This window comes from Mytilus trossulus, chromosome 5 (genome assembly GCF_036588685.1).
Source record: "Mytilus trossulus isolate FHL-02 chromosome 5, PNRI_Mtr1.1.1.hap1, whole genome shotgun sequence".
Lineage (NCBI taxonomy): Eukaryota > Metazoa > Mollusca > Bivalvia > Mytilida > Mytilidae > Mytilus > Mytilus trossulus.
In genome coordinates, this window is record NC_086377.1 from 76,722,738 (window position 1) to 76,783,685 (window position 60,948).

The 60,948-nt window shown below is 31.5% G+C and overlaps 3 protein-coding genes across 3 annotated transcripts; 2 read left to right on the plus strand and 1 right to left on the minus strand.

Annotated features, from left to right (window-relative positions):
* Nucleotides 1-6,011: 6,011 nt before the first annotated feature.
* Nucleotides 6,012-23,574, minus strand: LOC134718318 (uncharacterized). Its single transcript, XM_063580813.1, has 4 exons — nt 23,248-23,574; nt 17,030-17,260; nt 14,550-14,691; nt 6,012-6,866 (listed from the first exon to the last, which is right to left on the minus strand). The coding sequence occupies exons 1-4, from the start codon at nt 23,535-23,537 to the stop codon at nt 6,111-6,113; spliced, it is 1,419 nt and encodes a 472-aa protein (XP_063436883.1). The 5' UTR covers nt 23,538-23,574; the 3' UTR covers nt 6,012-6,110.
* Nucleotides 23,575-26,430: 2,856 nt separating this feature from the next.
* On the plus strand, nt 26,431-38,864 carry LOC134718320 (uncharacterized). Its single transcript, XM_063580814.1, has 7 exons — nt 26,431-26,885; nt 29,861-30,633; nt 31,226-31,256; nt 33,023-33,294; nt 36,408-36,435; nt 37,685-38,008; nt 38,842-38,864. Exons 1-7 carry the CDS (start codon nt 26,627-26,629, stop codon nt 38,862-38,864), a joined length of 1,710 nt encoding a protein of 569 aa, XP_063436884.1. The 5' UTR covers nt 26,431-26,626.
* A 3,080-nt stretch (nt 38,865-41,944) lies between these two features.
* Nucleotides 41,945-54,285, plus strand: LOC134719169 (uncharacterized). Its single transcript, XM_063582144.1, has 2 exons — nt 41,945-42,243; nt 51,689-54,285. The coding sequence occupies exons 1-2, from the start codon at nt 42,009-42,011 to the stop codon at nt 52,021-52,023; spliced, it is 570 nt and encodes a 189-aa protein (XP_063438214.1). The 5' UTR covers nt 41,945-42,008; the 3' UTR covers nt 52,024-54,285.
* The last annotated feature ends 6,663 nt before the right edge of the window (nt 54,286-60,948 follow it).

Sequence of the window (60,948 nt, forward strand, 5' to 3'; positions counted from 1 at the left end):
TGATAAATGGTTGATAAAGTATCTGTTTAAATAAATGAACTTTATCAACCTCATTTTTTAAACAGCAATTCAGCCTAATTTTTTATACTTTTTTATGACAGATTTTGATTTTATTTTCTAGTATTCTTGCAATATTGGGTCAATTCCATCTTGACCTATTGTAAGGTTGTATATGCAGGCATTCCAAAGATCTTGTTTGTTGCCACTCACAAGGACAAAGTACTAACGGTAAGTGATCTTATGTTAGAAATATAGTAGTTACTGTAAATTAAGAAATTAATGCAAGGTTTTTATTTTTGCGAAAAATGCAACTGAGTTGTAAACGCAATAATTTAAACTCGCATTTTAAAATATTTTATATGAATTAAACAGGATTTTTCTCAAAATCGTAAAAGTTTAAATCGCACTTAAGTCCAAAATGACAAAATCGCAATAGTAAATGCACGCAATAATTTCTGAAATTACAGTAGTCATTGCCATTTGAAACACTTGAATAATGTGTAAAAACTGCTTACATAATGATAATATGCAGATATGTCTTAACTTGACCAAACTTCGTGTAAAGCTTCACTTTTGAAAGAACAAGATCCGAATTGATTGGTGGATAATAGACTTAAGATCAGATTACAGGGCCTATAACTAGAGTAGAATATATGAAGAACCACCTTTACTTATAGATAAGAATATGATATTTGGTTTGCGTTTGTATTTATATTCAATTTGATACATCTCATTGTCATGGAAATTCTTTGTCTAGTCACTCTCAGTCATGGTCTATTGACTTTAGAAAAATGAAAAACAACACATTTAATAATTAATTGCGTCTGAAGCGCTTTTTTGCATTTACCTTTCGTCAGGAACGCTCAAAGCCCAACATTTGAAATCCAAAAATGGATTTGTACCGAAAATTGTTGAAGAGCTATACGTCCAAAATAACTAAAATAAATATAACAATTGCTCTGTTTAAATGTTAAAGTTTGTATAATTTTCTTTGCCGTGTCACTCTCGGTCATGGTCTATTGACTATAACAATTGCTCAGTTTAAATGATAAAGTTGTATTTAAGTCAGTTTTATTTCAACAAATATGTTGACAATATGAAAGTTCATCATTTAGTGGTACTGCACCAGATGAAGGTCTTAACAATAAATGTATCTTCAGCGATGTCAGAGGCCAAGCTATTTGAAATTCCAAAATGTAAAACAAATGTTGATTGGTTGGTGAAATCAAAAATGGGGATAGGGAATGCATGAGGACAATTCATGCTTTGTTTTAAAATAAGTTCAATTGTTTATCAACAAAAAATTTAACTTAAACAATATCCATATGTTAATGCAATTGAGACAATATCTGAAAAAGTCTAATTTTCATGTCCAGCATTTTTTTTTTTCAACCATCTTTTTTGAATATTTTAAGTTTCAGTATAAACTAAATTATATAATGCACCAACTCCTGCCAATTCACCTATCGCCGCCCCGCCCATACTAATTCATCGACCAATGAAATCGCAGATGCGCGCGCGTATTTTTGTTGCTACAACAAGACTCAGACAAACAATGACGTCTGCCTGAAATTGTCTGAGTGTACATTTTGGTCAATTATGGTAAAGCGCTGTTGTTACGGTGTTTGTAACACCGACAGTCGATACGAGGATCGACTTCAGGACGGTGTACGTTTTTTGCCATTTCCGAAGAAGTCAAACAACTTAGAAAAGTGTCTGAAATGGATAAAGGCCTGCGGAAGACCGCACTCACAGTTCAATGTTGAACGGATAACGAGAGCAACTTACATTTGTTCAAAGGTATACTGAAACAAATCAAATACTTTAAATTGAAAGGATTCAACAGTATTCTTGTTTTAAATATAACCATTGATCAAAAATTGATGTCTTAGACCCCAAAACACAGCCTGTGACAGTCCATACCCCCCCCTTTTTGTGTGCCTAAAGTCATAACATAAGTCATGCACAAACACGACCGACACATTAACTTTACACGAATATACATAAAAATAAATAAATTGTCAAGAGATTGGTTTCAAATATGTAAATGTAAGCATTTATTATACAGTAACAAAGTCCTTCCAACTGTCCAATGTATTTTCCAACCATGTTTTAGTTATCATCTTTGTATCTTCCTCCACTGTTTTGATAACTTTTGTGTACACTACAAATATTTAATTATGCCTTGCATACACAAGAGAGGGTAAGTCACTTAACAAAAGGAATTACTTGATTCATGAATTTTTGAAAGCTATCTCTTTGCATAGAAGTATGTTCCTTTAGGATAAGGGGAACTGCCCTCACTTCTAGGTATATTTTCTTTCTTTTGCCCAAACTTTTGGTCTTTGTCTCGTAATATATTGAAAACCCTTTTTCTAGGAGCCGTGCTGGCGAAATTTTTCAGATATTTGGACTTAGTTTTTTTTTCTGGTGGGACAATTGGATTATTTAAGCTGGAAAGAAGTGTTCTTCGTCCTGGGGGTAGAATATTATGCATATATTTCATGTGTTTGAGGGAGATATAAAGATTTGTTAACCCAAAAAAATCATATTTCACGAGGGCATATGACTTTTCGAGGGTGAACTAATCTTCATATCTCCTACAGTCGAGGGAAATGAATGTTTTATTTGACTGCCATTACTTTTTTTACTTCTGAACTTTAGATATTATATATACACAGTTGTTTTCTTATCTGTTTTGCTTTAAAACCACATACACAATGATAATCAGTACTTTAAAGTGCACTATTTATTTACTCTTTTCTATTTGTTTTTTTTTTTAAACAAAATTACTATGTTATCTTTAAAACAAACACGATCAAAATACATTTCTATTATTGAAACATTTGCCATGTCAAACATTGCACAAGGCAATCCCAACGTTCAGTGCAGTAATAATTAGGCCATAGAAATGAAAGATATTTGTGAAATACACATTGTGATGAACAACTAATTGTCTAATTGGCACTTGAAGCAGTTTGACCCAAGGTTCCATGTTGTAGGTTTTACTATTACATTTTGTACCTATAACTGTTTATGTTACATACTTTTGGTCCTTGGTGGAGATTTTTCATTGATAATGAAAGAAAAATGTGTAAAAAGTCTGAACTGCATTTATGATCTGATAGAGTTCATTACAAGTTTAAATCATTAACGATTAAAAAATGTCTCATACATGTATTTTTGTATAAGTCTTTTTTTATACTGACTCATCCTACTGAATTGGCAACGGGTTACGGTAACTTTGTTATCAGAAAGACATAAAACCCTGTAAAAATTACATGTGTCAGATAGACCCTCACTAGAACGCACATATTCTAGGTACACACACATTTTATGATGTTGATTAATTGATTTAAAACAAATCTAAGCTGCTGTTTCATAATTTAACTGATAATCCTTCCAGTAAATACAGTGTACAATTTTTTAGGTTCTCTATTTCAGCATTTTGTCAACAAAAATGGGCCAACAGAAGAATATCCCGACCCGATACCATTTGATGGACGAATCCAAAACCAGCAAGAAAAGTCCTCACCAAAAGAGTGATTGAAACCCCAAAAGCTGCACCAAACAGACAAGTGAAAAGAAAATTGATCTACAGGTAGATGCAAATTTTATGAAAATATGTCCCTTATAAATATAATAATTGGTCATAAATATGTAACCCATAAAAATCTTTTTTTTTCTCCCGTCATTCATTTTTATCAATACTGAACTATACAGTGACTTTATCCATAAACCAAAATATAAAGCATTACAGGTTATGATTGTTTTTAAAAGGTGACATACATCTGGACTACATGTAACATCCATTTGTTTCCTTGTTTTCTTGCTTAATATTTGTCATTTCGGGGCCTTTTACAGGTGATTATGTGGTATGAACTTTGCTTGTTGTTGATGGCTATACAGTGACCTACAGTCGTTAATTTTCTGTGTCATTTGGTTTCATGTACAGAGTTGTCTCATTGGAAATCAAACAAGCTATTCATATTTTATATCTTAAGTCTGGACAAGTCAATATTTCAAGAAACTATTAACAGTAACAACAAACCCTAATTTATTTTAAATTAGAGCAGAAGTAAAAAGCAAATGCAGAAATATATGACACACTAGCTTTGTTTAAGAAATTACTGTAAATAAAATAATATACAGGTACCTTTATCAATATTCATTATTTTTTTATGAAATGGCCCTCTCCTATTTCAAAGGTCTTTTACATATATCTTTCTTTTTTAATTAGAAATCGCTTAAAATAAATTCACAAATTCGAGTTGTCTCCCTTTGACTAACTGTTTCTTGTTATTTCAGTGAAACATCAGAAATTCAAACAACAGAAATAACACCAGATTCCAACAAAGAAAATATATCACCAGATTTTAACAAAGAAAACACTGTTGCTATACAAACAGAAGGAGGATGTAAGTTGAAATGTGTGCCTAAGACTGATATTTGTACAGCAGAGGATGACAATGATTACAAAAACAGTCCTTTTCAGGACTACTAAACTTTCTCAAAAAGATGTTTTCATTTGTTGATGGTTCAATTTTTTGGTACACAAATGATAAATGACATAACACAAAGTTTGTGATCAGTACTGTTTATTAATACAGTTGTTAGTATGCAAGGTGATTCAATAACATAAAATTGTGAGTTGAAATGGGGTATGCGTCAGAAAGACCACAATCCAACCAAGAAGCAGAAAACAGCATGTACAACAAACAAACACATTTTAATTTTGTTAAAAAAATCAATCTTGGTATAAAATAAGCGCTCTTTTATTGTTGACCTTGTATTAAACTTTGAAATAGTAGATTATTTTTTTTTAAAGTTTTCTCTAAATTTATTTATTGATATATATCACTTTCAGAATTGAATTACTTTTAAGGTGGAACCTAACAATATTACTAAAATTAATTTGGCTCGTTTAATTTTCACAAAATTTTGACAAAGTATTAACTTTGATCATCAATTGACAAAAATTTAAAAATTTCTAAAAATTTGAACCAACCATTTTACCAGAAATTTACACTGCTTACATAGCAGTTTGACAGACAGTAATTTTGATCATTGAGAAGCTTAATGTTTCCTTAACAATGCAAGTTAATTAAAACGTTTAGCTGATTTTACAGAGTTTTCTCCCTGCAGTGTTAGGTATGCTGAAAATCTTGATAAAGTAATAATCGTACAAATTAAAAAGAATGTTCGACATGAAGTCAGCAAGAGGAGGGATTCTTAAAAAATGTCCAAGGCTTAAAAATAAGAAGGGGTTCTTTGACAAACCATTTATATGTACTATACATGTATATACCAAAATGACACCAATTTAGGTGTCACTCAACACCTGGACTTAAATTAATTTGGCTCGTTTAATTTTCATAAATTTGTTTACAAAATATTTATTTTGATCCTTTGAAAAATTGTAAGAGATATAGTAGTTTGACAAACACTATTTCTGATAATTAAAAAGCTTTATATTTTATTAACAATGCAAGGTGATTAAAACATCTAGGTGATATCACAGATTTAATCCCCTGAACTTAAATAAGTGTTAGGTACAACTTTAACTTCCAATATAATAATTAAAAATTATGCTTTTAACATCCTGCAAACAGTTTTTTTTTTCCTTGTCAAATTTTCGAACTTCTTGCGTTTCCCCTAACTAAGACATAGGGTTAAATATTTTTCCCCATCACACACTTTTCTTTTTATAGAAATATTTAAATGATCATTTACAAAATATAAGCAAACTGAAGATTTCTTTTCTTACAATTTGTGACCCAAATAATACAAAAGCCAAATATATAAGGTAAAAGTCTGAGAAATCCTTTCCCTGCCATTTCCTTAACATCAAATATCTTGATAAGGAGTTCTTTGCATTAAACCTATAAAATTTTCCAATTATATATTTATTCCTAAAGTAATGCTTTTCTGATTCATTTTATCATTTATATAAGTTGTACATTTTTTTTATTTCACCTAAAACATGGTAATATATAAATAAGAGTGTGATATGAATGCCAATGACACAACTAGTATTCTTATAAATGATTTTTTTTTGTCAAACATGAAATGAATTAACCTGCAAGAAACTTCTTACACACTGAATAAAATTATAAATGTACATGATCAAAATAAAAGTCTGCAAGCTTATTAAGAATGTTTTGCATTACAGCTTTGTCTGGATAAATTCTTTCAATATGGATGTCCTTCTTTGTATAGACTACAAAATCACAAAACTGAGAACCTGTTACAAGTAATTGACCTTGTACCTGAATAAAATAATCATGACTGATTTTTAATTTCGGTCCATTTTCAGACAACTCTAAACAAAAGTCTGCACCCTGCATTGCGTCAGTGATTAGGTTATCTCTTTGGCTAAATGGACATTTAATTTCCATAATTCCAGTTACACAATTGTCACATATTTTGGCATCTGGAGTAGCACCAATAAAAGGGTACCTCGGGTTAACTACAAACCCACAATCATGAACATGATGGCCAGAAGTTTGAACATATGAGTTTCTAGCTTTTATTTCATTGTTTCTTCCATATGATGTTGCTTTACTAGTGAAAGGCTTTGGCTTCATTATGGAAAGAATGAACTTGTCATTAATTGCAGCTTTTCTTTTGACAATTCTATGAAAGTTTGATGCTGTTATTCTCTTTTCTCTTTCCTTAAACCACTTTTCACATTGAGCTTGTTCTCTGGTCTGTTCTTCTATAATGTTTACTTCATCATTTGAAATGGTGTCTATCAAAGTGTTGTATTTTTCTGATAAAACAGATTGACCATTTTCTTTCGGAAAAACTAAATCTCCACAAACAGTTTCCACTGGAACTATCTCTCTCTGTGAATAAAAGTCTGCCTAAAAAGAAAGGGGATTGTTAAAATTTTAATATTTAAGGAAATAACTGAAATTATTTTTCTGTTTATGGAGAAATAACATAAAAAAAATGGTGCACACTGGTTTTTGTCTAGCCTTATGATCATAAGATAGTATCCAGAAGTAAATTTAAAAAAAATAAAATTCCATTTTCTGTATTTTACCTTTAAATGGACTTAGTTTTTTTCTGCAGGGAAACATTACATTCACTCTGTGTATTAGAATTTTAATAACATTCTTAAACTATACTTGATTTGTACAAAACTTGGACAGAAGCTTGTTTATGATCATAAAATAGTATCCAGAAGTAAATTTTGTAAAAAAATAAATCCATTTTTTCTGTATTCTACTCTTAAATGGACTTAGTTTTTCTGCGGGGAAACATTCCATTCACTCTGGTTAAAGTTTTTAAAAAATTAATAACTTTCTTAAACTATCCTTGGTTTGTACCAAAATTGGACAGAAGCTTATTTATGATCATAAGATAGTATCCAGAAGTAAATTTTGTAAAAAGATAACTCCATTTTTTCTGTATTTTAATATTAAATGGACTTAGATTTTCTTACAGTTAACATTACATACAGTCTGCAGTTAAAGTTTTCAAAACATTTATTAGTTTCATTAACTATCCTAGATTTTTACCAAACTTGGACAGAAGCTTCTTACAATCATTAGATAGTATCAAGAGGAATATTTTCATTGATTTTTTGCCTCATTTTTGTTGAGCCTGAGATTAATAGTAAAAATAGGCGAGACACTGGGTTCTGCGGAACCCTTACAATTTTTTTTATTTTTAAGTCTGCACCACAATATCTTATGTTATTACTAATTGACAGATAAAATATATCAGTTTTTTCTCATAATTTAATTCTAAATTCTCTTTTATACTGGAGTAAACCATGAAATAAAGTTGACGACATCAGGCTCACATCAATAAATTTTGTCTATGAACTGATAGACAAAACAACATCATCAAATTTTTTTCTGATCTGTTTGAAACTAAAAAAAATCAGATTCCAACTTTTTTTTCTTTAACAAACATATATTTAGAAGTCACAAGAATCTAATGATATTTTTTATATTTCAGGGGCTGACCCAATTGATATTCTGTCTCTAACAGTGCAAAAGGAGATTTTGGAGAGAGACCTTGCAAGAAAAATATTGGATAATGAAAAGCTAACATTGAATAATGCATCCAGGAAATCCCAGAAAATATTTCAAGTTCAACAGAGGGAAAGGTCAATTTTTTCAGCTGAAAACTTTACTAAAGATGACAAAATGTTGAGATACTACAGTGGCTTTAACAATACTGAATTTAATGCAGTTTTTAAGTTTTTAGTGCCAGATTCATCAAATTATCCCTTAAAAATGTCAAAGAATATGAAGATAAAGATAAAAATCAAGGACCAGTTTTTTTTTACATTATGTAAATTGAGAAATAATTTGGACTTTACAGATTTGGGATACAGATTTCAAATATCTACACAAGACTGTAGTTCACTTTTTTGTGACTGGATAAATTTCATGTACTTAAGGTTTGGAGCAGTATGTACTTGGCCGCCACGTGACATGATTATTAAAAATATGCCTGAAAATTATAAAAGGGATTTTCCTAATACTTTGGCAATAATTGATGGTACAGAAATCAAAATACAGAAGCCTTCTTCTCTGCATGCACAGTCACAGTCATATTCAAATTACAAGTCTACAAACACTTTAAAAGCTTTGGTAGCAGTTGATCCTAGAGGGTCACTTTTATTTACTTCATGTTTATTTTCTGGTGCTATATCAGACAAAGATATATTTGAACAATCGGGATTAAAGAAGATGTTACAAAACTTAGTACAGCATGGTCATATCAAGGAAGGTGATGGTATTATGGCAGACAAGGGTTTTAATATTCATAAAGAAGTTGAAGATTGCAAACTAAAGTTAAACATCCCACCTTTTGCTAATGCTGGATTACAAATGACTCAAGCAGATGCACTTTTAACAAAGAAGATTGCTGCACATCGCGTACATGTTGAGCGTACTATAGGTTCTGTGAAGAAGTTTAAAATAGTTGGACAAAAAGTACCTTTATCTTTGTTTGGACGTGTTAACCAGATTTGGAATGTATGTTGTTTTTTAACAACTTTTCAAAAACCAATTATTCGTCGAAAATAATTACATGTATTTTAGTACAATGAACATGTGTCTGTTTTTTGTTCATATTTTCAATTAAGGGCATACAATACAGTTTTGGTCATATATTTACAAGTTGATGAAAATATGCATCTAGGCTATTATTTACCTGATTATAAAATCAAATATGTTATAAGAATATACCTTCATGTGGTACTTTTTGAGTAAAATGAGGTAGAAATATTGTATACTTGCTCAAAATACAGAATTCTAGCCGTATTTTCTTTTTCAAAAGAAAGACAAAACTTTAACATTTTTGTTTTATAAGATAAACCCAAATTGTTTTTTGTTAAATTATCGATAATTTCTGTATTTATAAGTATCCTAAAAAATTATGCAATTTTTATTCAGAAATAACTCATATTTATCAAATGTTAATGAATTGAGAAAGAAAAACATCATTTTTTGCTGTATGTTTGTCAAAATTAAAAAAAATCCACTTTTTACAGTTTTATAAATTTTGGGTCACACTCCTTGCAAAATGGAACAAATCGCCGTTTTAAAAAAAAGGGGTCCATGAACTTGTTTTTAAGATAAATCAGTTTGAATGATAAAAATCAGTTTTTCCAGACATAGTGGAAGATATTAGCAGGCAAAATCGAGGGAATTGTGCAAATGATGATACAAGCATGAAAATTACCACAAAGCATCATTATTATATACTTTTAAAGAAACAACTGCTGGCCATTAAAAAAAATCATTTTTTCAAGATGGCCACCGCCGTTTTCCAAAATGGCTGTTTTTTCAGTTTGGAAATACTGTTTTTTTCTGGAAAACTTTTCGTTTACCTTCTATTAGTGAAAAACAGCCGTCAGGTTTGGTAGCTACCTTCTTTACATGTGAAAAATTCACTAGACATGAGTATTTGACACAAACCGGGTTTGCGCAAGCGCGAAAATGTAACAACATTCATTAAAAAATATTTTAACTAGTTACTATAAAATAAGTGATTTGGGATTTTCAATGATATCATGATTTGGTTTGATAACATTTTTCAAGTTTATAACACACATGATTTAACAATTTTGCGCATGCGCAAACTATTTATAGACATAATGAGTGATTTGTATTCACTACCAGGGTAAACTGGTATAAATCGTAGTTCATCTCATTACTCTAAAAAGCAAGTAAGTGTAAAATCTATGATGCCACTGTTTAAAAACAATCCAATTCAGTTGCAATGCACAGGTATTTGATGGATAAGACGGAAAATGTGGTTAAAACGAGAAAAACATCAATAGTAACGGTAGATCAGCCTTTTTTGGTAATGGAAATTCAGTGGGAATTGCCTGATTTGTACATTGAAGATACGTTATCGTCATGTTAGGTGGATTTCACATTGAAATGACTTGTGTTAAAGTTCTCAGTGATATATTACGTGAAGGTAGATGGACACATGTTTCATGTTTCCTCACTAAAACCATTATTGCAACAACTAGAACGGCATATTCTTGTATGTATGTTCAAATGTACCTAGGACTAGACACGCGCATCAGATAACTCTATGTGTTTTAGCTTGAAAGATATATATCGGCTTAAGAAAGCTAAAAAGAGAAATTATAATCATGTCATGACTCTGTGACGTTCAATGATTTGATAGACTGGCGTAAGAAAATATAGTCATCTCTACCACAGTTCAATTCCTGGCGTTCAATTATAAAATAAGAACTTCTTGTTAATTTGGTAGTATGCTTATTTCATAAGTCAGATTTTGTACAAACAGTCCATATAAAGCATGATACTGTATTCATTTAGGTCTTGATCGTGTAAAATATTCTCGATCGCGACCGACCTTCTCCGAGATATGGCTTCCCTTCTCTTAAGTCACCCACAGTTGGCAATTGATTTTGAAAATGATAATTTTACTGTACGTAAGACCAAAAAATATTTTTCTTATAACACAATTGTTCAGACAAAAACAGTATAATGCAATTGTAAAGGGCGATGTGTTGTCATAGGTTTAACCGAAGACCTCATTTAGACGTATTGATGGTAGCTAGACCAGAAGTCAGTAGACTATCAGATAAATTTGCAAGATCTAGTGGTTTGAGGCATTCTATAATAGATGAACGACTTAATGAACACACAAGGGTTTCTTTAAAAAGACCAAAGGCAAATAATTTGAAGATCCTTTGAAGTAAATACAAAACGAAGGAGAACCGGTTTCTTATAACCAGATTAAAAAGAACAACTCTTTTTATATAAAACTGTAAACGTTTTTGTAAAAAACAAAGCTAGAGCTCTTATATATCTTTTCTAGTCTTTATTTTTTGTCGCAGTGGACAAATTGATTTGGAATATTTCTAAATCCATAAAGACAAACTGCTCCTCCGTTTTTGTCTTCGAATGTCATTTTAAACAGTGGTATTAAATCGGTGCAAATGGATAAACTTGAAACATTTTGTAATTTGCAGATCCAAATTCTTACGCATTTATCGTTGATAGAGCAGCAATGGTTAATTCCAGACCACCTTGTAGGGAATCAATATTGGATGATTTTGCAATTGTGCTATACGGCCTTAAATAAAATTTTGCATCGATAAGTATTCAAGAGTAGATATTGTTTTAGATTTACTAAATGAATCATTGAAAGGCTAGATGTGAGAAGACAAAACTTGGGTTCTGGAGTAGTTTTCTCTATGAAGATGACAACGAAACGAAATTTTTCAAGTGTCTTGCCGACACAAATGCTTCTGTATAGACTATTAAGGATACTTTCCAGCTACCCCTTGTAAGCATGGAGAAGCAGATATACGAATGTTTGTCCATGTTCGGCCTGATTATGAAAATTGTTGTAGGACGGTAATTCAAGGTAGCACCGACACAGATGTAGTAGTATTAAGAATTGCAGCACTCCAAAACTATGGTGGAACAAACTGTGGATAGGTTTTGGCAGGAATGAAGACTTTTGATGGCTTCCTGTACGTGATATATCAAATGTGTTTGGTCCTCGTGTAGCTACTCTTCGTTTTATTCATACATTCAGTGCATGTGACACTAAGGGAATAGGTCAGTTTGGATGACATAGGAAGTATTTCAACATGTAAGGGACGTACTTATTTCTTTGCTGAAGTATAAAGACACATACACGGACATAAAAGAACCATTTGTTTGCATCATGTATGACAAAACAACATCACTATTTGCTGTTAACGAGGCACGATGTAAATTTTTACCCAGGAAGCAGCGGCATTGTGATGTAGTTCCGCCTACAAGAGTTTTTTTCTTCGGAGCACATCGAAGGAGCAGCGTATCAAGGATGATAAGTTTGGGCTCAGCCTGATTTATGTACCAATTAATGAACACTAGGGTTGGATGAAAGAAAAAAATCGAGGACTCCTTCGGCTACCGTTAAAGTTGCATCCTCCTGTCGGGAACTTTTGAAATGACGAGGCGAAACATCCAGTTGTGTTAGTGACTGTAAATGCTACCGTTCTGTCCGAGTACGAGTTTTGTTATTGGCTACTGACCGATAATTTTAAGATAACGAACCTGTCTTTCTAATAAAACTAGACATTCAATCTTTACAAAGAATGTAAAATTACTTGTTAAGATGATGAAAATTATAAAAAAATACATTTTCAAAAATTTAGCCGCCATTTTGAAACCGGAAATCACTCTTTTTTGTCATTTGTGTGTTGTTTTTCCGTACTTTAGGAACTGTAATTTACGCTTAATAAAACCTTACATTGGATTATACCTATAACACAACTTTCAGAGATTTACAACTGGATATGACGCCATTTGCAAAATGATCGGTGGCCATCTTGAAAAAATGGAAATTTTTGATGGCCAGCACCTGATTTCTTTTAATTATCGTTCAGTCCACCTGTATACCAAATTTCATGCTTGTTTTTCATGCATGTATTATAATTGTTAAGTTGATGAAAAATATTTTTTACGTATTTGCATCTAATTTGGAACCGGAAACCACTATTTTTCTTCAGTTATGTGTTGTTTTGTCGTACTAAGGAGCTGTTTTTAACGTTTTATCATATCTTACATTGAATATACATAACACATCTTTCAAGGATTAAAATCCCTTGTAAAATTGCTTGAAAGTAAAAAAAATCGAAATTTTTGACTCGTTAGCCGACATTTTGAAACCGGAAGTCACCTTAAGTTTCATTAATGTATTGTCTAGTCGTTATTTATGAACTGTCATTTTCTTTTTATCAAATCTAACAATGGATTTTAGAAATAACACACCTTTCAAAGGATTAACCATTAATGGCTAATTTGTTATGACGCCATTTTCAAAATGTGTGGTGGCCATCTTGAAAAAATGATTATTTTTTCTGGCCAGCAGCGGATTTTTTATAAGTATCATTTAGTTAACCTTTATACCAAATTTCATGCTTGTATCACGATTTGCACAATTATGTCCATGATATCTCCCACTAACAAGTCATAGTTTGACGTCGCAAAAATAACAATTTACATTAACAACCTTATTACCTCCCCTGTAACTGTATCGTATGCCCTTATCTAAGAATTTAGCTAATTCATTTATTTTAAATTCAGAACATAAGGATTTCATGTTCAGGATCAGGACCCCTCCTGTCCTCCCTCATTAGCATATTGCATTAAACATTAAAGTATAGTATGCACTAGTTCAACCAATAACTTGAAACAAAAGACATGTACAGCTTACAAGTATTTAATACTCAGTCACAGTAGCGGATCCAGAGGGGGGTTTCTGGGGTCAGTTAGATTCAGCATATCAAAGAACCCCAGAACTTAATTTTTGTTGAAGATTAGTTTTCGACCCTAATTTGGACCAACTTGAAGACTTGATAACAATGGTTCATAATTAAAAATCTAAATACATGTTTTGATGCAGCATTTCAAATAACTACCAAACATTTTATTTGTGTTAAAATCAAACCAAGTTTAGTTTTCCACCCTTTGGACCTTAATGTAAACCAATATGAAAATTGGACCCAAAATTATAAATCTGAATACACAGTTGGATTCAGCTTATAAAAGAACCCCAAGAATTCTATTTTTTTTTAAATCACACCAAGTTTAGTTTTGGACCCTTTGGACATTAATATAAACCAATATGAAAATTGGACCCAAAATTAGAAATCTAAATACAGTTAGATTTAGCATATAAAAGAACCCCAAGTATTCAATTTTTGAAGAAATCAAACTAAGTTTAATTTTGGACCCTTTGGACCTTAATGTAGGCCAATTTGATAACAGTACCTAAATTAAACTTTTAGATACACAGTTAGATTCAGTATAATAAAAAATCCCTGGAATTCAATTTTTGATAAAATTGAACTAAGTTTAATTTTGGACCCTTTGGGCCGTAATGTAGACCAATTCATCAATATGGTACTTATATTTAACCTTTAGGTACACAGTCAGACTCAGCATATTAAAGAACCCAAATAATAAAACTCTTAATAAAATCGAACAAGTTTATATACAAATTATTAGAAAAGTATTGTTTATAATTTGAATTTAACTTACTTGAGTACTTAATGCACTTCCAAGTGGAAAGGGTCCATAACTTGTGTCCTGCATGACTGGTGTGTTGTGTGCTAGATAGCTGATGGGATAACCTTTTAAGCTGTTCAGATATGAAATGTCTGATTCTTTTACTTGGATCTTCCTGCAATCATAGACATTATTTTATAAATATTACTTATTGTACTTCGAACAAATAATTAAAGACATTGTTAATTAGACTTACATGTACATTTAGGAGCACATCTATGGCATTTAGAGGAGCAGTATTAAACCTACTAAATAATAATATGATTAGACGTAAGAGAAGGTAATCAAGTTACACTGTATTTTTTTTGTTGAAAATGCAACATATATATATATGACCTGACAGACAATGATATGACATACTGTAAAGTGCCATTACAGCTTTTCTATAAAAGCCTGCAAAGCAAACCTTTGATTATTTATTTATACCTTATAATTGTAAATTTCTTAATACACAGAAACAATATGCAGAACAAGGTTAAAATAAGCTATGTTCAGTATGAGAAGAACTGCATCATCATTATGTTTAAATGTATTTACAATGCTTAGTCTGTTTGATACTTATGTTAGTAGCATATTAATGTATGGGTGTGAAATATGGGGAGTACACAAATCTCCTATGATAGAAAAGGTCCATTTGGACTTCTGCAAAATGATATTGGGTGTCAAAAGAAAGACCTAAAACATGATGGTTTATTTTGAATTAGGTAGATTTCCACTGCAGTATGAGCGTGACTATAGAATACTTGAATTTTGGTTCAAAATTTTGAATGGTGACAATTGTATATTATTTAGGTCTTGTTATAAAAAAGTTGTGTGAAATTGTTCAAAATGTTTGAATTGGACAACATATGTAAAAAGATTGATATATAGTCTTGTTATGAATAATTTGTGGAATAATCAGTGGTTTAGGAGTAATAGAGGATGAATTTCATTTTATTCTTCAATGTAGTAGATATACTGACTGGCGAAAAAAATATACGAAAAGTATTTCTGGTCTAGGCAATCAACTTTTAAATTAATAGAATTATTATCAGGTGAAAACACAAAACAGCTTTGTAACTTGGGAAAGTATATACATTTCTCTCTTAAATTAAGAAACAGTAAATTGTAATAAAAGATATTTTGTATTGATGAAACTTCTGATGTCACCTATTGTTTATTATGCATATTGTTTGAAATATGCCATATGTATACACTGTACATGTACGTGATTATACTGATGAGCTGTAAGGCTCAAAGTAAATAAAGAATTTGATTAACTGGCTAGCTTCGTTTGTTTGAATTTGATTGGACAATAAACACACACTTCATTTTAAGGTGAAGTTCCACATTGTTAATGTATGTCAATTAATTTAGCACAGCTGCAAAATCTTTTTTCCCCTGGTGGTCCTTGAGGAAAATGTGCTGGTCCTCACTATTAACTCTATTGGAAGATACTAAAATTGTGTCATTACTTTGCAAAATTTTGGTAGTAAAATCCTGAGGACCACCACTTTTCGAGAACTCTGTAATTGTCAAATGAAATCCCAGTATATAGTAATTAAACAGATTGAAACTACATCTACCTAGTGTTATTTGTCTGATATCTTTAATTTGGTTTATTTATGGTCTTGTCAGTTTATTTTCAAACTATGAGTTTGACTCTCCCTCTGGTACCTTATTCCCTCTTTTGCAGACAAAATAAAAATTTATTTCAATGGATGGTAAATAAACTGTACAGATATTAACCATATCAGTTGATGTAAGATGACTGATTTATAAATGTGTTCACACAATGAAGGGCCAAAAATCAAGAAAATTTAAAATGACACATTCCATACTAGAACTTCATTTGTGTTTTGTGAAAATAAGGCTAAGTAAGCATCATGTTTGAGTTTCAAATATAATGTTGAGGGAGACTTAACTTCATGAACAGAAACAACAGATTTTGCAATCTTTCTATTAATAAAGGGGTATAACTTGGTGACACCACCTAGTTTCAAACTTGATCTGAGTTTTCTGATAATGATTTGATTTTTGGTGTTTTCACACACCACTTTTAAGCACCACATTTAGGCTATTTCATGGCAGCAAATTTTATTGTTGGAGGAAGCCGGAGTGACCAGAGAAAAGCACAAACCTTCAATAGGAATACTGACAATCATAGTCAATTTGATTTGAGTCATGTGCACCGGTATGAGCGGGTTTCAAACTCACAACCTCAGTGTTGACTGGCTAGTGATTACAGGAGTTACTATTTAAACAACTCAGCCACTGATGCCCCTTTTTGTGATAATGAGCATTGTGTATAAGTTGTACATAATATTTGGTTGATGCTAACTTAAGTAAGAGAATGGAAACGATAAAAGAGCGTGGACAAAGGTACACTTAATTCCCCCTTTGCATAGTGGTAGTCATTAAAACAATATGTACACTTCACACTACATGTACATTTCTTATTACTTTGCTCTTACCTATTGTCAATCAATGAATTTTTCAATGGCTTTCTTTTTCTGTCCATCTTTGGTTTGACAATAATCATGCTTGGAGCAGGAACAGCTTTAATCTCTTTCCCACGTGGCTTTCCCCATTGCTGTGGTAAACTAGTGCAGCATAATTCTGCAGGTGGCTCTGTAAGACCCATCATTCGCCATTGAACTAATCCTTGTATTAAGCCCACAATATGGGAACAGCATCCACTCAGACTGTAATAAAATACAGAAACATAAAATGTGTTATTTTCATGCCAAATATATAAATACATGTACAAGTATAACATGTACAAGGGGCAAGGTTGACAAAAAATAGGTCAATACTAGTATTTACCATGCCAGTGGTAAATACCAGGAAATATTGGTGAGTACTGGTTGCAGATTTAAATTTTTTGTGGTCGATTCTATAAATAACACTCTCTACCTGGTCAATAATTGTCAATGTCAGTAATAAAATAATGAAAGTGTTCAAGTCATTTAATGCATTTATTTTAAATTCATAATTATAAACATTGATTTAAATTGATACATTAGTACATAATACTAAAGTAAAAGATAGTAACTGTTTCGTCCCTGCCAAGGGTACTCATCAGGTGGCTTTTTAAAGGCTACCACTACAGTTTTCTTTTTCTCTTTTATTCTTTTTTTCTTATTATATTCTCTTTTTTCTGATTCAAATATTTGTATACCAATATATAATGTATATTTAAGTGGATGATCTTGGTTAAGCATGAAATTTGTTTACTTTTACAAGGGTATAAGGGTCCACATGCATGTACCCTCAACAGTCCCCACCCCCAAACAAAAAATAAAGGTTCCAAAATTTGAAATCTGGGCACCAAAACATAATTAATCTAATAAATTTTTATAAATCTGTTCGAACCTTTCCAAAGGGGATCAAAAGATACATGTACATAACTGTTACAGGAAGTATATCATGTACATGTACATTATATTGAGCCTACATCATTATAATATATGGTATACATGTGAAGATCTTGAACAAAGTATATACATATTATATTTCTTAGTGCATATTCTCGTCTGTGTATTTCCTATTACTCTCCCTAGTTTGTAAGCTCAAAAATAGCCTACTTTGTACATGGTCTGCTCAACACTAAGTTAACTTGTAACCAGGACCGCTCTTCGTTGATTTAAAAAAAAATAATATCTTTGTTTCGTAGTATAAACATCGAAAATAAAGTAATTTGAAAATGAATACTTCCGTTTTATGAACAGGATTAAATACAAATATTTGAAAATAAGTACGCACAGAACGTAACAAAATTTCAGTAGTTTTGATGCCTCCAGTTGACTTGTATAACAAAATTATTTGACCGCATCCACCAAAACTGACCATATATGCACTTTAATTTGTAAATCTATATACCCGCATATAGTAAATCAGCCATATTTTTTATGTCAGGATTCAATGTATAATACAATCATGACAATGGACAGCAATATTGCAATATAATAACAACAAATTTTGGTTCGCATAAATTTAGGATACCAGCATGTCCTCATTTTATTCAAAATATTGATACGTAACAAAATTTCAGTAGTTTTGATACCTCCAGCTGACTTGTACAACAAAATTATTTGACCGCATTACCAAAACTGACCATATGTGAACTTTAAATTGTAAATCTATATACCAGCATAGTAAATCAGCCTTATTTTTAATGTCAGGATTCAATGTATAATACAATCATGACAATGGACAGCAATATTGCAATATAATAACAACAAATTTTGGTTCGCATAAATTTAGGATACCAGCATGTCCTCATTTTATTCAAAATATTGATACGTAACAAAATTTCAGTAGTTTTGATACCTCCAGCTGACTTGTACAACAAAATTATTTGACCGCATTACCAAAACTGACCATATGTGAAATTTAAATTGTGAATCTATATACCAGCATAGTAAATCAGCCTTATTTTTAATGTCAGGATTCAATGTGTAATACAATCATGACAATGGACAGCAATATTGCAATATAATAACAACAAATTTTTGTTCGCCTAAATTAAGGGTGCCAGCATGCCCCCTTTTTACTTATAATACTGATAGGTAACAAAATTTCAGTAGTTTTGATGCCTCCTGTTGACTTGTACAACAAAATTATTTGAAAGCATCCACCAAAACTGACCATATATGCACTTTAATTTGTGAATCTATATACCCGCATAGTAAATCAGCCATATTTTTTATGTCAGGATTCAATGTATAATACAATCATGACAATGGACAGCAATATTGCAATATAATAACAACAAATTTTTGTTCACATCAATTTAAGATACCAGCATGTCCTCATTTTATTCAAAATATTGATACGTAACAAAATTTCAGTAGTTTTGATACCTCCAGTTGACTTGTACAACACAATTATTTGACCGCATCCATTAAAACTGACCATATGTGCACTTTAATTTGTAAATCTATATACCCGCATAGTTAATCAGCCATATTTTTTATGCCAGAATCAATGTATAATATAATCATGACAATGGACAGCAATATTGCAATATAATAACAACAAATTTTTGTTCACATCAATTTTAAGGATACCAGCATGTCCTCATTTGATTCAAAATATTGATACGTAACAAAATTTCAGTAGTTTTGATACCTCCAGCTGACTTGTACAACTAAATTGTTTGACTGCATCCACCAAAACTGACCATATGTGCACTTTTATTTGCAAATCTATATACCCGCATAGTAAATCAGCCATATTTTTTATGTCAGGATTCAATTTATAATACAATCATGACAATGGACAGCAAAATTGCAATATAATAACAACAAATTTTGGGTTCGCATCAATTTAGGATACCAGCATGTCCTCATTTTATTCAAAATATTGATACGTAACAAAATTTCAGTAGTGTTGATACCTCCAGCTGACTTGTACAACAAAATTATTTGACCACATTACCAAAACTGACCATATGTGAACTTCAAATTGTAAATCTATATACCAGCATAGTAAATCAGCCTTATTTTAAATGTCAGGATTCAATGTATAATACAATTATGACAATGGACAGCAATATTGCAATATAATAACAACAAATTTTTGTTTGCCTAAATTAAGGGTGCCAGCATGTCCTCTTTTTACTTAAAATACTGATACATAACAAAATTTCAGTAGTTTTGATGCCTCCAGTTGACTTGTACAACAAAATTATTTGACCGCATCCACCAAAACTGACCATATACATGTATGCACTTTTATTTTTAAATCTATATACCCACAGAGTTAATCAGCCATATTTGTTATGTCAGGATTCAATGTATAATACAATCATGACAATGGACAGCAATATTGCAATTTAATAACAAAAAATTTTGGTTCGCATAAATTTAGGATACCAGCATGTCCTTATTTTATTCAAAATATTGATACGTAACAAAATTTCAGTAGTTTTGATACCTCCAGCTGACTTGTACAACAAAATTTTTTGATCGCATTACCAAAACTGACCATATGTGAACTTTAAATTGTAAATCTATATACCAGCATAGTAAATCAGCCTTATTTTTAATGTCAGGATTCAATGTATAATACAATCATGACAATGGACAGCAATATTGCAATATAATAACAACAAATGTTGGTTCGCATAAATTTAGGATACCAGCATGTCCTCATTTTATTCAAAATATTGATACGTAACAAAATTTCAGTAGTTTTGATACCTCCAGCTGATTTGTACAACAAAATTATTTGACCGCATTACCAAAACTGACCATATGTGTATTTAATTTGTAAATCTATATACACCATGACGTACCCGCATAGTAGTAAATCAGCCATATTTTTTATGTCAGGAATCAATGTATAATATAATCATGACAATGGACAGCAATATTGCAATTTAATAACAACAAATTTTTGTTCGCATAAATTAAGGATACCAGCGTGTTGTACAAATCAGCTGGAGGTATCAAAACTACTGAAATTTTGTTACGTATCAATATTTTGAATAAAATGAGGACATGCTGGTATCCTAAATTTATGCGAACCAAAATTTATTCAAAATATTGATACGTAACAAAATTTCAGTAGTTTTATACCTCATGCTGACTTGGAAAACAAAACTAGTTGACCAAAACTGATCATATGTGCACTTTTATTTGCAAATCTATATACCCGCATACCATTGTACCGAGCGCCTTAATGTCTTCTCCTGGCGCTCCTGTTCACATTTTAGTAGGACCGTAAATGTACACGTAATCAATAATATTGGAAAACTATTAATGCAAAAAATATTCTGATTAAATTGAGAATGTCAGAATTTCATCTCTTTATTCATTATATCAGTCAGATCATATATAGGAGTTCATGATGGTGTACGTGTAAAACAAAACTATTATGCCACATCATCAAAGTACCAACACTGACATGTCTGAATTCATTTGTACTATTTACAATGATTTAATAAAAACAAATATACGAGGTTCTCTTCTTGGAATCTATTATGTCGGTTGATTGATTTTGTTTATAAATAAACGTCAAGTGGCAACTATTTCATTAGAGTGCGCATTGAGTATAATTTTAGGATGTCCCATATAAATATCGGCAATGACAAATCTCTCGATAAATCTGACGAATTTGACGAGATTGTTGATAGTTTTGCCACACTGTATGCTTACGGACAGTGTACAATTTCTGTTAGAATATTCTGCGGGTAATAGAATAGTAAATCCAATGCAAACAAGTTGGATATCAATGAAATATCCATGCAAGTATAAATTTATGCATAAAGTAAAATTTAGGAAGGGACAGGTAAACAACGGGGAACGAAGTAACGTGAACAATGTTGCCGATATCCCGTGATATATTGTTCCGATGCGTTGGATAACCTTTCTATCCGCCTTCTAATAAAAAAAACTCTGTGTGATCGTATAGCCATTTTTTATTTATATAAGAATACAAGTATATCAAATAAAAGAGAGCATTTGTATAATATTTAGTAGAGTCTAGCGAGTAAATAATAAATGATATCTGTGGAAAAACAATGCGAATGTTGTTTACATATTTTAATCATGCGGGAAAGCTCAAGGCTGATATGAAAACTCTGATAACGATAATCTGTCATAAGCAGACCTGTCCTCAGGTCTGGTCAATAGCAGACTTGTCCACAGGTCTGGTCAAAAGCAGACCTGTCCTCAGGTCTGGTCAGGAGCAGACCTGTCCACAGGTCTGGTATGAGGCAGACCTGTCCTCAGGACTGGTCAAAAGCAGACTTGTCCACAGGTCTGGTCTGGGGCAGACCTGTCCTCAGGACTGGTCAAAAGCAGACTTGTCCACAGGTCTGGTCTGGAGCAGACTTGTCGATAGGTCTGCAGCAGTCCTAAAAAAGCAGACCGTAGGTCTGGTCCACCAACGACGAAGTTAACTTGCTTGACTGCTTAAAAATTCTCAAGTTAACTTAGAAAGCAGTCAACAAGTTAACTCTAAGTTAACTTTTGTCAAGGTTAGGACCGCACCCATCTGTACCTACCCTAAAGTTTATTTTTTATTTTTCAAGAGGCATTTCACACTGTTAAAGTCAAAATGTCTCTCCAATAAACACGATGGACTCAATGTTAAACCCAAAAAGATGGGGGGGGGGGGGGGGGGTTTATCCTTCCCTGCCCTATATTTTCCAAAGAAGTAACAGGAAACATGCATATACACATGTAACTTGGTTTTGGCCTCTCAGGATAAATTAATACAGAAAAGGGGAGCTTTATAATAATTGAAAAGATATAAATATAGCCACACACCCAACACTACCCCTAAAAAATAAATGGTATTTCCCTTACAATAGACAAAACCATTGCTATGCATACATATGCAATGTTTTTGTATGGCACTGTATAAAAATCACAAAGAAGTGGGACAGTTCCCCTTATCCTAATGGAACATACTTCTTTTGTGGAAAAAAGAGACTTGACAGAATATTTTTGTAATGTCAAATATACAACTAACAACGGAACCGCTGTACCCTTGCTGTCAATCCAGGGTGCGTCTATATTGGCGAAATCTCAAAGTACATAGTTACAGACAGAAGATGTGGCCATAGCCATGTAGTAAAAAAAGGGGGGGCGTTACGTTTTATGGTTGAGAGGATTACATGGATTATGATTACAGCTGAATCGACATGCAGATAAAATTGATGATTGAAAAATAAACGTACCCTGCAGTGCATGAACAGTTGGAAAGTTCTATCTGTCCTCCATTAACATCGATCTCAACACTGTGTGGGATCTCGTTCTTTCGTTGACTTCTATGACATTTTGCGGAGATGTTTACTGTCTGCTCAACGACTTGTTTCAACATTTTCACATTATGAATGTATCCCTCGCTGAAATATTTGAAACCAGTCTGCTTGCATTTCAAAGAAATTTCAAAATTAAGATACCCCAACTGGAAATTGTTTGGCAGATCAGACAAACTTGCCGCACGATAAGGCTTGGCGGTCGCCATCTTTTTCGCTTTGTTTGTCTGAGTCTCCGTGACAATAGCTAATTAGCATAAATGGGCGGAGCATAACCCAATATGGGCGATAGGTGAATTAAACACTCATTCTTGTATTTCTTCCAATAAAATATTGTAATTTAAATGTTCAACCCCCCCCCCCCTAAAACCATGTTGTCCCCTGTGTTATTTTGAAAACTAAATCATTCAAATAATATCCAATTTAATTCAACAGGCGTCTGATTCTCACATATATGATATATTATATAATAAACTTGCCCCTAATTTGTCTTTTTATATTATAACTAGAGCATGTAATAAAATTTTGCAAATTTTAAGAGAAGAAAAAAATGGTCCCCAGGGGTGATTTCCTTCCTGTTACCACTAAGTTATTTTTACCTGAGGAAACGTTTACAAGACCAAGAGTTATATCCCATTAAGTATTTTGAAGAGCATCATTTCCTGAATGCATTAGTACAAAGAAATAGATGGAAAGGCGGCCAGGTTTGAAAATTCAAGCCCATCCAAGATACGGATTTATAGAAAAATACTTATTGGTGTTCTATCCTGTTATAGCCTTTTCTTACACTTTCTGAGAATAATTTTAAGTGTGCACCACACATTAAGTGTGTGTTTATATCATCTTTTTAAAAAATATATGTCACAGGAAATACACTTACATTTAATGTGATAAAAAGGACAAAAACTATCGCGTAATTCCTTTCTGTTATGTTCTGTCATGTTACCTGATAAAAAGTAACAGCATAACCATCATCAGTAACAGGAAGGATGTTCAAGACAATTTCACTCAAGAATCGAAAAGATAATCTACTATATGCCAACCATTTTATTTAATATTTAAGTTATCACCACCTTATCAAATAAATTTCAAAAAAATATACAGTATATTGAATAAAAAAATAGGTTTTTTTCCCTTTGATAACAGCAGAGAACATTGTGCAATTCTAGTATAGTAGATAGTAACAGCAAGGAATTTATTTTAGAATTTTTCATTACCTAGGCAGATATTTCATCTTGCAAATACAGTTTCTAAAATGATGTATTTTTCTTAAACTTTAAAATGAAGCAGAAAAATCCTTGCTGTTACCAATTCTGTCCTGTTACCGTTGTCCTGTTACTCAAGATAGATTCGTTCATGTTACCGACATGTCTGACTATATTTAAGTATATTTCTAAACCTTTTGTATTGCAAATGCTAAAATCAATAATTGGCATTTGATAAACTATTGCAGTATATACTAGTAAACCACAAATAGTGTCTTAAACTAATTCCTTATTCCCATTAGAAACTTTTTAAAATTGATTCACTTTGGTAACAGGAAAGAACTGGAATTTTTTTTTTACCATTTTTATACGCCCGTCGTCTTTTAGACGGGACGTATTATGGTATACCGTTGTCCGTCCATCCGTCTGTCCGTCCATCGTCCACACTTCGGACAATAACTCAAAAAAACTTTCACCAATTCCCATGAAACTTAAGTGAATTGTTTATATCAATTGACGTAAGCTCCCTTTCGTTTTTTTTTAATTTCAGATTTTAAGTTTTGGATTTATGGGGCTTTATTCATAAAAAAGGGGGGATTTTCAACACTTCGGACAATAACCCACAAAGGCTTTCACCAATGTCCATGAAACTTTGGTGAATTGTTTATATCTATTGATGTAAGCTCCCTTTTAATTTTTATCAATTTCAGATGTTAAGTTTTGGATTTATGGGGCTTTATTCATAATAAAGGGGGGATTTTCAACACTTCGGACAATAACTAAAAAAGGCTTTCACCAATGTCCATGACACTTTGGTGAATTGTTTATATCTATTGATGTAAGCTCCCTTTCCATTTTTATAAATTTCAGATTTTACATTTCCGTGTTATGAATTTTTATGCTTAAAAAAGGGGGGATTTTCCAATTTTGGGACAATAACTAACACTTTCAAAAAATTTTATGCAACTTTGATACATTGTTTATATCTTTTGACATAGGCTAATATTTAGAATAACTTAGTCTATTTTATCTCATCTATAACTTTTATATAATGTATATGCCTTAATAAATATAAAAGGTACTTGGTACTCAGAAAGTGTGCTGTGAACAAGATAGAATGTATGGATGAAAAATTAAGACAACAAACTTAGTTAAATTTGAGGTAGCCTTGTTAGTGCCAATTTTTTTTGGCATTTTTTTTTTTTTTTTTTTTGGGGGGGGGGGGGTATTTGACAGGGCTCACACTATTTCTAGTTGATCATATAAATTCATTTAAAGCATAAAAGACAAGTTAAAAGAGCAACGGGCGTATCATGCGCTAAAGCGCAGCCCTTTATTTAAAATTGCTATTGTTTGCTTATTAAACAATTGTTTGAATTACAGACAACAGTTTATAGATCCCCAATGTGTGTTCTTCGTGCTATTAAAATACCGTGTCTAAAGATTTTGTTTTTGATTTTTCTTATTGCCAAAAATTATACTTTTTCAGATATTGTCTCAAATACACTCTTGACCTGTTTTAGATTTATTGCCAACTTATTAAATGTGACTTGTTTTGTTAACTTGTTTTTCTTTACTAGGTAGGTAAAGTGAATTACCGAACAAAAGTATCAATAACAAGTTTTTCTTTCAAAAGACCTTTTTTATTGTATTCCCCTTGGAATGCAATATTTAACAACTGATAACAGTTTCATTCTGTTATCTTTGAAAGTATAAGAACTAGGTTAAAAGTGTAAAATTGACCTGTAAGAGAAGGTGTATGTCATTCAAAAATTTGAGATAAATCTTAATGTAGTACGCAGTGGAATATTCCACCATTGAAGATGCATATAAATCACCAGGTGTGTGATACAGTATCTTAACAGTGTATTATTCTATCAACTTTTTATGTTTAACAGGAGAATATTGAGATCACACGTGAAGAGCTTAACAGAGGAATTGAGGAGTTGTTTAAAGACCACGAGGGAAAACATCATCTGGTCCTACGACCTCTAATATTTGTCAATGCCAAAGATCAAGCCGACCCAGAAATAGAAGTTCTAAAGAAAACAATAACAGAACTTACATTCGACCACCCATGCTGGGGTGAAAGAATGCCTAATGCTTGTGTTCCACTAGAGCTAGAGATCGCTGAACTAGTGGCAGAAGGAAAACAAATAATGTCATTGGCTGAAGTTAAAAAATTAAATGCTATCAGCGAGGTGTCTGTCCTGTCCCCTGAGCAGTTGACTGATTTCCTACATTTTCATCATTCCCTGGGGAAGATTGTTTATTTCGATACCCCCCAGCTGAGAGATAATGTAATGATCAACCCTCTTCTTATGGTGGAAGTTATGAGATCTTTTATCACAGGTGTGTGTATTTTCATTGTGTAGAGAATATAAATATTGCATGTAAAAATGTTCCAATATCCAAAAAGAGTTTACCTACCTTTTATTAGAGCGTGACAGACTGTTTGATAATATCTTATACTAATATTTATGTTGGTATGTGAGAACTTTTATGTAATATGATTAGTAAAATGATTAATCTTTTTTTATCCACATTGTTAAAAATTGTGAAATGCATGCAATTTTTTAACAGATTTCTGAATGAAAATGTTGTTTTTTAATTGGTGATGTACGGCAGCAGGCAACCGAGGAGTTTACTTAGATACTTAGATCAGATTTGAATTGTGTGGCGTCACTTTTATTATACTTGAGTTATGTCTCTTTAATTTATAAATGGGAAAATTGCTGATTTTTTTTTCCATTTTCTTACTTAAGTTTGCCTCAACCAGGGACATACTAACGGGACTCGTCTTTATTGATTTTAACTGATTACTCAGCCTCCTGCTTAAAGCTACCACCCAACAATAAACTTAGTTCTGATATACAATGCTAGTATATATCTGCGTACTTCACAGTACATTGTAATTGTATAATTATTATTAGTTGTATATATAAAATCTGATTAATAAGATTTTGAAAGAATGATGAATTATTTAACTGAGACGTATCGTTTTGAAGCACACCCCAGTTGTGTAAAATGGTTACCATATCACACAAGATGGCAGCCACTGAAAATTCAACGAACAAATTCCTCAATGTTTAAAGATCAATATTTAAAAGACGAGAAATCTTTTGAAAAACATGAAAAACAGTTTGCAATGACAAAATGTATAAAATTTCATAAAAACGATTTTTTGTTAAACTTGAATATATAGTTTATTTGTATTCATGTAAAATACTTCGTAAATGTGAAATGATTTGCTATAAAGTCAAGTGACATCAGCTACAGCCGAGATCAGTCTGATAATGTGTATAGATATCGTTATAAGTGACTAGTCCCGTTAGTATAGAAAGTCCCTGCCTCAACCAAACTTTATGAATTCTATACACAATGCTTATTACCACTAAACAAAAATCAAGTTTGAATTTTGGTGCCTTCCCTTTTACCATTCTAGAGTTATACTTCTTAGAAATTGAAGCATGCCGAATTTTTCGTTTCTGTTCTCTTTCTTAAGTTTACTTCATCAAAATTTTATGAAACTTAAATATAATATATTTTTTTTCAATTTAAACTGAAACTGATATTTATTTAGTATTAAGGTATCGGTATGACTATAGAACTTCATGGTTTCAAAATATAAGATATATTTGAACAATGCTAAAAAACTTTGAGAATGCAAGTAGTTCTATCTCGTTATGAGTTGATTTCCAACACAATTATGTTTTAAGAAAACAATGTGTAGTTTTTATATATTTAAACTGAAACTCTTATATCAGGCTTTTTATAGAAGGTGAATGTAGACATGCTTAGTGTGACATTCAGTTTCACTAAACTAACATACATTATTGTTTAGGGACCAGCTGATGCACCCCTAGGGTTACGAGATTTTTTCGATGTGTTGGTGGCCTTTGACTGCTTTCTGCATTTTGGTCAGGTAGTTGTCTCTTAAGCGCATTCCATGTTTGTATTTTCAATTTTGTTGCAGGATCAATGCATTTTGACCACAAATGAAACACAATTGCAAAATGGTATAAGTGCCCATATTGATGCCTAGTGTTAAAAATTATTCATTGGTTCCCATTTTTGAAATATTTGTCAAAAGATACAATAAGGTTTATACACAGATTTAAATGAAACTTGTATTTTAATGGAAGATATCCTGGATTAATCAACTGTCTGAAAGTCTGCAGACATTTATTCTTCATAATCATGAAATATCAACTATTAATACTTAGTTCTCCCATCATGTTGTATCTGTGTCACTTTCTATTCATATAAGGGAACAAATTTCATCCAGAAATGTGAGACCTCACCAATAGAGCAGAAATTCCTGCTCAATTAAACCAATAGTTCCAAACAGTGAAGTTAAAAGTAATTTTTACGGACACCATCACGAGTTGGTTGACTGTTATGAAAAAGGGACGAAAGATACCAAAGGGACAGTCAAACTCATAAATCTAAAACAAACTGACAACGCCATGGCTAAAAATGAAAAAGACAAACAGAAAAACAATAGTACACATGACACAACATAGAAAACTAAAGAATAAACAACACGAACCCCACCAAAAACTAGGGGTGATCTCAGGTGCTCCAGAAGGGTAAGCAGATCCTGCTCCACATGTGGCACCCGTCGTGTTGCTTATGTGATTACAAATCCGGTAAATAGTCTAATTAAATATTCGTTTCACAGATGATAACGGATTATGTCGTAGCTATGGCAACGTCAGTTTATGAGTATGAATGTCCCTCTGTTATATTTCGCCCCTATTTTATAATATCATATTTGTCTGTGTGTCTTTTTCTTTTTTAGCCATGGCATTTTCAGTTCATGAGTTTAAATATCCCTCTGGTATATTTTGTCTGTTTTTTTTCTATTTTATAAATATCATATTTCATGAATTTGTCAAGGAAAAAACCACATTCAGTGTGTTTAACATAGTTGTCTTCTTTATATATACGATCACAGCTTGGGAACTTACCTCAAAATTAATAAATTACCCACCGAAAAGGATCACAGCTTGGGAACTTACCTCAAAACTAATAAAACATGTAGAAACCATGCAAACATTTGAAAACTTGCAGTTTTCCCACAGCACATGCAAGCCTTGTTTCAGATTATTTTCTTCCAAATGGTAAATAATTCAACTTTGATCATCAAATCCTGACATAAAAGACATTCAATTTAAATATTAGAATAATTTGTTTTTTTTCCAGTGATGATCTAAGTGAGCGATACCAATTGTTTGATCATTTAGCTTTTATAGACCGGTATTACCTCATAATATAAACTATATATTAAGTCTGATAACATCTTCTTTATTTCATATTTATAGATGTTGCATTTTGGCCCAAAGAAAATAAAATAAGGAAAACCTTTCAAAAGATGTCTGAAAATGGAATGATACAAAAAGTAGACCTCTACCAGATTTGGGAACAAGAAGAATTCCGTCAGATTTTACCATTTAAAGAGTACATATTTGATATGCTAATACATCTAGATATCGTATCCGAACAACGGAGATATGATACAAAAACAGGAAGTCGTCTACCAATAGAAAACTTCTTTGTACCCTGTATGCTTACCCAAAGAAATGATACAGATTTCTTGAAACAGGAATGTACACCAGAGAGGACACTAAGTTTGGCCTTTGTTTTCAAAGGAACCATCATACCTCCAGCCTTACCAAACCGTCTAATATGTGCATGTCTGAGTATGTGGACATTAAAAGAATACCAAGGACGGAAACTTATGTTTTCTGGGTTTGTTGGGTTATCAGTTGATAAAGAGCATGATATTGTTGTTTGTGTAGAAGGTAACAAGATCTTACTGTACCTAATCCACAAACGCTCCAGTGGCCTGATAGTACCTGAGATAGCCACTAGTGTCAGAGAATGTTTGCATTTAACATTGGAGAGGATTTCAGAATTTTATCGGTCCACTGTCCACAAAAAAGTCCGCAGTCAACTACCATTTCACACTGAGTATTCCTGCTTAAGATTTATCTGTTACTTTCCAGAAGAAAGATTAGCTTTGAAAACTGATGAGTGTGTTTGTAAACATGGTGACGACATTACACTCAACTGGAAGGTTTGGAACCAGGAACAGGTTTGTATACTAGCATTGAATATACAAGTTATTTTGTAATCATTAAATTCCCCCTACCACAATCATGACAATACAGAGATGTAGTTGACACTTTGTACACAAGTTCCCTATTATCTTTCTAATTTTAATGCTAAATTAGAGTTTTGACCCAAATTTCACGGTCCACTGAACACAGAAAATAACATGTGAAGAGACCACAAATGGAAAAGAAAATCTTTTTTTTTTTGGAAAGCAAACAATTAAAGTAAAATAAGTAAAGTAACGATTGGCTAACTTTTAATCCATTTAAATATATGTGTACAATTTGTTAAAAAGGTATGGTTCTTTTTGCTCAAAAGGAATTTTAAGACATAACTTACATTTCACGAGGTAGTTTACCTTATTGAGTTCATTTCAGCTCTCTGGTTAATCTGTTTGCAGTTAGCTAATAAGATATTTACAGAAAGATATGTCAATGTTAATCAATCGAATTTGGGTCATACTGTTAATAGTTCAAATTGTTGTGTTTAGTATATGCTTTGTTATAATTAGTGTCTGTGCAGTTTCTTGTAGATGTTGAATTTACAATTATATATTTGTTTTCCTTTAATAGAAACAAAAGCAGTGTGATCTGGATTGTACAGGTATAGTGATGTGTTTTGTATTTAACTTCGTGTTTTGTTATCGATAGAATAATACCAAAAGAGTTAATAATGAATTGACATGAGCTCTCAGTGATTCCTTCCTTAACTGACTGAACTTATTAAACCACGAACAATGACGAAGGTGTCAACCCCTACGATACCTTAGATGTATATGATATAACATATGAGAATTATTGGATTTAAATGCTCTTGGGTTTCGTAATAAACTTCTTTTACTATTTAACTCTTGATTTCATTAGACACTGAATTATTCCAAGTTCGATTACCCATTCACAGGTCAGTTACATCTTTTCATTAAACAGTGAGTTGGTTTTTTTATTACAAAAATAGGGGAATGATAGAAACAAAGTTCCTTTTTTTTCGTCATCAAAAATCGAATTTGTGAAGAACTTCCTGCTATGATCCCAAACAAAAATAAGATGACTCTAACTGCTCATATGATCTTAAAAAGAAATACACTGAAAATAACAAACATTCTGAAAATATACATTGAGACTATGCCCTCAGAGGCTAAATATGGCAAGGAATCAATAACACTTATATTTGAACAGACTATCGGGTGTCCAATTGGTTCTTGTATTGCATCATTGGAAACTCATGGATGCATAATACATTAGAGGGAAATTGAATGAAATTTGTTTTCTCGTTAAAAAAAAGTCGTATATATGAACTAAATATCTGCTTTAATTAGTTATCAAAAGTACCAGGATTATAAAACAGAGACAATTGCTGATTACTGGTGTTGAACTTTTGGAAAATCTCTGTAGCTTAAAGTGGAACAATACCAAATGTCAAAAAAGAAAGAATTACCTACCGTGCTTACATAATCCACCAATCAAGTGTGCATTCAGTTAAAATTTCACAATACAATAAGAAGCTATCCGTAAGTTACAGTTCAGAAAACGTATCTTTATATGCAATTACATACAAAATGTAAACACAAGTCTTCTGTTGGTTTTTGTATCACAGACACATCATGCATTTCAACCAATTTCTAAAGGCAACTTAAACTTTGTAATTTGAGAAAGATTAATAGTACATGTTCCGGAATGTTATAGAGATGTTCCATTTAATATCATGTGGAGCGGGCTTAGCATACGGCGTTCTATTACAATTTGTGAACAGTTGCGTTATTTAGTTTACGTATAAAATTTGCGTCTATTTTCATTTTATATCAAACTTAGTTTTTATGAATAATGTAAATAAATAAGTCGTATACTGAGAAGATCATTTGACTGCTAGATACAAATTATTGGCAATATAAAAAAGAAGATGTAGTATGATTGCCAATGAGACAACTATCCACAAAAGACCAAAATGACACAGACATGAACAACTATAGGTCACCGTACGGCCTTCAACAATGAGCAAAGCCCATACCGCTTAGTCAGCTATAAAAGGCCCCGATAAGACAATGCAAAACAATTCAAACAAGAAAATAAACGGCCTTATTTATGTAAAAAAATAAACGAAAAACGAATATTTAACACATATACAAACGACAACCACATGTTTTTCGATTATCTATATTTGGGTTTCTCATCAAATTTTGTCAATATATTGCGGCTGTTACCAACTGTCAATTAAATGGGAGATTTATATTGCTATAAACACAGGTTTAACCATTTTCTTAGGATATATGATAGTTATCCTTGTATCAATATGTTATATGTTGTTAGAGCTGTATGTTGATGTAATGTGTATGCAGAAATTTATTATATATATTTGTTATATATTAATTTAAGGTTTGAGTGAAGATGCATTATCTCAGATTCCAAGTAACACAGAGTTGCTTCGTTTGTCTGTTAATTGTGACACACGCACGATACATGATTTAGCTATTCATCTTGAAATGGAAGAAACAGAATGGAATGATATGGTAGAGAATTACCCAAGAAATACACAAATGGTCAAGTTTTTAACACTTATTGATTTGAGAGAGAACAATGGAATATGTTTTGGAGATTTGGCCAAAGGCTTAAGAGAAATAAAAATAACGACACATAACTTATGTATGGTAAGCTATGTATGATACTGGTACATTACTCATTTTTTTCATGTGTCTCTTCTGTTTTTTCTTACCCGTCAACTTCATCCAGAAGATTGAGGAGAATTGCGTTATATTCGCTCTTTGTAATTTATTTTTTTAAATATTTTATTTACATTATTATCTGATAAGATTTTTTGATAAGATTTTTTAGATTAAAAATAAATATTTGCTACGAAGTTAAATTTTTAAATGTGATTATATTTTCAATACCAGTTTGAACCACAATTTACAATTAGAGTAAATTTGTATCCATTGCAAAAATAAATCTTGCATATATTTATTTAGGTATATCGATACATAACTTGAAAATAAAAATAAAAAAATATTTAATTTGTAAATTAGTTACCTCGGGTAAATTTTCGTAGTAAAAATAAGACATTTGATGATTTTTGCAAAAAATGTACTTTCAATAAACTCAATTGTAGTAATTTACAGATGTTGTCATGGAAAAAATTGCCAGTTGTTGTTCGTTACAGCACAGTTCCAATCAGTTTGATTAACATTGATCTTGTTTTTTTACGGGTGATATGTTTTATTTTATGGTTTCTTGACTTGCAAAGAAAGATCTTGTTTAGTTTTAAAAAGAGTAATACCTTGACGTATATGTATTTCTTAGCATTAGGATAAAACTATCTCTAGCAATCTGTATGTCCTAAAGTAAAAAATAAACATAAAGGCAAATGTATTCGAATTTGACCCTGATAGAATAGTTTGTATTTAAGTTATATCCTTTCAATGGATAATCTTTGTTCAAAAATAGACAATTAGTTTCAAGACCTTAATTGACTTCTGTAACATGTTTTTTTTATAAATATTTAAAAAATAGCTTAAATTGTATTATTAAACATCAAAACAAACACTAAGCTATCGTCTACGAGGGACAACCAACTACAAGAGTTATTCTTCTTCAATAGGGATTTTATTGTATTGTCTTGGCTGCCAAAAAAAAGAATGCTATGCATATCTTAATCGATGGCTTAAACTATGTATATACAGATTACTTTTTTAGAAGGTGCTTCAACTTTTAACTTTATTGAATGATAATAAAGTTAACATCCTTGTCCAGTAGGCTGAGTACCTTGTCAGCATTGTCATAGATATTTTCAAGTTTTTGTGAATTGAGCTAAAAACTATAACCAATAAGTTTTTTTTTAGTGGCTGGAATGCTTGGTGTCATACCATCAATTACTCCCTCAAATTTAGAACGTATGTGAAAGTAGGTCTACTTGGACAAAAACTAGTATAGTGCCTTTGATGTCATTATTTACTTAAACTAACCAACAAATTGGCAGAAATGAAACTTTTGGTGAAAGAGAAATTATTAAGACTATTTTGAACTAAAATTTACTTGCTTATGAATTTGCATTCAATATTGAGGAGTAATGCACTTCATAGTATACTAATTTAAGATTTCCAGAAAAAGTTATTTTTAGTGGTACCTCTATTCGGAAGACATTTTCTTTTTTATATGATTTTAAACATCTGTTGAAAATTGGCATGTAGAAAGCTGATACATGTACGATCCAGGATATTTCTGGTTTCTATGAAGTTAAACTTAAGGTAAAATATTTAGAAAGCTGTGAAAATTGTAAAATTTGGTTGAACAGATAGGGACTTTTAATTGTTGGTATGACACCTGATATAACCCTTTACCTCATGTTCATTGTATTTTCTGAACATACACTTTTTGTTGAATGGGCTGCTTCTAAGATCAGAAGATGCTATTCACATTATATCAACTAAAGTAAGTGTATGGAATACTTGTATATGTACATATCAGTCTTACAATGTTTATTTAGACTGTACTTCATTGTCCATGTTCATGGACCAATGCAACATTTTCATTGTAAGGCTAATTTCCAAGATTCTTTTTACACTTTTTATAAAGGAAATATCCATTGCAAAAAAATTGACTATAATGGATGATTATATTAAATCTCCGAAATAGGTTCATCATTTAAGAAATACAATCCTTTTATCTAGTTTATTTCCAATGTGCATCCAATTTTTCTACATATCCTGATAATTTTACTGAACATAAAGCATATAAGTATACAAAAGCAATTTATATACATGTATATGATTTTATAGTTATTTACAGCTTATATGTTAATTGTAAATGTGTTAGTAATGTTAGATATAATAAAAATACTATGCAATTAAACTGTAGGTCAATTAATGTTGAACTCTTCATCATTGGTTTAATATGTCGACACACTCTACAGGAGTAACACGTGTTTATTACTTATAGAGCATGATGTTTGCTTTGTGAAGTCTTCAGTTTTTCATTTAATGTGGTGTATATTTGTTTGTCTGTTCGTTTCATTTCATTTTATCCATGGCTTAAATTTGTCATTTTATCATCGACTGATGAGTTTGGGAATGTGTGTTTAGCTATGTTTCAGCAAAATTTCAACGAAATTTGGTATACAACTTGTAAAAGTTATTGTCATATGGTTAACAGATCTTGCGGAGAGCGATCGTGTAATGTTATATCACTAATGGGAACTGTTCTGTAAGCGTACATTACATGTTCAAACCCTTTAAATGCTACAGGCAAGACGACCATATCTAGCTTTGGCACAATATTGTCATTGTTTTTAATTGAACATCAAGTTCAATATTCATTCAGCCTTCCAAAGATTTTAGTTCAAGCCATTAATATTAAAAATGAGTTCAAACCAATGGCTGATGCCATTTTTCAACCATTGGAACATTATATGTTGTGATGTTTGCTAAGTATATTGTTAAATAAGATTTTGTGAAGCATAGGGAAATTGAGAAAGGACATCAGAATTATTCTTTTCTGAAACTAGTAATGTTCAGATGTTTCAAGTTTACATCTTTTTATGTTACACTGATCTATTTGGCCTTTTTACCTTTTTTTGGATTCGAGCGTCACCGATGAGTCTTTGTAGACGAGACTCGGGTCTTGCTTATATACAAAATTTAGTCCTGGTATCTATGATGAGTTAATCTACTCATCATTGTTAAATAAGCATTGTGAAACATTTCTGAAAGCTTCTGCTGATCAGTCACTTCGACTATTTTTTAAATGTCTGATATTATTCCTTTTTCAGATGAGGAGGAGAAAACATGTGATATCTAGTGAGTACTGGTTAGAACTATACAGATATTTACATTTAAAAAGTTCTCTGATTTTCATGATAATTAGTGCTTTTGGTATCCCCTCGCCTAGCATATCTAAATTACATATCAAGCGCATTGTCCGTTTATTGGTCAAATCATAGATTTTTTTAATACGGCCGCAAACAATTTTGAAAGTTTTTGATATTTTTTTGTGTGTTTTTATTTTTTTGTTTTTTTTTTGGGGGGGGGGGGATGCGGGATCAATTTGCAACAGCATAGTGAATAACACAATAGCAAAAAAAGGGGGATAAAATATTTATTTATTTTTTTTGTGTGTGGGGGGGGGGGGCAGGAGTGTCAATTTGCAACAGCATAGTGTATAGCACAAGAGCAAAAAAAGGAAAAGGGGGGAGTAGGAGTGTCAAATTGCAATAGTGTATTGCACATAAGCAAAAACAAGGGGGTTAAATAAAAATAAATATTTGAGGTGGGGCCGATTCGAAAAGCATAGTGTATTGCACAAAAGCAAAGAAATGAATATAAATTATAATCCTGTAACCAATTCTAAGTTCTTTGATTACAAATATGCTGTGTCAGGAACCCATTATGTGTCAAATATGTAACTGCAATCCAAATTCAGACCCGTATCAAGCGCGAATAATGTCCATTTTTGCCCCAACTATTCAAATTTATATCTCTGCAGTCGTAATCAAATGCGCTCAGTGAAGCAATTTATTTCATTTGATGCAATATGCAAAACGAAGAGGGTCCAAACATTATCATAAATACAATATATTGTTAAGCCGAGTATTCCCTGAACCTGATTTTGAACACTTAATGAGATTTTAAATACTTTTTTAATTGCATTATTTTACATTCACTCTCCCTAGTATAAGTATTTGTTTCAAAAGAAATGAACATGGTATAACTGTTATTAAAGTGTTATATTATTAATCAACTGGAAAATATCTAAACACTCTTCAACTTTGCATTTACTTTTGTCCTCTAACTTAAAAAAAATAGCCTGGGGGACTTAACTATAAACTTTGAATTTTTGATCAGTTTAATCTCAGATTTGCAGATGCCAGATTTGGCTGACCTGCTCCGTAGTCAGCTCTGTGATGACATGTTAATCTTTTCAACATAAACCTATATTTAAACCAACTATTTATGACTTATGATAATGATATATCAAGACAATTTCTTCAGATCCACAACATTTATTAAGTTTAAATGTCATTCAGTAATGCTTATAATGCTATTACAGGTATTCAAGACGATATCTTAGATTCAATTCCTACAGATGAACTATTAGATAACATATCAACAAAGATTGGTAAAATGGTCTTTCAACTAGGAATAGAACTTGGATTGTCCATAGCAGATTTAGAGAACATAGACAAATGTAATTGTGACTTGACCGCCCAGAGTAAAGACGTTTTGTTTAGGTGGAGGGGAGACAGATCAATAAAACCTACAATACGTGTCCTTGAAAAAGCTCTGGTTAATAGTAGAAAAGGTGCACGGTGTTTAGAGGAAGTTGTAAAGAATGTGGATCCGAAAACACTTAGAGCAGTAGAAACTGTTACAGGTAAGTGGGATGAAATTGTATGTGTCTGGAAGTCAATTGAAGAAGATAGAATATAGGATCAATTCAAGTATAAAATATATTCTGCACTAGCTTTGAACAAACAGTTTGTATCAAAAGAAGATGTGATATGATTGTTAATGAGACAACTCTCCACATGATACCAAAAAACACTGAAGTTAACAACTATAGGACACTTTACGGCCTACAACAATGTACAAATCCATTACCACATAGTCAGCTATAAACAGTTCCGAAATGACAAATGTAAAACAATTCAAACGAACAAACTAACAGCCTAATTTATGTACAAAACATATTTCATACACTAGTTTGGAACAAAAAAGTTTATATTATTTTCAACTAAGAAGACAATATCAAAAGATTAAACACGCATAATTTTTATTCGTATCAAACCCACAAACAAATCAGTCAACAAGATAAAAGACAAAACAACGAATAATCAACCAAATATTTTCTAAAATATGTAAACGCTGTTTATGCTGTGAAAGGTTTAGATTTCTTAGTTCCTGTTTTAGTTATTTGGACCCTGTAGACTTAACATCGGTCAAAATGGTCATTTTGAATAAAGATTTTTAAAAACTAAAAGACCAATTTTAACCAAACTTTTGCTGAATGATTCTCAGGGAACTTTTGCCAATCATTTTAATCCTGCCCATCAACACATGAATGCAAGCAATGACTTCTAATAGAATTTAAGAGTTACATGCATTGTTTTTTTTTAATATCTAGAAACTTCAATAGATAAGACAATCTACCAGGAATGTCAAAAGGACCTACTTCATATTTCACTAAAATCAGATGTCTTCTTATAGGAGCAATTGCCATCAACTTTTGATAGTTTACTAATTTTAATTATAATACATAAACATATATATACTGTAAATTTAATTTTCAGACTTAAATCAGATATTTATAAATAGCAATGTTATGGGTCAGGTTAGTTAAATCATTACACTGCACCTTTCAAAGTTATCCTGTAGATATGAAAAAGAATAGGAGCAATACTGAATAAGGAGACACACTGTTAAGAAATTAAATTGGGGCTTAATTTTAAAACTCATACTTTCTTTTTAGTTACATTTCATCTGTGTATGATTTATGTAATATAACGAGTATTAATAGAATAGCTTTTCCAATTTTTCCTGTTGATATCATATATAACATATTTTTGAGATACAAAAAGGTTTTTTGTTAAAGACAAAAGGATTCCAGTACAAAGCATAAATATTTCATGTTGAACTGACTCTTTAATTATCTTAAATACGAAATCAAACAAGAATGTTTCCATAATACATGGATGTCACACTCGCACTATAATTTTCTATGGTCAAAACTCTAATTTGGCATGGAATTTAGTACCATACATTTTTTTTACAAAATGAAATCTTCAGTTTCTATTTTATTTTTTGTATAACTGTTTACCTCTTATAAGATTGAACTCAAATATTGTTTTTTTTTGTTTTTTTTTATCAAACAGCATATTAATATTAACCAAATATTTCATATGGATCATAAAAGAGGATGCTTTAATGAGAATTGTCCCTACTGAAACAGTACAATGGTTTATTCCCTCAAATAAGAATGTTTATGTAAATGTACAATGCTGTGATATACAGCTTGAATAATGCTTTGACTCCACAAAGATTTTGTACAGTATTATTGAACAGGATGCAGACAGACTTTTATTGATATTTTTTTCTTCAAAATTGTGTGATGATATTTATAATTTGTGTGTAGATTGAATATTAAAACACACAATACAATATTTGTTTGAACTCAAAACAACTGCCCTAATGTCGTATACTTATAAACATAAATGCCTAAAAAACATTATGTTTTATCTTGGTTGTTATAATTATATTCATAAAGTTAAAGAGAAAAAAATAAATTCTGAGTCATAAACATGTATGTGTTGTTTATCAAAGCAATATAGTTTTTTATTTGGTATTTCTATTAAATATTTTGGAAATTTGAGGTGACATGGTTCCTAAGGCATGTAAACAGGGAAAAGGGGAGGGGAATTTGATTTGTTAACTTCTAGTGATGTTTACTATTTTATATGCATTTTAGTGTTAAGTTATATGTTACTTTACAAATGCCAAGTAATACTTTACATAAATAACAAAAAAAAAACATTCTGCAATTATTTTTTGTTTTTGAAAAATGCTAATTTAACAAAGACTAATAGGAGAAAACGATGGTGCTCGAGTCTTTACAATTACAACTTTTCCAAAGTAGCCATCGTTTCTATATTGGTTGGTTTTTTAAAAAAAAGTTCCATTGTTTGTTTCTTGATGATTTGTATGTCTCATATTATATATTTCACACTAAATTAATCTAATTATTATAAAATTTTATATTTTTTTTTTATCAAAAAGAATTATTATCATATATATATATATAAATAAGAAAATGTAAATAGCATCTAATTTATCTCAAGACTTGACATTTCTTTTCTACCATTACACAGTACTATTCATGAATTTCTTATCTATTCTATATTATGACTAGTTTTGTAAAATTTCATGCAAATCAGATGGTCACACGGGTGTTTGTTTAGCTTAAGCATGATAATTACTTATATATACACTAGGGATTTCAACGAGTACTCTAGTACTCGAGTATCGCTCGGTAGTACTGAGTATCGAATACCAAACTGATACTTGACTAATCGGTCTCCTGTAAGAATGTTGTTGCTTTCTTTAAACAAAGTTTAAATAAACAAAACAATATATTGAGCGCACCTCCCGGTAAATTAATGAAAATTAAAATATAATTCAATTGTTTACGTTCAAATGTCATTCTAAATTCTACCGAACAGAGCACTTTTCCAAACATTAAACCTTTGCTAAGGGAGCTACCATTTTATTTTTATGGGGGCTAGGATGAAACATTTTGGCCTGCATTTTTTTCTTTTGTAATCTCGGTCCTGCCTTTTTATTTTTAACTATTTGGTTCTGTCTTTTTTTTTATTAGTTTATAACATGTATAATGATTTTTCTTTACATAAATTGCCATCCTGCCTTTTTTGTGATGTTGCTCATCCTTGCTTTTTTACACCAAATTCCTGTCCTGCCTTTCAAATGTTATCCTAGCCCCCCCCCCCCTTTTCCATACAAATCAAATGGTAGCACCCTAATCTAAGTCATTCCCCCACCTCTATACCGTCAGAGACTATATGTTTAACACCAGGACTATTAGTTACCTAACAAAGTCTAAAAATTGCCTCGTCCCAGAAAAAGTTGTAAATATAATACTGTTAGATACAAACAAATTGAATGCATTCTGAGTCGACCCTCATAATGATTAAAGACATCAGCAAGTTCTAACTATCACCCCTTTGTTAATTGTTTAGTGTGATTTTTACGGTCCCAAATACTGTTGTTTTAGTAATAATTTTTCTAGATATGACAGATATTAATCAAGTACTTCGTTAGATTATTGCTAGTTTACATAATTAGTATGTAGTAAATGAGCTATTGATTATGGTATAATATTCCTTGGACTATTATCTAGTACTAGGTGATTATGTTCAGGGTTTTACGTTCATAAGACAACGATTAACAATACATAAAATTGGAATACTTTTGTGTTTTCATTTTGTAAATATTTTACCGAGTGATTACTCGAGTACCGCTTGGTAAATCCAATGAGTACTCGATAAGTAATATTCACCGAGTTGACATCCCTAATATAAAGTGCTAAGAGGATCTTACTTGAAAAGCTCCAAGCATCTGCCCTTCATGCCCAGAGCCTCCTCGTACAAATAATTAAATGATCCATTAGACATTACACATTGCAATACAAAACAACGTCTTTAAAGGAATCTATATCCTTAACTCTAACATTGCATACAATACGTGAAACAGTCATACACTTGTGATCTTTTGAATATTGAATCTTTATTATTACAGATAAGATCAGAAATAATGCTAACAGAATCATACAGGAAATACAAATCAGCCAAATTTTAGATCATATGATTGCGTATCTGGTGATATCGGTAGACGACAGACGCCGTATTGAACAACATGCTGGACAAGATGATCAGAACAAAGCATTGCTGGATATTGTGATTGAAAGAAAAGAACCTGCTTTCAGTGTGTTTGTTGAAGGATTACGTAATTATGGATATGCAGATATCGCTGATGATTTGAAATGTGATTCACAAGAAGTGGGTCCAAGTACAACATTAGTAGCTCTTGAACACGAAGGTATGGCTAGAGGGTTAATTACAAAAAAATAATTTAGATGTATTATGAAACCATGCATATATCTATTTTCTCACATTACATTCTACCTCTCGACATCTAGTTTAAAAATGATAAGTAATGGTCATTTGTATCAGCAAACAAGTCTTTCTATCATCGAAAAATGTCAAAAGCTTTCTAATTATAACTATCTAGGGATCAACACATTGGATATCAATTAAGAAAATTCAAAAACATATATTGTAAAAGTCTGACTTGTGTCAAGTGTTTTAAAATTCAAACAAAACCATTAAGTTCAAGGTTTACCCTTATTAGCACTTGAATATTCACTGACAACACAAACATACTATTTCCAATCTCTGTATTGTTATACTCTTACTCTATACACATGTTTAAACTCTTGTGTTCTTTTTTCATTGAAACCATTAGCAATTCTCTGAAATTTAGTTGGTCGTCATTATAATTTGGTTGACTTCAATGAACTATCAGTTATAAAGATGTGTTCCATTTGTTGTTATCTCTCAATTACATTCTCCATTCGTTCCTCCTTTATTATATTTATTACAACTTATAACACGACTTTCACTAGACAAATAGCTAGTTGATAGGATTGTATTCTGTATCAAATTACATATATTCCATTTTTTGTTCAGGATTTTGTAGACTGAAATGTATCTTTCATTATTTTTTTCATGCTTAGAGAAACGGGGTATATAGTTCTAGATGCTATCAAATTCTCTATAGGGTATTACAACTTAATGTTGATACATTATTTACTGTAATTGTAGTTAGATTCATTTAGTCTTTTGTGGATAATAAATCGAAGTGGTTAAGATTCGACTGAAAAATGAATGCATCGCAATGATATTTACTACATATAGTGTTACAACTTTGTATGTTTAAATAGTCAGTTAAATTGAGCAAGAAATGCCCACTCATTTTGAATTCATAATGTCTGAGATCAAAGTTTACTAATTGGGTTTCGTCCTAGAACGCTCATCAAAGATACCGGACTTCTTTAATTCTAAATAAGTAGATAACCAATGCTAAATCAAAACAAAGGAAAGGGGTTAACCTTACTTGGATCACAGGGTTTTTGGTGGGGTTCGTGTTGCTCAGTCTTTATTGTTCTATGCAGTGTTTTCTGTACTATTAATTGTCCATTGGTCTTTTTTCTGTTTTAGGCATGTCTTTGCCAGTTTATTTTTCGAATTATGATTTTTTCTAAATTTATTTCTGTTGGTCATATTGTGTTTTGTCTTTCTTGGAATCAGTTTCGATTCTTCCTTCAAGACAACTGAAAGTGAACAGTTCAACAAACATGATAAAGGCTGTATTTGTCAAATATTCATAAATAAGTATGGTCAATCTGAAAGAAAGGTAGATGAAACCATAGGGCTAGTGTAAAATTCGAAGTAAAAAACAAGATAAGAATGACGGATTTCTATTCCCTTTTGTGTACTCTTAAATGGAAATCACTTTATTTACTTTGTGCATCCCAAGTGATTTTCTGTATTTGTCTTTATCGCGAATAATTAAACCCAAACATTTGATAGCTAGGTATGCATACGACCTACATATTTAAAAGCTTTGAGATCAAAAAAGCAAAATGTATCCAAAGGTCATATGTGTCTGGTAGATAAAGTTATAATATTTATATTGCAAATACATAAGTCAACTGTAAATTGTGTTCAGATTAGAAATAAATTAAAAAAAATTGATCCGTAATCAACCATATAGTGTTTAGCTTATCTGTATGATTAATATTTCTTACGAGAAATTAAATGGTGTAAAATGTTTGAAACATTCATGAAAATCAAAATAATGATATATGCACAATCTTTACAAAAGTCCAAAAGACCATTTTTTTTTTCTGAATTTGCATACATTTTTACTTGACATTCTCTTTTTGTCTGAAATGTTTAGCACTAATCCTTGACAATATAAGAAAATGCGGTATGACTGCCAATGATACAACTCTTCATCCAAGTCAAATTTTGTAGAAGAAAAACCATTATAGGTCAAGGTACAGTCTTTAGCAGGGAGCCTTGACTTGCACTGAAATTGAAAACGGAAATATGTTTTATAAAATAGATAATTTGGTTGTTCATCATGTTCATAGTACGAACACAGAAGTGAAAATGTATAGTCTAACCAAACTTTATCAAAGCTGATATATTTAAAAAATGGAGAGACAAGATATAATCCTTACATGCCTAAGGAAGTGAGCATTAAAAAAAATAAAAAAACATAACAAATTGTATCAATCGGTCAATTTAACACAAGGAAGATATGAGAGTATTTGCAGCTACTGAGAGCTAGTTAAAAGCCAAAAACTATTAAGAATAAAAAATCATGCAATAGATACTAAAATCAAGCAAAAAACATCTCAGGGATTTAGTATTTGGACAGTCACAGAAGACATGACTTGTGCAAAGTCTGAATTTGTCTGAAATAAGTACCTATATTCTATATAATGCTCTCGACTATCTATATCATTACTTGATTTTACTTAACCGTCAGTATTTTCATTGTTTAAAAATTTCTCAACGACTCAATATTTATCAAAGATAACAGGATTATAATTTAATACTCCAGAGGCACCTTTCGTCTACGTAAGACTCATCAGTGACGCTCAGATCAAAATAGTTATAAAGCCAAACAAGTACAAAGAGCATTGAGGACCCAAAATTCCAAAAAGTTGTGCCAAATACGGCTAAGTGAAAAGTGTCTTGATAGTCTCGACCTATTCTCGACCTTCTTTAATTTGAATCGATTATTCTTGACATGTTCTTAACATTATTAATCATGTCTGAATATGTGTCAACACATTCTTGACAGTTTCTAATATATATTGACACATTCTTGACGGTCCGGTCTCAATATGTTTCAACACTGTCTGGACAGTACACATTTTGTCAGAGAACTGGATATTGACATATAACTTGTGCTGTGTTATACTCATTTCTATTATGCTAAGTAAACAGTTTGGTACAATAATTATTTATGTACCCTGTAAACATTGAATATTATCCATGACAAATGAAATATATCTATAGTATGATTCATGTGAGTCATTTAAGGTAACACGATACCGAATGGCATATCTCCCGATTTCCGAAATTTTTGGAATACGTGTACTTTGAATCGAGTTACATCGGAATATGTAATAAAAAAAAGGGGGTCACCATTTTTGTTTTTTTGTAATTTTCATAGGAAAACGCCAATTTTGGCGACAAATTTACTTAGGTATATAGGGGAAATGCCTCTTTTTCGGCTTAGCTTTCTAGATTTTCGAATGGATGGCTATTTTCTTATATACGGAGAAAAACAAAAAACTAACATAATATCCAGGTTTGCATACTGAATCCATACACGTATAGAAAATCATATGTCACCATCCTTGTTTTTGAAATAAATGGCTTCAAAGTTGATCGATAGGCCTAGAATTTGACCAAAAACGTGTGACGTTATGGTGTACAGAATATAACGTTATTCCTTCTCAGAGAAATGGAGAAAAAAATATGTGTCGGGATCTGAATGAGTATATTTTATTTTCATTTCCCATGTCGACTGTCGTAAAGTTCCTAGTAATGCAATATAAAATTCTACTGAATCTAATGTAATTTTATTTCGGCCTGCACATGGAATTTCACTCAAATGAATTAATATTCATCTCTTCTGATTTTCACATCAAACGAGCATATATACTTGAAACTTGTGTATAAATGCATTAATCACCGGAATTTTGTACACGTATAATTCACGTAAATATTTGAAATGAAATTGTTTAAATAATAGCTTTGTTCTAAAATTTGATTAAAACCATGAAAAATACCCTCAGATTTTTGTTAAGTTGACGTGGAAATTTAATGAAACATTACACGTGAGATTCATTCGAAATACTAATTTTTAACTCCATCATATTAGACAATGGCGGTATCATCAATGCATCCCGTGATGCACAAATATAGTATTTTAAAAAATTTGATTCATTTAGCAGTTTTTAATTGCTCGGTTTGATGGATGTTTAACGTTCAGTGGCAAATAGTTCATGCATGTTCCGGACGATACAATACAATTTTGAAAACAGTTGTTTATAAAAGACACGTTTGATGCACCAGTCAAAAAAGGTTTTAACATTCTGTTATTTGTGAAAATTATGAGGAAAATAATGATCCTGATAAAATACACATTCCAAAAAAATAAAATAACAAAACTCCAAGAAAAATTCAAAACGAAAAAAATCCCTTATCAAATGACGAAATCAACAGCGGTCATATTATTGACTAGGTACATACAATACATGTAGTATAGTGTACTCTGTGTGGTGTAACTGTGTTACTTGTTTGCTCAGCAAGTCAGACAAACCTTGCAAACTGTTAACCCGAATAATTTAGTCGTTATATTCCGCTTACTACATTAAGTAAGCTCGACTACGAGGAGGGACTGAATTATTCGGGTTAGCAAACTGTATGCAAAATTATACAAATTTCAACATTCTGTCATTTGTGAAAAATCATTAACATAACAAATCTTGATTTGCATTCTTTATATAAGTAAATCAACTGCAAAAAGTTCCAGCTTGAAATTAAACCTATATCAGATGTAAGCCAGAGTCTGTTTTCTGTGTGCCTTTGTATTTTATCAAAATGTCTAATCCAGCAACCTGTCATGAAACAAAAAAAAATCCTTACGATATGCGCACCTAATATATGAGTAGTACAAGGTAACACCAGGTACATAGTTTTAAAGCTGACGCAAAACGACTGTACTAGTCCTAAAAAAATATCCGAATTAATCCTATATATACTAAGTGCGGGATTAACGGTCGAACGGACAAATGTTAAACAGTATGATGATACGTGCTCTATAAGTAATTTGGTGACAATGCATATTTTGGAATATTTTCCAAGAGACTGAAATGTTACTGTGACAGTTATACTACATACTCAAAATTTTCCAACGTTTAAAAAACTATAAATAAGAAGTGGAAAGATACTATTTCAATTAGCGTTAGTCACGATTTTCTTGATGTCTTTGGTGTTGATGTTGTTTCATTAATGTCCAGCTGTTGCTATCATATGAATTGCATATCGCATATCTCCATTTATCATTCTATCAGCAAATTTTTGTACAAATAACATGTACACATTTTTTTTTGTCCTTGCACTTTTACAAATAAAGTCTCATGTTACCCCACTTCCACAATGATCAAACGGTAACGTAGATAATTACGTTTTGTGTAACTTTTCTTCCTCGCGGTCTGCGTTTAAACTTTGTCGTTTTCTTTGAAAAAAATAGAGGCAATGATTTAGATTTTAACAACTAAAGTTCCAAGTGACAGGTGTAAATTGTAGGATTGATTGTTTTGATTATTGGTTGGTTAACGTCCAGTGGAAAATATTGCATGCATGTTCAGGACGAGAACAAGTTAATAATAAATTTAATAGGCAGGTATTGCAATAGAGACGGGCTTTCGCGATGATGGTCGGGAAAACTTTAACTGACGCTATACATGTCCTAAGTCAGGAATCTTATGTACAGTAGTTTTCGTTTGTTTAAGTAATATATACGTGTTTCTCGTTTCTCGTTTTGTTTATATAGATTAGACCGTTGGTTTTCCCGTTTGAATGGTTTTACACTAGTAATTTTGGGGCCCTTTATAGCTTGTTGTTCGGTGTGAGCCAAGGCTCCGTGTTGAAGGCCGTACTTTAACCTATAATGGTTTACTTTTTGAATTGTTATTTGGATGGAGAGTTGTCTTATTGGCACTCACACCACATCTTCCTATATCTATATATATACTTTAAATTCCGCGAGGTGAACCAACGCCTGTGAAATCGTTTTGGTAGAGTCCCTGAAGTGGATACCTTGGTATGCCGGGTTGTCAAATCATGCAAATGAATGCAATCCTTAAATAATAATTAAAATTGACAACAACACTTCAAAAGATCTGCAATTTTATTATCTATGTCTACATGTTTCGCCTGCAAGGCAGGCTTCATCAGTACTTCAGGGGCTCAATTTCTGTATAAAAATTGTCCTGATGAAGCCTGCCTTGCAGGCGAAACATGTAGACATAGATAATAAAATTGCAGATCTTTTGAAGTGTTGTTGTCAATTTTAATTATTATATATATACTTGTATACTTGTTCTAAAAACTAATTTTAAGAATAAACTTTCCGAGCCTTTTCCGACGCCTAGTTTATGAGCAATATGTCCCTCAAAGCCCTAAAAGGTAACTGTGTTAATTTTCTTTCAGTTGTTTTGTCTCCCAACTTGAACATGTACATTATTTTAAACTAAAAACTAAAAAAAACCCAACTCGAATACCCATGCAAGCGTAAAATAACACGAATATGAAATCTAAATGATCTCAAGATCTAGCTTTTTTACAGTCTCTTGCCGTTTGAATAATAAAAAGTCAGTTGTTTGCATGTAAATTTCGAGAAAAATATTATAACGGAATCAGGAAAGATGGAACCGGTCTGACTAAAGCCAGCCTCAACTACCAACTTGCGTTTGTAGACGCAAGTGAATACTCGGTGATGGCTTTACTCAGACTGTAACGGAACCTGAATTTTGTTATTTTATTTCTGCCGAATCAAGTGCCCATGTATTTCACAGCATGCGTTAACTTTCTAATGCTTCATTCCGGTGTTGCTGTCCGTCGTAAGTAGACCTGGTTTATATGATTACAAAGCTGGCACTGTATTCTAAAATATTTCCAAAACTATATCAAATGTACTCTGTACAGACTGAGACTATATATGTGTGTTATAGTAGTCTCAGGTACAGACCAACGAATTTCAAAGACTGTTTTGTTTACACATGGAACACAGGAAACTTTGAAAGTTATTCTGCTAAATAACCATTTTTTTACATTCCATACAACCAAACTATTTTCTGTATGATTTTCAACGTCTGCTTGTATAATGCTTCCCCCTGTTATATCCGTATTTTCTTCCAAATAAATTTCAATTTTGTCCGAGCGGTGTTTTTGATGACTCCATTTTAAAACGAATTGATAGTTGTAAAATCCCTCGTTTTTTTCGCACATCACCCTAAGCTTCTTTAAATTATATTTCTACTTTTAAAACAAAATTTCATGGGGATAAGGCGTGAATCTTGAATAAGGACCTATTGCAAAAATAAACCAAGATTTACTTTTAATTCATAAATTGTTGGAGAGTTGTCTCATTGGCTCTCACACCACATCTTCCTATATCTATACCAAGAATAAAAATAAAGTGATTAAACTGTGTCTGTTATGCACAAGAACATTCATTGATAAAGCGTGCAGATACTTAAATGTCAAAGAAACAAGTAAAGTAATACTTTTTAAAGATAACCGAATGAGCAGAATGGTTGCCGGAAAACGATAAAACAATCTATGTCAAATAATCGCTACGTATTGCATCAAAACTCTCGGCATGCTGCATCTAGGAAAAGTTACCGTTAAAAGTGTCACACAAACCACGCTGCATTGGCTGTGAACGTTATTCGATAACGTCAGGAACGATAACTCATGGCGTAACGTCATTCGGTATCGTGTTACCTTAACACGTATTGATGACATTTATAAATCAACATTTATAATACTATAAAATCCCACATTCGAATTGGTTATAATAAGAGTATGAAAACGTTAACAAATACTAACATTTGTATTTGTTAACATTTTCATATTCGTATTTGTATTAATAAAAATATTTACATACCTTGAAATATGCATTTGCCCAATTTCGTTTTTGTTGTAATAAGGATAACTTGAAATTACAGTATATTCTCTTAAGAAAAAAAAAAAGAAAAATGAGGTATACTGGTGATGTTTTGTAAAACTCAGAAACGTCAAGTAAGTTCAAGACACAATCCAAAATGTTCAGAATATGTCAAACCATAATGAGAAATTAAAGAATGCCGATAACCTGTTGAAAAATTTGTCAGGACTTTTTAAGACCGTATTTAGAATGTTAAGAATATGTCGAGTAAATATTATACAAATTTAATATATGTCCTCATTTGTAAAGAAAGATATAAGATATGAAGCATACGTTTTGAGAAAGTATTACTCATGTTTATCTGGACTAAAATGATCTTTTCAGACTTTTGGACGTTTTTAATGAATACAGAAACAATCAAATTTACAATTTTGAATTTATCATTATTACATTCTATGTACACATTCGATTCATTCTTGAGTCTTAAATTGTAAGACATATTTAATTGTCAATTTAAAACAAATTATAAGGGTTCACGGAACCCAGTTTTTCGCTTACTTCAATTTGCTGTTGTATGAGTTTTCACCTTGGTAAAAGAATGCACATCATAGATTTAAAAGCTAATTAAATAAAACGTTCGAAATGTATGAACAAATTATGCTAGTGAAAAAATGAATACAGTCTGTAATCAAATCTATAGATTTAGAAAAGTGTTGAAACATAAATGTATGTATTGAACACATGCTAAAGAAGATAACTTTTACATTGCTTGATGACTTATCCCTTAATTCATCAATAAAAATGTATATAGTTAGAAGATGCAGTTATAAAATTTTGTTCAAAATAATTGATGCAACTTAAACAGTAGAATATAGTACAAAAGTCGCAGGCTTATCAAAAATGGGGAAAACATTATTAAAAATGTTCCTCTAGATATTATGTTTTAATTGTAAGAAGCTTCTGTCCAAGTTTGGTAAAACTTCACGATGGTTTATAAATCTAATAAATATATTGAAAAATTTAACTGCAGACTGTATGTAATGTTTACTGAAAGAGAAACTTAATCCATTTATAAGTAATATACCAAAAACAAGGAATACATTTTTACAAAATTTCCTTCTACATACTAGCTTTTGGTCATAAACAAGCCTATGCCCAAGTGTGATACAAATCCAGGATACATTTTAGTTTAACATGTTTAAGAAAGTTATTAAAATTTGTAACCTTTAACAACAGAGTGAATTCAATTTTAACTTACAGAAAAAACTAAGTTCATTTTTAAGTAAAATACGAATAAACAAGATTTAATAAAAAGACTTCTGGATTATTATTATGATCATACACAAGCATCCGTCCAAATGTGGTAGACATCCATGATAATTTAAGACAGTATTCAAAATTTTCACCACAGAGTGAATGTGATGTTAAATGGGAGTAAAGAACCTAGTCAGTTTATAAATAAAATATGGATAGGCAGGTTTTTTTTTACAACTGAGTTGGGTAGAACTCCAGGATAGTTTAAGAAAGTTATTTTAATTTCAAACATTTTAACCACACAATGAATACTTTTGGACGCTGCCGACGACGATTCAGACGATAAAAGGTGGGTTCGTTATGTCTCGCTTTTGCTACAAAAGTTGCGGCCTCGACAAAATAACTTGTATGTCGTTCATAATAAAAGAAAAATAGCATTTTTAAAAGCAAAACTCCTTATATTTTGTAGGATTATCAGACTGGACTGTTCCGTTGTATAAAATTTGTCTGCAGAAGAATTACCTCAAGGTTATCACTGATATACAACATGAGTGCATAGTAGATCATCTAATAACGAAAGAGGTAATGTCGGTAGATGATGGGACAAAGATAGAATCTGGTAAAACCCCACAGGAAAAGAACAGGATGTTAATGGAAACGCTTTTACGTAAAAATGTACATGGATTTAGTGAATTTCTCGTAGCACTACGAAAAGACCCAGTTTATACAAATCTAGCAGATCAAATAGAAAACACAGCTGTAACAATGAAAGATATGGCAATCCTTCACAAGTGCTATAAATAAAATAAATGCAATTTCTTTTAGAAAAAAACTATACACGACAAGTTAAAGGCAGCTAGGACAAATCAATCAATAGAAGGAGGTATTGCCAATTCTCAATTATTTGGTCGCTTAAATAATCAAAGTAAAATAATCATAGTGTACTAGTGATAACATTCTTATATATTAAACGTATTTCATGTATGATTGGCATGACAAGAAAAAAACTAAAACATGCACAAATCGTCTTCACAAGTGTTCATTCTTTAAAAGATAATGTGCAAGAGTCATGACATATTTTGGCCAATGAAATAACTTCAGTGTATTTGAATAAGTCTGTATTATTGTAAAAAAAACTTGTTACGTGTACCCGATTTATAATTTGTTATGCCAGAAGTGTGCACGTGTGTTAATCAGCTGCTCTTAGAAATCAATTAACTTTAAAATGACCTTTGTATAAAGTAAATAACATTATTTAGATGTCAGGAAAATATCAACCTATGTCAATCTTAAAAGTGTTAAATTCTACCTTTTGGGTCTGAATTTTAAGTCTAATGAATAATAAAGTATACACATATGAAATAACTAATTCGGAGGCCGGATCTTGTCCTTGAGTTGTTTCTAAAAAAAATTGACAGTGGTGTGTTGTATATGGTGTTTACCAAACAACTACTTTTCAATGTTAACTTGTTAATAAAAATGTATCTTCATAAATATAAAATGCACCGATTTATTTTGTAAATATAGTTGTTGCTACATGACATGATATTCCATGAATAATGTTTTTGACATAATGCATCTCTTTTTTCAAATGAACTTATCTTTCATTTATCAGAAAACAGGATTTTAAATCCAAAAAAAAATAGTGCTAACCGTTTGCTTATATTATAGTTTTAGATATTTGAAAGTGTTTGAAATAATATCAAGTGTCAAAAAGGTTCGTAGACGCAACTCCAAGCATATGATACTAGATATGTTAGACCTGTACAAAGTCAGGCTATTCACCATGTGTTTCTTGGTATTTTACCTAAATATTATAAAATGTGTGCCTGATTTTGCCTTTTAACCTTTTTAATCGAGTGTCACTGATGATTTTGCCTTTCAACCTTTTTAATCGAGTATCAATGATGATTTTGCCTTTTAACTTTTTTAATCGAGTGTCACTGAAGATTTTGCCTTTTAACCTTTTTAATCGAGTGTCACTGATGATTTTGCCTTTTAACCTTTTTAATCGGGTGTCACTGATGAGTTTGCCTTTTAACCTTATAATCGAGTGTCACTGATGATTTTGCCTTTTAACCTTTTAATCGAGTGTCACTGATGATTTAGTCTTTTAACCTTTTTAATCGAGTATCAATGATGATTTTGCCTTTTAACTTTTCTAATCGAGGGTCACTGAAGATTTTCCCTTTTAACCTTTTTAATCGAGTGTCACTGATGATTTTGCCTTTTAACCTTTTTAATCGGGTGTCACTAATGAGTTTGCCTTTTAACCTTTTTAATCAAGTGTCACTGATGATTTTGCCTGTTAACCTTTTAATCGAGTGTCACTGATGATTTTGCCTTTCAACCTTTTTAATCGAGTATCAATGATGATTTTGCCTTTTAACTTTTTTAATCGAGTGTCACTGAAGATTTTGCCTTTTAACCTTTTTAATCGAGTGTCACTGATGATTTTGCCTTTTAACCTTTTTAATCGGGTGTCACTGATGAGTTTGCCTTTTAACCTTATAATCGAGTGTCACTGATGATTTTGCCTTTTAACCTTTTCAATCGAGTGTCACTGATGATTTTTTTTGTAAATGAAACACACAATGGCGTACACAATGATAAACCTTGAATCTTTTATGAGTTGTTTTTCTATGTTGCACGTCTGTTTTTTTATTAAAGAGAAGTCGAGTATGTAAATTCAAAATGGCATTATTCATTGGCAGTTCTACAAAATGTAATTTTTCATTTCATCACCAATATCAATAGTTGTATAGTTATTATTTTTTTTCAACTTATTCGTTTATTCATTTATCAGCTATTTTTATTGGTACTGTGGGAACATGTGAATGTTTATATATTCTATAATATTGTCAGAAAAAGGTGTTGCAACAGTTTTAATAATCCCATAATAATAATTTCATAGATAATATATTTCTTCTTGTATTCAATCATTCTAAACGTGTAAATAAAATCCTTAGCCAGATTTAGTGACTTTATACATATCTTGAAAAATTAAGATTGACAAATTTAACATGTCATGATACCATTGTGTTTTTGTTGTTTTTCATTTTGTTATTTTAGCACTATTTGTGTTTAAGTAGTGTCTTCTACTTGTTTATATCTGTATGAATTTTTGATGAGTTCTTATCATGCTTAAGTAAAAAGAAAATAAAAAAAATGTTCTTTTTCTAATTTATTGGCCAAAATATCAAAGCAACATCAACACGTTAAACTTAACAGGCCAACCTATCACAAAAAAGCAGCGAAATCGTTCATATAACTATAGAGTAAAATGTAAAATAACAAGTTCCTTATCAAATGGAAAAATCCAAAGTTCAAACACTTAAAACGAATGGAAAACAACTGTTGTATATTCTTACTTGGTACATGCATTTCCCTATGTAGAAAATGGTGATTTAAATCTGGCTTTATAGCTAGCTAAAACTCTCACTTGTATGACATACGAATAAAATTCCATTATATTGACAATAATGTGTGAACAAAACAAACAGACATAATAGGTAAAAATATCAAAAAATAGGAGTACAGCAGTCAACGATGTGTTATATTCTTATTCACCTTAAAAACAAAAGATGTCAAAAACGAAAAAAAACAAATCAATTTATTTGCAAATGATCGATTTCAGGTAATACATAGGTGAAAGATACCAAAGGCATTTTCAAACTCATGAAGTCGGAGACATAATTCATAGATGCCAACCATTACGATTTTTCCGCATTTTTCCGATTTTGTGATAAAACTACGCTATTACGAAATAAGTTGAATAGTTACGGATTCCTGGTCATCACTGTTCAACTTTGTAAATTGCGGGTTTTGATCATTGCTTTCCGGCCTGGTCCAGTATTTAGAACACGCCAATGTAGTGCTTCCGGTTTCTCAGGAGTTATTGACCTATCGTTCGGTTACTAAGTGAATTCCAAAGAGGCAAACTTGCATTTTATGAAGTAGTTTCCTCTTTTCCCTACTTCTCCTTGACAAAACGAAAATGTACGAGTAGAGGCTGTTTTCACAAAAAATGTATTTAAGGATGTACACCTCAGACTCTGAGGAGCCAAAAATTTCTAGAATTAAACTTTTTTTCTTAACCTGATTTTTGGGTTTATAAGACTGTAACAAAATAATTGGGGGAGAAAAAATCATATGGTGGTGCACTTCTTTTTTTGCTACGGCCCTTTAAAAATGCCCAATTTTGATGATATTCCCATTTTTCATTGATTTTTACCTATTTTTGGGCTATTATCGTGAAAAAAATAACAGTTCCACAATTAATCTTTTTTCATACTTTCTATAAAGATGAAGTGGACCAATCTGAATAAATTTTACTGAAAAGAATTATAGGTAGGTGTTAATATAAGAAAGTTTTATCATATTCTGTGTAAAATTTATTATGCTGTCAATTTTGTATTTTTGTGATTTTTCTCAGTTTTAAGAACAAAATTCATATTATTTCAACATTTTTGTTATAACTGATTGAAAAAATAAATATCTTAGAAATTTGAAAAGACAAAAATGATATGGGATGTACATGGTTCTTGTAAAATAATTTTTTGTACCCCTCACCCATTTTCTCAAAATTTTGGCTAAAAATACAGGATTGATTGGTCGTAAAATTTGAAAACTGGATTACTCAAAAACCATTCATTGTAAATAAACAATTTTTTCACAGAGTTATGTTTGACTATAAAATTTTAAAAAATCATTGATATTTTTCACTTGTTTCACATGTTTTGGAAATAATTCAAGAATGAGATTTCAACGAGACTGAACGAGACTGAAAAGTCAGAAGAATACATCCTTAATAGATAACATATTTATACACAATGCTCATTACCACAAAACACAGTTCACGGGTGCATTTCGGTGGCGTCACTTTAACCGTTCTAGATTTATACCCCTTTAAAAATGAAAGAATTGCTGATTTTTCGTTTCCGTTCTCCAACTTTAGTTTACCTCAACCAAATGTTATGAAACATATACACAATGCGTATTTCTACAAAACACAGATCAAGTTTGAATTTCTGTGGCGTCACTTAAACGGTTCTTATAAATGGAAGAATTGCTGAATTTTTATACGACCGTATACGGGACGTATTATGATAAACCGTTGTCCGTCTGCCCTTCTGTCGTCCGTCGTGAACATGTCATGTCGGACATTAACTCAAAAACGCTTTAACCAATTTGCATAAAACTTTGGTGAATTGTTTATATCTATTGACATGCGCTCCCTTTTGATTTTTATAAATTTTAGATTTCACGTTTCCAAGTTACGGGGTTTTATTCATAAAAAAGGGGGATTCCCCAGTTTTCTGACAATAACTCAAAAATACTTTTCGCAGTTCTCATGAAACTTTGATGAAACTTTACCTATTGATCTAAGCTCCCTTTAGAATTGTATAAATTGTATTCGTTAATAGTCTGACAACAGATTAACTAAGTACTGCGCAACAGCATAGTGTATTGCACAACTGCAAGAACTCATTTGAAAAGATAAGAAGTTAGCAATATCCTTTAATTCTACTTTCCGCTATAGGAAGTACACCACTAATGCATGGTCCCATTGCTTTCTATGTTAAATTCCTCCGTTTCAAGCAGGCACACCTCTTTTATTTTAAGTTCAAATAAAGTGGCAATCATTGCATTTCAAAGCAACACTTTATGGTGTCTTGTACTGAAAAATTCAACATACCTTACATGGCATATAAGAAAGAACTGGTTCCCGGAACTTCAGATGTACCAAAACAGGTACTTCAGATCTGACAAACTGACAAAATGTACCCTCTTTTTAAAATTTGGTGCAGTTTTTTTAATATTCAAAATTAAAAGTCCAAAAGTGTTCTACAATGATCACTAGTCCTTCAGCTTTCATTTGGTACCAAAAATACCTAAATATTCTACATATTTTGAAAGTTACACTCATGCGTAAGAACTATTTTGTGTTAAATATGTACTTCTTTCTGGTATGTGCTTTCTGGCCGGGCCTGAATTAGTGGTGTTACACCTATAACAGAACCAAACTTGCTATATTGACTTGAGCATTACTTTATTTCATTCTATGATATATTTCAAGCAAAAAAAAACATATAATGCTTTAGTCCAAATACTATTTTATTAATTTAAAGCTCAAATTGGACTGGTAGTAACATATGGGTTTTTCAAAGAAAACTGCATATGTATATTACCATTGGCCAATATATTTTTTTTATTCTCAATATCATTGTTTTATTTATTAATTTCTATTAGGAAAGCTATGTGCTTACTAATAGTCATATTTTTATCAGAGGTTCTTCATTAAATAAACATATATTAGTCCAAACTGAAGACATAAATGAGAAATGATCCCCCCTTTTTTCTTGACAATGGAAAAAGGCTTTGTTTTTGTATGAATTATAATTCTGTGGTAAAACATAGATTAATAAGAGCATTTTATATATCCCTCAGCTAGATAAGTTGCTTAACTGGTCCAAAATTGCATGTACAGTGAGATTTTAGAATTCTTATATGAGTATATACCATTTGCCTAGATTGTAAAAGGCTACCTTAAGAAAAACAAAAAAACTTGAAAAATCATGAGATTATTTTGACCAACAGTTATTTTGTTCCATAAACAAGTCATAAAATACATGTTTTATTGATTTCAATAAAAAAAAATGCAAAAATGAAAACTTGGAGTCAAGTCTTAACTGCATGCATGTTGTATGACCATAAAAGGCTAACATACTTGAGTATGCCAATTTAAGAGCTTAAATTTCCCATAAGCAGGACAGTTAACCAAAAAAAAAGATGATTAGACATGATAACTAACATCATATTTGACTTAGTTTCATTGGAATAGGTACAACTTCTAAAAATTGGATTTCTGGTGATTCTCTGTAATAGGAAGTACACCACTAATTCATGGTCCCATTGCTTTCTATGTTAAATTCCTCCGTTTCAAGCAGGCACACCTCTTTTATTTTAAGTTCAAATAAAGTGGCAATCATTGCATTTCAAAGCAACACTTTATGGCGTCTTGTACTGAAAAATTCAACATACCTTACATGGCATATAAGAAAGAACTGGTTCCCGGAACTTCAGATGTACCAAAACAGGTACTTCAGATCTGACAAACTGACAAAATGTACCCTCTTTTTAAAATTTGGTGCAGTTTTTTTAATATTCAAAATTAAAAGTCCAAAAGTGTTCTACAATGATCACTAGTCCTTCAGCTTTCATTTGGTACCAAAAATACCTAAATATTCTACATATTTTGAAAGTTACACTCATGCGTAAGAACTATTTTGTGTTAAATATGTACTTCTTTCTGGTATGTGCTTTCTGGCCGGGCCTGAATTAGTGGTGTTACACCTATAACAGAACCAAACTTGCTATATTGACTTGAGCATTACTTTATTTCATTCTATGATATATTTCAAGCAAAAAAAAACATATAATGCTTTAGTCCAAATACTATTTTATTAATTTAAAGCTCAAATTGGACTGGTAGTAACATATGGGTTTTTCAAAGAAAACTGCATATGTATATTACCATTGGCCAATATATTTTTTTTATTCTCAATATCATTGTTTTATTTATTAATTTCTATTAGGAAAGCTATGTGCTTACTAATAGTCATATTTTTATCAGAGGTTCTTCATTAAATAAACATATATTAGTCCAAACTGAAGACATAAATGAGAAATGATCCCCCCTTTTTTCTTGACAATGGAAAAAGGCTTTGTTTTTGTATGAATTATAATTCTGTGGTAAAACATAGATTAATAAGAGCATTTTATATATCCCTCAGCTAGATAAGTTGCTTAACTGGTCCAAAATTGCATGTACAGTGAGATTTTAGAATTCTTATATGAGTATATACCATTTGCCTAGATTGTAAAAGGCTACCTTAAGAAAAACAAAAAAACTTGAAAAATCATGAGATTATTTTGACCAACAGTTATTTTGTTCCATAAACAAGTCATAAAATACATGTTTTATTGATTTCAATAAAAAAAAATGCAAAAATGAAAACTTGGAGTCAAGTCTTAACTGCATGCATGTTGTATGACCATAAAAGGCTAACATACTTGAGTATGCCAATTTAAGAGCTTAAATTTCCCATAAGCAGGACAGTTAACCAAAAAAAAAGATGATTAGACATGATAACTAACATCATATTTGACTTAGTTTCATTGGAATAGGTACAACTTCTAAAAATTGGATTTCTGGTGATTCTCTGTAATAGGAAGTACACCACTAATTCATGGTCCCATTGCTTTCTATGTTAAATTCCTCCGTTTCAAGCAGGCACACCTCTTTTATTTTAAGTTCAAATAAAGTGGCAATCATTGCATTTCAAAGCAACACTTTATGGCGTCTTGTACTGAAAAATTCAACATACCTTACATGGCATATAAGAAAGAACTGGTTCCCGGAACTTCAGATGTACCAAAACAGGTACTTCAGATCTGACAAACTGACAAAATGTACCCTCTTTTTAAAATTTGGTGCAGTTTTTTTAATATTCAAAATTAAAAGTCCAAAAGTGTTCTACAATGATCACTAGTCCTTCAGCTTTCATTTGGTACCAAAAATACCTAAATATTCTACATATTTTGAAAGTTACACTCATGCGTAAGAACTATTTTGTGTTAAATATGTACTACTTTCTGGTATGTGCTTTCTGGCCGGGCCTGAATTAGTGGTGTTACACCTATATAGATGATGTTCTTTCACTAAATAATTCAAAATCTGGTGACTATGTGGAACGCATCAATCCCATTGGACCTAGAGATAAAGGATGCTACAGATACAGTTAAGTCGACTTCATATCTTGACTTTTATCTAGAAATTGACAATGAGGGTCGATTGAAAACAAAACTTTACGACAAAAGAGATGATTTCAGCTTTCCAATTGTGAACTTTCAATTTCTAAGTAGCAACATTCCAGCAGCACCTGCATACGGGGTATATATCTCCCAATTCATACGATATTTCCGTGCTTGCATTTCCTATCATGATTTTCTTGATAGAGGGTTGCTGCTCACAAGGAAGCTATTAAACCAAGAGTTGCAAATGGTGAAGTTAAAATCATCCCTTCGTAAATTTTACGGACGCCATCACGAGTTTGTTTACCGTTATGGAATAACCGTTTCACAAATGATATCGGATGTGTTCCTTACGTCGTTACTACAATCCCCTTCCCTTTTATGAATGTGACCTACCGAATTAGACTATTTACCGGATTTGTTTTCACATAATCAACACGACGGGTGCCACATGTAGAGCAGGATCTGCTTACCCTTCCGGAGCACCTGAGATCACCCCTAGTTTTTGATGGGGTTCGTGTTGTTTATTCTTTAGTTTTCTATATTATGTCATGTGTACTATTGTTTGTCTTTTTGTCTTTTTCATTTTTAGCCATGGCGTTGTCAGTTTGTTTTAGATTTGTGAGTTTGACTGTCCCTTTGGTATCTTTCGTCCCTCTTTTTATTGAATATAAATTCCAGTCATACATGTATAACCATTTTCAAGTTCTTTCACTAAATTTATTCAGAAACCTATACTATGTCAAATATTTAATTACAATTAAAATTCAGACCTGTATCAAGCTTGAATATTGTGTCCTTTTTTGCCCCAACTGTTCAAGGTTGTACCTCTGCGGGCGTATCCAGCTGCGCTCAGCGAAGCAGTTCACTCGTTTCTGTTCTCTTAATTTTAGTTTGCTTCAACCAAATGTT

Coding starts and splice junctions, on each gene's coding strand:
- LOC134718320 (XM_063580814.1), top strand. CDS start 26,627: ATGCCTAATGCTTGTGTTCCACTAGAGCTAGAGATCGCTGAACTAGTG. Junction 36,436..37,684: donor GAGAAAACATGTGATATCTA/GTGAGTACTGGT, acceptor ATGCTATTACAG/GTATTCAAGACGATATCTTA. Junction 38,009..38,841: donor AGCAGTAGAAACTGTTACAG/GTAAGTGGGATG, acceptor GTCTTCTTATAG/GAGCAATTGCCATCAACTTT.
- LOC134718318 (XM_063580813.1), bottom strand. CDS start 23,537: ATGGCGACCGCCAAGCCTTATCGTGCGGCAAGTTTGTCTGATCTGCCA. Junction 14,692..17,029: donor AATTCATTGATTGACAATAG/GTAAGAGCAAAG, acceptor CTATGATTGCAG/GAAGATCCAAGTAAAAGAAT. Junction 6,867..14,549: donor GAAGTGCATTAAGTACTCAA/GTAAGTTAAATT, acceptor CTTTCTTTTTAG/GCAGACTTTTATTCACAGAG.
- LOC134719169 (XM_063582144.1), top strand. CDS start 42,009: ATGATTGCGTATCTGGTGATATCGGTAGACGACAGACGCCGTATTGAA. Junction 42,244..51,688: donor AGTAGCTCTTGAACACGAAG/GTATGGCTAGAG, acceptor TATATTTTGTAG/GATTATCAGACTGGACTGTT.